Source organism: Rosa chinensis, chromosome 3 (genome assembly GCF_002994745.2).
Source record: "Rosa chinensis cultivar Old Blush chromosome 3, RchiOBHm-V2, whole genome shotgun sequence".
Lineage (NCBI taxonomy): Eukaryota > Viridiplantae > Streptophyta > Magnoliopsida > Rosales > Rosaceae > Rosa > Rosa chinensis.
This window is the reverse complement of record NC_037090.1, coordinates 17,403,524-17,475,612: the sequence shown is the minus strand read 5'-3', so window position 1 is coordinate 17,475,612 and position 72,089 is coordinate 17,403,524. Positions and strand designations below refer to the sequence as shown.

General features: G+C 38.7%; 3 protein-coding genes across 7 annotated transcripts; 1 reads left to right on the top strand and 2 right to left on the bottom strand.

Annotated features, from left to right (window-relative positions):
• Positions 1-14,468: 14,468 nt before the first annotated feature.
• LOC112191540 (RNA-dependent RNA polymerase 1) lies at positions 14,469-23,155 on the bottom strand. 2 transcript variants are annotated; one of them, XR_002932999.2, is made up of 8 exons: positions 22,902-23,155; positions 22,104-22,141; positions 21,339-21,971; positions 18,163-19,943; positions 17,718-17,865; positions 16,889-17,208; positions 16,647-16,746; positions 14,469-14,821 (listed from the first exon to the last, which is right to left on the bottom strand). XR_002932999.2 is itself a non-coding variant. In XM_024330901.2 (7 exons), exons 2-6 carry the CDS (start codon positions 22,113-22,115, stop codon positions 16,906-16,908), a joined length of 2,877 nt encoding a protein of 958 aa, XP_024186669.1. In that variant the 5' UTR covers positions 22,116-22,141; positions 22,902-23,155; the 3' UTR covers positions 16,449-16,746; positions 16,889-16,905. The 2 variants fall into 2 exon arrangements, 1 of the variants encoding a protein (XP_024186669.1); XM_024330901.2 differs by lacking the exon at positions 14,469-14,821 and having other exon boundaries at positions 16,449-16,746.
• Positions 23,156-52,534: 29,379 nt separating this feature from the next.
• Positions 52,535-55,060, top strand: LOC112193224 (cactin). Of its 4 annotated transcripts, none has more exons than XM_040516485.1 (6): positions 52,535-52,937; positions 53,582-53,867; positions 53,957-54,092; positions 54,190-54,323; positions 54,413-54,535; positions 54,620-55,060. In XM_040516485.1, exons 2-5 carry the CDS (start codon positions 53,631-53,633, stop codon positions 54,500-54,502), a joined length of 597 nt encoding a protein of 198 aa, XP_040372419.1. In that variant the 5' UTR covers positions 52,535-52,937; positions 53,582-53,630; the 3' UTR covers positions 54,503-54,535; positions 54,620-55,060. The 4 variants fall into 4 exon arrangements, with proteins under 4 accessions (XP_040372419.1, XP_040372420.1, XP_040372418.1 ...); XM_040516486.1 differs by lacking the exon at positions 52,535-52,937 and adding an exon at positions 53,112-53,228; XM_040516484.1 differs by lacking the exon at positions 52,535-52,937 and adding an exon at positions 53,116-53,408.
• A 77-nt stretch (positions 55,061-55,137) lies between these two features.
• LOC112193223 (pentatricopeptide repeat-containing protein At5g03800) lies at positions 55,138-58,201 on the bottom strand. Its single transcript, XM_024333296.2, has one exon. It carries the CDS (start codon positions 57,956-57,958, stop codon positions 55,307-55,309), a length of 2,652 nt encoding a protein of 883 aa, XP_024189064.1. The 5' UTR covers positions 57,959-58,201; the 3' UTR covers positions 55,138-55,306.
• Positions 58,202-72,089: the final 13,888 nt, after the last annotated feature.

Below are 72,089 nucleotides of genomic sequence, written 5' to 3'. Positions count from 1 at the left end.
AATGAAAAGACAAAATTGCACATGAAATAGTTTACATGGCAATGAAGTTAACGCCGTTATAGGCGGAGGATATGAAAATTGTGTTGACTTTAAATGTTGAGGTATCAATGTGATAGTTTTTAAATGTGATGTACTAAAGTGGATGGAGGAAATTGATGATGACTACGGCAAGAAGGTGGAGATGCTTTATGGCTTCAATGTTTGAACAATGGAGTGGGGCTGGAATTTAGAGAGTAAAGGGGAGGAATTATGAATTTGATTCTGGGTTTGATGATGAAGAAAAAGTCTACACCCTCCCCTATTTATATTACACGGCATAGCTCTGATGATTAAGTCCTTCTCTACTTCCTTTAGTAATTCTAGGAATTAATTAATTAGTCCACTTAATACAAACCAATCAAATAAATCTACATCACTTCTTCTGCATCATGCATCATTCAACCAATGAAAAGCCTTCAAAAGCAATTAGAAAGCAACCATGAATCTAGGAAGATTGCTGAAATATTGCTGAATATTTTCTTGTATTTATCTCCATATTTCGGCCCAAAGAGATGTAGGCCCAGTTTGGGATTGATTTTGGAGGTGCTTTTGGACTTGCTTCTGCTTTTGGGCTTATGCTATGTTGTTTGGTAAATTGTCTAGAAGTGGCTTTTGGTCCAACTTGCTTCTCGTAGAATCTGAAATTGAGAAGCAACCAAGTACCAGCTTTGGAAAGCTACTTCTGTGGAAACACGGAGTGAACAGGGATTGATTAAATGAAATTTACTCTGTTTTCCTATTATGTCCTCATCTTTTCTAACACTACCTTGACCCAGATAGCTGTCTCTCTTTCACCTCTTTCTTATCTGAAAACCCTAACCCTTATCGCCACCGCCACAGCGTGTCGTCAGGGCCGCGACACCTTCATCTGATTGCTTTTTCAGATTCAGTGAAGAAAAGGGTATGTCGATCAACTTTTGGATTTGTGCAAGAAGAGGTAAAATTGTTAAAAATTGTATCTTTCTTTTGCCCAGATATCTTTCTACTATCTACTACTTAAAAGCTGCATCTTTTTTTTTCTTTGCCCAGATATCTAGTAATTAAATATCAAAGTGAATTTTTGTTTGATTCCTTCTGTTTGCTTCTCTGCTCTTAATCGATAAAATAGTTAAGCTTTATGGAAGTAAATGAATTAATTATTGAAGAAATTGTGAAAGATAGGAGATTTATAGGTACTACTGAATTACTAATAACTTGTAAGTTGCAGCATTAAAAGCTAGAGTTGCTGACCTTTGTTTTTTTGTTGCGTTAATTATCTCAATAGGGTGTTTAACACATGAGGAAGAGAAAGAAAAACAATGATATTGGAAATAACTTGGTGAACAGGATTAATGTGTTTGCCTGATGAAATTTTAGCAAGTATACTCTCTCTATTGCCCCTGAAGGAAGCACAAGCTACTAGTGTTCTTTCTAGGCGATGGTGCCATCTGTGGGCGTCTACTGTTACACTTAACTTTGATAGTGCCCCAACGATGTGGAGTTTCGTACACAGCTCTACATCTTCCAAGTCCTACAACCTCAAATCGAAAGTAGAAAGTGAAATCAGTAGGTCTGTCCCTTGGATTAATAGTGTGGTGAAACAGCATAATGTCCCGTGCATTGAACTGTTCAGGGTTCGTTCTCATCTAAATCAAGAATTTGCAGGTTCTATTGATAAATGGATCCAATTTGCAATGGAAAAGGGTGTTCAAACACTGGAGTTGGACTTTTCAATCTTTGGATGTATTCCTCCAATGTATACTTTCCCCCATGATCTTATCAAGCACTTGTGTGATGGTCATATTCCAATTCAAGGCCCTTCTGCATGCATTGGTTTGAAGTCCCTCAAAGTTCTTAATTTCCATTGTGTTGATGTCGCTGGAGAAGTTCTTGAGTACTACTTGTCTAATTGTCCAGTTCTTGAACGACTATTAGTGCGTGATTCTCCATCTTTGAGTAATCTAAGAGTTGTTGATTCATCAGTTGCATTGAAGTATCTACTCATAGAATACTGTAGAAACATCAAAAGCATTGAGATTTGTGACACAAACCTTGTTTCATTTATATATGATGGAGATTGTAGAAATTTGCTTCTTAGAAATGTACCGCTGCTTGTTGAGGTATCAGTTAGTATGCCTTCCTGTAAGGACTGCATAAAGGTTGCCTTCACTCAACTCTCATGCCGTCTTTCTCAGTTAAAGATTCTGAAATTGAATCACCTCGGGGTTAGTCCATCCAATTGTTATGTTTTCGTTGTCCTTTATTTTTATGGGATTATATTAGTGCCTTACTCCTTGTTTGGTTTTGAGAAATACACGAGCAAGTCTCAAACATTTGGAATTATGTCTCTACACAGAAGATGATTGTATTCTTCTTCAATTAACTTCCTTCCTTAAAGCCACTCCTAACTTGGAGGGTCTTCTGCTTGTGGTATGTTTTTATCATGCAGCCTATACTCACTGGTATATTTTCCTTCATGTTGCGTGTACACTAACTTGTATCCTCGGTGCAGTTGAATCCAGCATTTCCTTGGATAAGAGAAATTAAATATAAAGCTGGCAAATGCTCCCATCAACATCTCCAGGTAGTGCAACTAGTAGCATATGATGCAGCACATGGTTCTAGCGCATATCATCTCGAAGTTGTAAAGTACATGATAACGAGTGTTGTTGAACCTACAAATCAGAAGTAGAAGATGCAATAAGTAGGTTTGTTCCTTGGATCAATGGTGAGGTGGACGAGCATAATGTCCCACGCATTGAATAATTCAGGGTTCCTTCTTATCTAAATCAAGAATTCTCAGGTTTAATTGATAAATGGATCCAATTAGCAATGGAGCAGGGACTGGTTTAAATGCTGGAATTGGACTTTTCAGTCTTGGGATATCGTGATCCAAGGTATACTTTCCCCCATGATCTTTTGAAGCATGCACTTGTGTGATGGTCATATTCCAATTCAAGGCCCTTCTGCATGCATTGGTTTGAAGAACCTCAAAGTTCTTAATTTCAATTGTATTGATTTGGCTGGAGAAGTTCTAGAGGACTTCTTGTCTAATGGCCCAGTTCTTGAAAGACTATTAGTGTGTGATTCCCCACCTTTGAATATTCAATCATGCACATTCTTCACTTAAGGGTGTTATTGAGCGCACTTTTGGGGTATGGAAGAAGAAATAGAGTATTTTACGTGATATGCCACACTTTCCTTATGAAAAAAAAGTTAAGATAGTTATTGCTACTATAGCTCTTCATAACTACGTACGAAGATATGCTCAACGAGATATTGATTTTGATGAAAGTGGAAATTACTTAAGTGAAGAGACTAGTGAAGGGATGGAGGATAATGAACATGATGGAGATGGTCCAGGAAGACAAGAAATGGAGGTGTTAAGAAATGCAATTGCACAAAGTCTAATGAATGCATCTACTTAGCATTTAGTTGCAAATTTCAAGTGACTTTAATTTATTTTGTGTAATGGTTCCCGTTGAACTATGGTCGGGAAATTAATCCAAATATTCTAGACTTATTTTGTGTAATAGTAAAACATAATATTCATATTGAAGAGTTTAAAGTAAATCTTTTATTTGGTCCAACCAAGGGTACAAGAATAATATATGAGAATTTTTTTTATTTGGTATAGTTACATAATCAAAAAAATAAAATTATGTATTTTAGTAACATATCTTAGCATGTATGTCCATTTTGGAAATCATACCCAGCCAAAGCACTTTTGCCTTGCAACTTACCAAACACCTACAAATTGCTTTTCGTTCTCATAGCACTTTTAAAAACAGTTTACCAAACACCTCAGCTGCTTCTTCTCACAGCAAGTTCGGAAGTGCTTCCTCTCACAGCACAGCAATCCCAAACTAAGCCGTAATAAAATCAGGAATCCAAATCTGATTTTTATTCTTCCTTCCTTGTTGCATGCAAGTTGTAATTGCTTCCCAATTTGATATTGACACAACTCTAGAATCTTCTTTTGCAGCAAATGTACAATATTATTTGGAACATGAAGCACAAATTCATCCATGGTCTTTCTGATGTAATTTTGGGCCTCAAAACAAAGTTTCCCGTCAAAAGTCAGATTCACGCGCAGCTTAATTGACCTTCATGTACTAAATCGGTCATAACGTTTTCATAACGTTTTCTAGAAAAATGATATTGATGAACTGTAAAAAGTTCTAGAAACTAGACATCTGTAGCTTTCCAAATATATAAGGATCATCATCTGGTTAGTTCTGAGCTACTCTCAAGACTTTGTCGAAGTTGATTGATCTGCACAGGCAGATTTCCTAAATTGAAACGGATTTGACTTTGATGTGTATCTTGCGTTCAATTAGGATTCCTTCTAATCTTGATTGCTTTGCCTCCACATGCCTTGTACATATCGTACATGACATCATTTAGAAGCTTCATGAATGTTCTTGGGCTCTCCTAGTCCACTCAGGTATCCTAGTATCATCAGGACTCCTTATGCCAACAGGTTTCCTAGTCCAATTAGGACTCTTGCATTTTCGCCATTTTTGTCATTTCCACGAGCTCATTCTTGGTTGACTCAGGATTCCTACTTCAAGTGGGATTCCTTCTCCTATTAGGATTGGGAAAACATCATTTCTCTATTTCTGATCATTTATGCGCCTCATTTCCTCTTTGCCTTCATTTTAGACTCAAAACTACCTAAAAACACAAAACTAAGTTAGAAATGATAATGTTAAGGAAATAACTAAGTAAAATCTAGAGAGAATTACATTAAAAATATAGCAAATATTGCTCCTATCACCCATTATGAATTCAGACCTGTTAAGACAAGTTTTTAGCTAGATCAGGAATGTTTTCCATGTTCATATACCACAAGGCAAAGCCTATGGATTCGCTGAATATTCTGATAGGTAACCTCCTTTACAGCCTTACTAGTCTTGATATGCCCCTTTCCTTGTTTCTCATCAAATACTGTGTGTAGTCTACTTCATATATTCTGCAGAGAGAGCAATGTCCTAAAGTCTCAATAATTCCCTCTTGGGAGGACGTAGAATTAAGCTTAGCTGGGGATGGGGGGTCTACAACCATGTATATTTGTTGCCTTATAATTTTCTTAACTATTTCATATATTTCATGTTGATCTTATCTCCAAAGATTGGATTAAACATACAAATGAATGAATGGAAAAGAAAGAAGACAAAAAACGCACAGGGAAATGATAATGGGTTTGATGGTTAATAAGGAGCAATGTTTTAAGAGGCTGAGGCGTAGCCAAGGCGTTTTCGGGAGAGCCTCAACAAGGCGTTTGCCTTGAGGCGTAAGGCTTAGCCTTACATATAAAAGCCTTGTATTTATGTAATCATTAGTTTTATATATAGGTTACACGGGTGAGTTGAATTGTGTCGTGTGTTCATAGGCAGTTGAAACACTTGAGCACTTGTTCTGTGATTGCTATATTGCTGGTGCTATGTTGAGTGCCTCACCTTTCTTTATTTAGTCATCAAGTCTACCGTGGAAAGAATGGTTCCTGGAGAGGGCTAGTTCTCTGGCCTCAACTCTTTTAGATAAGTTGTTAATTCTCCTATGGAGTGTTCGGAGAAATAGAAATGATATTCTGTGGCAGAATCATGCTCAAACTACCTCAAGTTTGGTGGTCTTTTCCTTGGCTTGGTATGAGGCATATTTGCAAGCTAATTTGTCTGTGTGTTCTTCTCCGAGTCGACAAAGGTTAGATAAAAAAATGGAGCCTTCTTGTTGGTGATACTTTGAAACTAAACGTAGATGGTGCCTTTATGCCCTATGTTCCTTATGGTGGCATTAGGGGTGTTCTTAGGAACTGTCAAGGGCTATTCATTGCTGCTTTCTCTTACAAGATGAACTTTGTTAGTTCTGCATTACACTCCGAGCTGCTGGCTTTAAAACAAGGTTTGCTATTCCTGCAAGTCATGCAAGTAACGAAAGCAGTGGTTGAAAGTGACTGCCTAGTAGCAGTGCTGGCTATTAACAATGATGTAGATGACCTACCTCCTCTTAGTTCTTTAATTGCAGAGGTTAAAGGTCTGGTACTTTCTAGTGATGATATCTGTATTAGGTAAAGTTATGAATGGATTTTATTTGGGGTACTGTTTATAAAATTTTCTCTTTTGAGAAAAAAAAATATCACTGTTTTTCCTCTAGTCTCCTAGACAGCTGCAGTACTTCTCATATTCATGTCGTTTCTTGGGGTGCTATCCAAGAATGGTCCTAGCCCATCCTGCATTAACCTCAAGTAAAACTTCAATCCCACTGTGTGAAAAGGTTTCTAACAATAAAGTGCAAGCAAACCTTACATATCATGTAGGGGATTGAATACAATAGCGATGATCAAGAAAGTGTCCCGTTCAACCATTCCATGCCACGAACGCTTACTTTGGCCAGTGAATTGGGTTAATCATGAGCACTGCAGGGAATGCTTTCAACTCATAGTGACTGCAAACATGCCTGCCTTCAGTTGTATCATGCTCCTTCTATAATTCATTTACCAAATTGTAATAAAAAAAGCTTGCTAATTAAGCCTGAATTTAATATAATAGAAAATGAGCATAGAGACATGATAAAAGGCGAATTAAAGGTTCTAGTACTACTGACCTGCCAGAAGATAAAATTAGCAGCAATGATAGCAGAGAGTCTTTCTTGCGTTCTTGAATCTCTTCAAAAGTGTAACCATGTGCTTCTAACTTTTGTTTTTGGTTTCTTATGCTTGTAACGTTAATGACAATTTCACTAACGTTCTAGGTTTTTGTTTTAAATGGATGTTTCAACAATTTGTGAGAATAAAGAATATGATTTGATGTTTACTTTCCAATAACCATGAAGCATGATAAATGTTTTAGGATTTTCAAATTGTTAATTGTGATTTCATGATATGTTGATGAATGTTTGTTGATTTTGTGCTTTAATCCCACCTTTTATATGTTTTGTGTTCTTTGGTTGCAAACTTAGAAATTATAATATTGAGCATGTAATTGAATCCAAATTAAGATATGCTAGCGTTCTAGGTCTTAGTTGCTTAAGTGGAAAATCTATAATTCCTTAGGTAAATCAACAATGAGTCTTGCATGCTTGATTAGCGTTCTAATTAAGATTAGCATTCTAACTTGTGTGTTTTTGTAAATATATACTTTGTTTTATTTTTGTTTTATACTTTGTGAATAATACTAATTTGTTTAACGTTTTTTAAAGTAACATTAGCAGCCAAAGTCGCAACAAAAAGCAAGAAAGGGGAAGCAAAACTTCCTTGTTTCAAAAATGCAAAGGAATACCACATCTCCTTCGTCTTCTCCCCTCTGACTATCTGCCTCTAATGAGCTAGGAGCACAAGTCCAACAAAACATGTCACAAAAAAAAATCCGTTGTTTAAACTAGCATGACAAATTTTTTGTTTACCTAAAATTTATGGTTTAATATTTGTAAAGCTTGTATTGTATGCTTGTAACCAATGAATTTGCAAAAAAATAACCATAGATAGTTCCCTCGTACATGTATGCTATGGTTATGAGCAGAAAAATTGCAAAAATCCATGGATAGCTCCGTTCCAGTACTCATCAACTATAAAATCCATGGATGAAATAGAAAGACTGAATTGATAGGGACACAAAAAAACAAACTTGAAATTCAAATAATACAAAAACTACATTTCATTAAACAAAGATACCTCTGTTCAATTGAACTCGGCTTCTTCTGATGGGATTCATCACCAAACCTCATCTTCAGATCCGATTCATGCAAGTCTTCAATTTGACAAAGAACGAGTCCACTTGTGGGGGTCAATTTTACCTGCTTCTGCTCCGGATACAAAATGTCTTAATTATCATTTATTGAATTCATAATCACCCAAAAGAAGGTTCATTTCGATGAAAATCTGATGTGCTATTTGATGATTGCAGAAGAACTACAAGGTACTTTTATTTGGAAACTGTGATTGCATTCCTCACCTGCCAATGTCTATTGATATTCCATATTGGCGTCCTGTGACAAAGTCATATTGGAATCCTTTCACTGAGAGTATTTCTGGAGTTGTGGTTCTTTGTACAAATTTAGTTTTGTACACTCCCCTTTATCGAGCATCTATCGGCCCTCACTTGAGACTGTGGACTCGCGATTTTGGATATCCAAAAGCTTCATGGGCTATGTGAAGAAGGAAAAATACTTCATGAACATCATGTTATGTATGAAAAAGTCCAAACACATGCTTCTCTTCTCACTCGGCACATCTATTATGGAGTTCAGGTTTGGATTCCCTATGATTTTATAGAATCATGGGAGATTGGAGAGGTGAGGTACAATTATATATTTGATGACCAATTGATGGTTAACACCATCTTGGTTTATCAACAGCCTTCAAGCACCATACCCAACATGATTCATCACGACGCTGAGTTTATGCCGTTCTTTATGTAATCAGCGAAATAAAATGCTTAAAACCTCTTTTGGGCTTCCCAATCAATCAACTCCAGGCCTAAATTTTTGAGAGATAATGTGGGATCCAGTCATGAATTTAAAATGCAAAATCTTTATAAAATTGGGACCTGTTTGGACACAAATAGCCAATTTTCCCTGCAATGATACGGTTTTTACCCGATAAACAAAAAATGGGATTTTGTCCCTTGACACTAATTTTACAAATTTTTCCCCTCTTATACCACTCACTTATTTTTTTCCCCACTTACCAATAATAACTCTTATAAGTTGTTCACTAATACCCAATTAAGTTTTTTTTTTTTTTTTTTCTAATTTTGTTTTTGAGAATATTTTGCCCTCATTCCTTCGTCACATAGAGAGAGAGAAGCCATTAGAGACTTCGCGGTAGTCCAGTGACAGGCTGCCGGACTTCTCCGAAAATCTCACTGGAGAACCTGAAAGAAGTCATTGGAGATCTTATATGTCACCGGAGAGGTCGCCAAAGACTTTTATTGCCCCCCAATAAAACCAAATAAATTTTTATTGGAGGGCAAAAAAAGTTTATTGGGGAGAGGGAGAATAATTTCCCTAAAATCAGACAAATAAAACGTTTTTTTGAAGAAAAGAGGTCAGCCCATTGTATTAATTCAGCAAGCAGTACAAAAATGAAATACCCTTATGGGGTCGATAGAAAGAATCGTTCCTTAAGGAACTCTAAATACCAATTTTAAAACAAGAATAAGACCCAGGAAACCCCTAGTACACCCACCTTTTAAGAAAAATTACACACCATTATTCCAAACAAAGATCATAATCCTCCGAAGCAAAATAGTAAGATGAATCCTCAGAGAAGTTAATCTTTGTGACCTGTAAAGAAAATTAAATAACATTTGAAATTTGGGGAGTAGATTCCCCTTCCATGACCACTTCCTTCTCTCCACCATCCGCCTTAGAAATCTCTGTCTCAATGGCCTTCTCAACAACTCCAACTTCAACAGTATTGTCCACCTGGCTCTTCCAGTTTTGAGTTTTCTTCACTTTCTCGTCCAACCCAAGGACTCGAGCAATTTGGGTTTATTCTTACTACCACGAGGGTGCCCAAGTTTCTTCTTCTTGGGGATACAATGATTTTACCATTCTTGTGCTGCAGCATCAGAGTAGTATTTCCATCGACTTGCAATTGCAATTCAGAAGAGGGGAGAGCTAAATACCTTTTCCTTGCCCTAGCAAGCTCAAACGCTGCCTTGCGTTTTGAGCCCACGAGAACCAACTCTGAAACCTGCAAACCTATAGACATCTTCTTCTTAGTTGCCGGGACATGCTGCAAGGTAATCACCTTAGGCACTCGTTTGGTTGGAACTAAAGCCCAATTCTTGAAACAATTGACTTCACTTAATCCAACGAGGAGCTGTTCAGTGTAGTTTGGAGCACCGAAGTTTTTGGACTGAACCAGACCAACATCATATAGTAATGCATGGTCTTCCACATCCGCATGATCCCATGTACCCCCTCCAACTCTAGAGATGCCACCAACTCCATACCTGCCTCTGTCCCCTCCTTCTGGATTAGGCCTCTGGATCAGACGTTCACCCGAAACAGAGTCTGTACGTTGCCCCTCCAGTGACAGATTGGCCATTGCAGCAGCCTGCGGCCCTTGAAGCGACTGCTCCTTCCATGAGGAAACCATCACACCCCATAGCATCATGCTCAAACAAACCACAATCTCTACAGAACCCCTTTACCTTTTCATAGATCAGAGTGATCTCAGGTTCAATTGTGGCAGAGAATTCAAACATCATCCAGGTATTCCTATAAAACCAAGGTCCACCGTGGAAAGCACGGTTGTGATCAGCTTCACAGTCAAACTGGAACAAGAAGTGATCACCCACATCCTGGATCGTGAGACCCGATTTGATATGCCATATGTAGGAGATAGTTCCTTTAAAGCCGGGAAACCGAGCTTTTGGCCCTAACAAGCGACCAACCATGTACCAATGATTGGACTGCAGCGCCTCCGATCCTGCTGGCCCAAGAGACACCCGCGCTGACCCCCATTGGAACCAGCCATGATACGAGCAGAGGAAGTCACCATGGATTTCTAGTCAAGTTTGGGGAGTTTTGTCGAAGAAGAAGGCTTCTGCGAGAAACCCTAGCAGAGAGAGTTGGTTAGGTCAGTTCATCTAGCAATGAAGTATAGTTAGACAAATAAAACTTTGATTGAGGGAAAAAAAAGATTATATCAATTCAAAACATTTCATTGGGGGCAATAGAACCAATAAATTTTGAGGACTTGAAAGGAGGACTAATCTTACTAAAATTAGACAATTAAAACTTTGATTGAGGGAAAAAAAAAAGAGGAGATTACATAAATTCAAAACCTTTCATTAGGGGGCAATGCATTGAATACGACTTCTATTTAAGAGAACTTCCAACTTAGCAGTTAGCACACTAATTCTTCAAATTTTTATAGGTCATTGCAGGTTTTTAAGAGATCGAAAAGCAAAAGTTCAAACCATGCACGAAGTTTGTTCTCTTATGTCAATTCGATATCAGTGGTTACTCTGACTTAACTCTTTATTGTCATACGCATACATCACGATACCGTGCTTCGCCTAACACAATTGTACCTCTTGGATTGTAGTTTTTTTTCTTTCTGGCCTCTTGGATTTAAAGTGTACTAGTATATACATATACATACAGAAGGTGTGAATAAGGAAACTTTTAACTGACTTTTAGCTTTATGCAATAATAATACAAATATAAAATAAAATAAAGGCTGCAAGTATCAAGTTCGATCTAAGTTTGCAAAGGGCTCCAAGAGAACTGGATTGAAGGATCTATAATACATTTATAAGCATGTACGCGCCCTAAAACTTGTGCTTTTACTTAAACAATACACGATTAAAAGAACACCCCTAATCGTGGAACATCCAGAAAAAGAAGTATACTCATGAAATAATACATACATTGTCGATCGATGGAGATCGGCAGTTCTCATGTTAAGACAGTTACTCATCCAAAGGGAACTATGCATGGACTACAACTAGTAGAGGAAGAGCAGAAATAAGGCTGACGTAACAATTTGGCCGAAATGATTGGACTGATCCGATACGTTCTGGTTTTCATGTCATATAAGTGATGATTATATATCCTGGTATTTGTAGCGTCTCGAATCAAATAAGAGCTCACCTATATGTGGTTGGTACATTGAGGAGATTTGACAACCGGGTACCCTGGAGGGAAAGACTTAATAGTCTCCTTAACCCAGACTTGCTTTTCGTAGTCCTTCAAAATCCATAACACCATCTGTTGTAGTTTCCAGTCACACACTACGGCTAGACATCCATCTACTTCAATAATCTGCAACTTATCGTCCGCTTCAACTTGAGGAAGTGGAATGACTCTGAATCTCTCATCTGCAACGTCAAGAGCCAATATGCCACCACGATTTCTATTTAACCAGTGTATGGCCCCATCGACACATACGCTTTTAGTACGATGGAAGTTCCAAGATTGAAGAGGATCCAATGAGAGTGCATCCCAGTCTACCTCTTAAGTTCCTCCATAAACCCGTACCCAGTGTAAAAACCTTAAACATAAATAAGTGGTTGATGGAGGATAAGCTTCTCCGCGCTGAAATGTTTTAGCTAGGATGATTATTTTGTGCGAGGACTAAACCCAAAATACTTTCCTTCACTACTTATCCTCCTAGCTGATATTATGTTCAGCAGGATACGGAATGGAAATAGACTTTCTGGTTAAGGGATTAACTATGAAAATGGGAACACCATATTGACAACAATAGCATAATACATATATTTGAGATTCTGCGGAACTTTTACACTTTGTCATGGATTTTTGGCTGGCTTTGACGTAGTGCTTTGACGTACGTAGTGCTTTGAGCCTTCTTTTTGGTCAGAATAGAAAAAGTCAAGGACACATCCTCCTATGTGAGTGTTGTGGGGGGGGGGGGGGGGGGGGGGGGGTGGTACTTTAGGTGGATGCTTTGAAATAAACGGTTGCTGGTGACGAAATCAAACCATGACTTGCAAACACACCGAAAACGCATCAGAGACTTTGCAGGTAGCCTTGGGAGTATTTCCGAGCATATGTAGCTTTGGAACATCATCTTCTGCATTTTCCATGTATCTTTGTTTGTGGTTGAGGGCTAAAGAGTTTTTAGCCTGATGAGCCAAACAACGGTAGCATGCACAGGGTTCCAAAGTGTAATAGACAATTGCTTGATATCTTTGCTTTGCTTTATGATTTGAATTTAAAGGATGCTTTATATGGAGTAATGTATACTAAAAGGATAAACACAACTACCTAGCAAACCTGTTCAAAAACACAACCTAATCTTGCAAGGAAATTAATCCAATGTGGGATAGGATTATGGGAAAGCCGAAATTCAACCACCACCATGTATCATGTGAAGGACAACCCATTAAGGAGGAATTCTCTGTCCATGGCTGATTGTATCACTGCTACTAATTTAGGGAGAAATTCGCAGACAATAGTCGCATAAACAGACATACTCGTGTGTGAATTAAACCTGCATCAGTTTCTCTAACTTTTACTCAAGCATGCTTACAGAAACCGAGGATTATATACAACTTTTTAGCATTTTGTTTACTCACGCAAAAGTAAAAGTTTAGAGAAACCAACTTAAGTTCACAGTAATATTAGTTGAACAAGCTGTATATATCCTCAGTTGTACAGTAGACAGCAATAACCTTAACACCTTGGGCACGTTGTTAGAGAAACCAAAAAATTTATATCCCTTGACAAGGAGACCTTAGAATTCTCAATCTTGAACTTAATGGTGCGAAGAAATAAATTCAAACTAGAATATGAAAAACCAAAAACAAGAAGGTAAAGAAAACCAGCAGGTCCAATTCCAGGCCTACATAGCTATTATCACCCAATCTCCACAATATCCATAAATAAGCTTCTCCCCTAGCCATTACCAGAATCAATGATAGTTTAATTCGCCTTGCACCTTGCAGACAGGTTCAACATCAGGTCATTTTGAACACAGCTGACTGAAAGCATTGAATACGACTTCTATTTAAGAGAACTTCCAAGTTAGAACACTAATTCTTCAAATTTTTATAGGTCATTGCAGGTTTTTAAGGGATCGAAAAGCAAAAGTTCAAATCATGAAGTCTGTTCTTTCCAATACAAATAAACAAAAACTCCATTATGATCAAGTAAACTAATACTGTTCCGGCCATCTTTTACAAATATACCATACCATGATAAAAAATAAAAAAAGTAGAGTTTAAGTCAAAGCATTGCAATTTATTCAGTAGTAAGCAGACATTTTCAAAGGCAGTTCTGAAGAAAAACAAAAAGACAAAAAAAAAAAGGGCCAGTCGGCGCAGACTTGACCTATTTCCTTTACACTTCATTCTGGCTAAAACTGTGCATTTTTATATATGAAATCTAAATAACAAGGAGCAAGAAGAGACGATATTCCAGTAAAAAGAAGAAAATATATATATTTATCTCAGGCATATTCCTACAACTATTGATTGAAAAAATCAAAAGGAAATGAAGGCCTCAATTATTAAACAGATGCATCTCATTTCACAGGGGCAATAGAAATCATATTTCAACAGATCTAAAGCAGAAAACTGATCTCAAGAACCAGAAAAACAATAATTACTGTATCTAAAAATTCAAAAGCTATAAAGCATTTATCATTCTAAGCTCCCTTCAAGCTTCAAAAGTTAGGGAACATATCTCTTATGTCAATTCGATATCAGTGCTTACTCTAAGTCCACTGCACCTCTTTATTGCCATAGGCATACATCACGATACTGTGCTTAGCCTAACACAAGTGTACCTCTTGGATTGCAGTTTTTCTCTGGCCTCTTGGATTTACTAGCATATAGCATACAGACTTCTCTAAACTGAATTAAAGTTACAGAGCTTGAGCTTTATGCAATAATAATAAAATTATAAAATAAACAAGTCGACCCCTTTTGCTCTCACATTTCTTTTACCTTTTTTCTTGTTTAAATAGATAAGGCCAAGCGTAACAGGTTCTCTTAATATAGATAAAAATGATGGAAATATGGCAAGGTCATTCTAAACAGTCTATATGCACCATAAACAGTAACGCCCATGATATGTATAAAAGAATCTACGTTAGTCTTTCTACTCAAGTAGGTTTACAGAAACCGAGGATACAACTGTTTAATAAGGATAATATTTTTCCCAGAAGTTCAAAATTGAATCAGACTATTTATTAGTTGTAGTAACAGCAGATCAGTTCTTCACTGGGTCGGTTCCTCTTTATACTCATCTCCGCGCCAATCAAGTGACCTGATGTAGCAATTTCCAACTGAAGTTTCTAATGTGCCTGAATGTAAGCTAGAATCTGCATAACATATAACTGAAATTTATACACTACAAACATTATTCTTACCAAGTGTATGAATCATCCGATCCTTTATGGTGCGTAAAGTTACATAAATGTCACAATAAGGTACTTCCATGGCACATGAATGAGCTAGATTAAATTTCAAAGGGTTTGCAACCAGCCTGTTTCTCTAGATCATAGGTATACTCCATGCGCAATGACCTTACAGCTCATAAGCAGGTAGGGTAAAGATATCTTGTGGGACCAGACAAACGGCTTATAAGCAGGTATATATAAGTCAGCACAACCAACCTAAGCAAACTAGTCTGTGTATATCTACTATACATCAAGTTCTAACTCTGCGCGTTCACTAAGACAACTAGTTTGAAGGATTTACTATACACCAAATGCTAGATATGCATAGTCTAAATCATCAAAGTCCTTTCTGGCAGGTAAGGGTATACCAAATTCCACCTTAAAGGACTCTTATAGCATATGAAGGACCTTCATATACTAGGGCATTTCAACTAGCTTGTTGCTTTATATTATAAGTATGGTCCATCCATAATGACCTTAGAGCTTAAGCAGGTCATGTAGAGATATCAGGTGGGACAAGACATAACCAGCTTATAACCATGTATGTATAAGCTGGCATAACTAAATTAAAGCATAATATCAAGTTAGTCTGCAAAGGCTCCAAGAGAACTCGTTTGAAGGATCTTCAATGCATTTATAAGCATGTACCCACCCTAAAACTAGGGCTTTTAATTAAGCAATACACAATTAAAAGATCACCTAATCGAGGAACTTCCAGAAAAAAGGAGAACAGGAAAACAGAAAGGATTTTAAGTAAAAAAAAAATTTGACACTCCCTACTAAAAAACATCTGGCAATGTTCCAAGCCTTCAATATCAAAATTCACAGATAGGTCATAGGTCACCTGTTTACAGTCTGGACCTTGTTCATTGTATACCTCCATTCCACATTCCTGGAGGAGAAACAATTTACGTGTATTTTAAACGGACATTCTATTGACGGATCTGAATATTGGTTTTTGGTTTTCTCAAGGCACAAAGCTTCTGGACAAAGAAGTCACACCTTTGAAACTGCTTCTCAGGCTGAACATTCTTCTAGAGCTTTAAAAGTATTAACCATAAGATCCACTTTAATAAACTCCAGCTTTTTACTAAGAATCTCTGAAGTTACTATATATTCAACTTTCATCTAAGGATTGGCAATTACCAAGAATCACTGGTTCTTCTTTAGTTCTTCAGTAAGTTTAAGGCTTTGTAATTATGATTCAAGTGGTGACCGAGTAGGCAAATATCAAACTTCCTATGGTTTAGACTTCAAAAGAACTGATAAAGTAAATTAGCTATGAAAATGATTTTAAGAAAAATGAAGAAGCCAAGTAAACATGAATCATCTATGACATAATTGGTACAGTGAATTATAGATCAGCCATCTATGAGATTATTGGCACAGTGAATTATAGGTCAGACATAGCTGTCAATAAGCTATTTACCACAAATTATAAGGCTACTAGCATAGGTACCATGCTGTGGCATGGTATAATTACCAAGATTGTGTTTTTCATGTGTTACTGCACTCAATAGTTATAAAGGTTCTCATTTTGACAATATCCAGATACTTAAGGCTAAAATCACAGATCATGACATCTTCAATTACCAAATACTGATATTCAAAAGATTGCAGATAGTTGAAATAAAACTCTAGTTAGAAGAAGCTAAAAGTATTCTGATTCCCAAATATTTAAAATAGTGCATCATGCACACCACCATAGAATTAATGAGTCAGTGGGCACTTGTTGCCAATGATTTACCTGGCTGTTGCCAATCGGTGCTACAGTCCTCAAGAAGGAAATGAGAAACTACTTGTTATACATAATAAGTGGAGCTACCATCCAAATATGGTTCCAGACCCTACAAAAGAGATTTAACCTCGATGAAAAATCTGATGTCATACTATACATAGTTGCAAACAATTAGGTGAGTTAAACTTATATATTATACACAAGTATGACATTTATACAATGTACATCATGATCATCTGTTGAAAATTTACCTCCAGCACAGCCTGAGCTAAGATTCATCTAGCACCATGGTCTTCCACTGACGATAAAGTTTTCCAAGCACTTTGTTTGATTTATAGGTCTGATTAGGATTCTTTTCCATGAAATCTGGGTATGTCCCATAAAAGAATGGTAAGGAAACATCTTCACCACTTTTTGCAGAATCAACAGCCTTTGAAGCTAGCTGTGCAAGGTCTAAACACTGGGAACTCCGTGCACCTTCTCCATTTAAATCCGCAGAAATATACCACGCATTCGTAATTTTTCCCAAAGTGTCCTTTAACATGTATTCCACAAAATATTTCTTAACATCCTGAACCAAAAGAAAATGGGCATCGAGTATAATGAGTTGCTCTTCTAACAAATCTGCTTGCACGGAATCAGGAATACAAAAAGGAGTGGAACCAAAGCAATTAAACCTATGAAGAGCAAATACATAAGGAGATGCGTGGAAGTTCAAGTAGTTGGTTCAATATTGCTTTGACTGAGGTTTCTTAAAAATACTGATTCAGTTTACGGCAAGCATCTCTTCTCAAAAAACAAACCGAACAACCCTAAAGTGTCCAACTAACCCAGCAGCACTTTCTTTTCTTTTTACAGCCACCAACGCAAACATTTAACCCAGTAATCGAGAAAAACCTCTTGAAGTGGTGAGAAATCCACTGAATATGTTTCAATAGTTTGAACCAAGTGTATTTCAAAGTGGTGACAGAGTAAAAAAGTGGCAGAAACAGTGATACTCAATAGTTTAATTAAAATCTACATTCAAGAAGTATTATCAGATCAGAGGGAAGAGATGGAGGGAGAGAATCTCCGAATTACCTCAATCTTGACCTCATTTAATTCAGAACTTTTTGATGCAGGATAATCCGCAGCATCAAATGGTAGGCTAGGAATTAAAGTTGGGTCCCAACACACATGATAAAGATCTCCATCAAGATCACCTCCCGAGGTTTTATCTGGATTAGGCCTAACAACAAACATATATAAGAATCAAATCAACAACATGTATGCATGAAATATTTGTAAATAATTTAGTGAAGCGAGAAAAAATAGCCCTTTGCAATTGATTGCAAAATTGCTAACGAATCACATCTACAAATGTTTAAAAGGAAAAGGAGTACAACTTCTAATTTGGAAAAGCAAAAGTTTGGTTCAATAAAAGTAATCCATATCTGCTCTTTTCCAGAGTCCAAATGCACACAATAGACAATAATGTGTAGCACAGAATACCATATGCCTAAATGCAACAAAAAAAGAAATTTACCTTTCTCCATTCTGTGAAAATACAACACAGTCCACCATATGATGTAGAGCTGGAATATCCACAGCCGTTAAAACAAGCAAGTCTCCCGGATGCAGACATGGACTTCTAGCAATAACTACATTTCCCTTCACGATGATGCTCTTTTTTTCCTTCTTGCTTCTCTCATCAAATCCGCAAGACTCCAATTGACTATACTGGACAAATACTTGACCATGTTCTAATATAGCAGTCTCATCCAAACACCCCATCATCACTCTTCCATCAGGAATATAGATTCTTGATTCATTTCTCATCACCTTCAAAGGCTGATCTCTGAATGATTCATCAAGTCTATCAAAAAAATCAAGTTCCTTGAAAGTGTTTGTCCTCTCTCCGGCATATCTCTCCATGTCATGTGCATTTGTTGAAGGGTTCATAGATAATTCTGTCAACTGTTGTATAAACAATCTCTGCTTCTCCAAAAAGACTTCATCCTCAACTCCTCTAGAAGACATGAGCAAGATCAGCTGTCGGTTCAAAAAATACGGTATATACATACTGTGACTCAAGATGTCAAATGCCGTGATCTGTGACTGATACTTACGCATACTATCTCTCAATATGAGCTTCTTCTCCTTTAAGTCAGGATCAATAGCTACCACACCCTTGTAACCGGCATATCGTATCTGAAATGCAGACGGAGTCTCACTTAAGTGACATGCCCGGGCCACTTTCCTAGCAAAACTCTCAGATATCTTCCCAATCCCATCAGAGAAGACAAACTTGCCACGAATGATATCCTCAACATGTTCATACTCATCACACGTCACATGTGCTGCCTCAACTGACTCACCAAAAGATAAACCTAGCCTTGCTGCATATTTAGCCGGATTCTTCAAATGGCTGAAGTTTCCCAATTTTTTTCTGATGGACGATGCAGTAAGCTCAGGTGTAGATGCAAACATCCACAAAGAATTATTGCGCAATTGACTTCCTGTGAATGCAAGAAACTCAAACTTCTTCTCGGCAATTCTTAAACCATTTCTCAAGATGGCAAGAATTCTTTCTTTGATTTCAACATCATCTTTGTTGAAATATAACTTGCTCATATTCTCCTCAACAAAAGATACTCGAAGGAAGTTACCAATCAGATGCGGATGACTCTGCAACACTATACGTAGTACACGATTGGACATGCACTTTGGAATATTAAAGTAAACCTTTGAGGGTGTGACTAAAATGTTAGGAACCATAGCTGCAGCATTATGACTTGAACTTGTGGCAGACTTTGATGTGACAGGATTGGAGTAGAAGTCCTCTAGCCAAGAGCAAGGATCATAACAAGTATCTCTCACATCCCCCAATCTATCCAAAGCAAATTCTATTTGCCACCTCTGCTGAGATTTCAGATTCATCAAATGATAAAAAAATTTATCTAGATTTGGACCAACAAGCTTCCCTCTCTGAACCAATGAGTTGATCTTGTAAACTATCTCATATGGCAGATCAAGACTTTCAACAATAGGTACGAGTTTGTAGTCCAAGTGGATAGAATAAGAATCGCCTTGCACCAATCTGAGTCCATCTGACCTCTGCTTGTAAGGGCAAGAAAACTGCCGCAGAAAATTTGGAAGACATGTGTGGCCAATAATCAAGCAAACTACAGAAGATTGGCCTATTGAATATGACGGAGTGAAATCTGTTGCTCTCACCCACTCCTTATCTGGTGAAATCCTATAATAAGGGTGTTTAAATTGCGGGCCATGATCCACTTCCTTAAAGATCCTCGGTGCTTCTTTCAACTAATAATATATGGACAAGCAAATTCATTAGGAAACATCAATTAAATGATAGTATGATACTTATGCCAAAAAGAAATAAGTAAAAACTTGCTAGGCAGGTTCCAAATTCCCATAATCATAGCTAGCACAATGATCTCTTTGTTATTTCAAAAAAAAAAAAAAAATGATCTCTTTGTTGTTTGGTAAGGATAGTATATGTTGTTTTGAATACCCTTATTTCCCCTAATTTAGAACACTAAGAGGAAGAGACTTTATTGAGCAAGGAGACATAAAAGCAAGAAATATTAAAAACATAAAGTAGTTAAAACAGATTGTCTATATTTCATAAAAAAAAGTGATATCTATTGGCTCATTTTTTCTTTGGTTAATTACCAAAGGGGATAACAGTTAATACAATGGGAAATTCTCTTGCAAATCTTTCCATAGCTTCTTAATTAGTTGTGGATCAGATCCAATTTTTCCTCCTGCAAAGTTTATTTGGAAGGTCAAGGTCCCTACTAAGGTGAAGATTTTGGGATGGCTTGTGGTTCTGGGGAAAACAAATACATGTGATGTTCTTCAAAGGAGAAGACCAGGAAGTTGTTTTTCTCCTCACTGGTGCATTTTATGCAAAGCTCAAGGGGAAAGTGCTGATCATGTCTTCGTGCATTGTGAAGTGGCTAATTTCTTATGGAAAAAATTATTTTGGGAAGCAAGAGTGGACTGGACAACTCCATTAGAGAGAAATGACTTGCTAAGAGAAAATCCCATAGCGTTTGGTAGAGGTAAAAAGGCCAGAACCCTTTGGGGTTGTGGGGTGCTAGCTGTAGTTTGGGTGGTCTGGATGGAAAGAAATAAAAGATTATTTGAAAACTATGGAGGGGTGGAGAAGGAAGACCTGTGGGAGAGAGTCAAGTTTTGGGCATCCTTATGGGTTTCTATTTCTAAGGAATTCAAGGATTATAATCTTTCTTCCATTATTCTTAACTGGCAAGCAGCTGTAGTATAAGCCCCTAAGCCTTGATTAGTATTATTAGACGAGATGCTAGGCCTATAGCCCTAGCTGCCCTCTTTAGATCATTAAAGCGGACTCCTTGTCTGCCTCCCTGTATCTCGATTTTTGCTTTTTTAATAAAAAGCTGTTTCTTCTCAAAAAAAAAAAATACAAACAAGGCTAACAGAAAATTTGGGACTGTTTTCTATTGTTTTCTAATCTTTTCTATTCCAATCAAGCATGCATGTTAAAGACTACGAGATATTAAGGATGAAAAATTTTCAGAAAAAAATGATGAGGCGGCCCTTTGGTTCAATTCTAAGTAAGACTACATTTGACTTGGTTAACTGAAGATAGAATTGAAGTTGTAAAATGTCAATCATAAAAGATTTATAAAAAAGAAAAAAGGTGAACGTTAGTACCTTCATTAGTAAATATGTGGCAAATGAACTACCATCATCATCTTCAAGATTAACTCGAGGGCAACGAAGCTCAAACTCATGAATACCCGCATCATAAAACTGAAGCTTATACTGTGTAAGCTTATCTTCCATAATGAAAGTCAATCTGCGTGGATCCACCTCGTGCGCCATTGAAACATTGTCTGCTCCCCACAAACTATAAAAGTCAGTGTCCTTAGTCTGGCACCCAAAGTGCATTGTTAAGTTCTCCATGCATGGGTTAGGTGTCTTTGATCGAGGCACATTGTCCCTCACATATTTCTCGGCCTTCAGACGACAGTGACCATAGCACAAAATTCCAGATGCTGCCCACTGTATAAGTGTGTTGGCTTGGTTGGTGTTGCTAAACCGCACCACAGCATCATATCTATATCTATTTGATTTGGGGTTCACTTCCTCCAGTCCAACAAAATCAACTGATTCTTTTCCGGTAATGATTTCAACAGAGGACTTCACCACTGTTCCCGTAAGCTGAGCACTCATATCATCAGGACTAGTTTCCTCTGCATCCTTATTGGTACAAGGAAATCCAAAGACCTTTACTGTCCTGCTCAATCTCTCATTATGATTAGAGATTTCTTCACAGGTTGCATCCTGCCAGATGAAAAAACAGACAACGAAATCAACAAAAACAAGTTCAAAGTTACTACTACAAGGAATTTTTTGCTGTTTAAGATAACCAAAAAATGGAAGTTAAATTAGGACCACTACAGTCAAGAAAAGTACCTCAGGTCCCATGTTCCTGGGGTCTTGGTTTTGTGAAACTGCATACAAAAACAAGATCAACACATATCAGCAGTGGAAGCAAGACACAAGAAATATATTATCTTCTTTTTGTTACAAGGCCTACAACTTTACATAACCTAAAAGACACACATTATTAACAAAGAAGCATAAAAACAAGAAATTTTAAGATGATTTGTAGCATAATTAGACCTCTAGATAGACTACCTTCTTAGCTTAAATTAAAGAAACATATGGATATTAAGGAGCTTGACTAACAATTCTTCAATTCATTTTTCTAGTAATTAGTTAAAAGAAATTTGTAACATTTTAGAGCAAAAATATGAACAGCTGGAGCATATTCCCCCAAATGTGAAAACAGTAACCGTAGAAAAATAAGAACAATGCACACCTTGGACTACCTTAAACAAATCAAATAAAACATGACCATAAGGAGGCAAAATCATGTTACAAAAAGGAGGCACCTTCTAGTAATGTAGACCATAACCCTATGGAAGAAAATGTGGACAAATTAATGAATCTTAGTCATGATGAGAAGCTAACTAGCTAGCTTAAAACACATTTCTTGCTCATCATCTCTTAGTCATTGTTGCTAATTAAAAAACGAGACTATTCATTAGGAAATTAAGCGTGAAGGTACATTTAGGACGAAGGAGGTTTGCTGGATTTGATATCAGAATAGAACAGCAAATGTTAAAAAGTTAAAGAGGAAAGGCAAAATTGAAGTCCAATCCAATACAAAAGACCCAGAAAATCTCATCAGACAATGAAATGAAGTACCTATGTAGCCAACCACAAGAATATCCGTCAACGTCAGTCAACGTTCTGCATTATCGATCTCCTCGGCGGTCGAGTAGCGACTACTTGCGGGTCCTTGTGGAGGCTGAGCTTGGTGATGACCACCTTGGAGCTAGCTAGGGGTTGATATATGCCGGCGTTGACCGTTGACCCGTTCACATTCACCCTCGTGATGAGCTCGATGTGGATGGTACACACTGAGAAGGGGCTACTTCCTCCTTCCCTTCTCTTTTCGTTTGGCCTCAAGAGTGAACTGATATTTATTTTTTATTTTTTTCAGTTCATTTAAGCATCAAGGGCCATTACAGCTCCAAATAGACAGGCAGACAGCGACTTGTGACTGAACCCCAGCCACCCGATGCAGGCATTTCACTGTTTTCCTCTATAAAATGGGAATAATAAAAATGTAAAAAGGAAAATGAGTGTGACCGTACGTAAACGCTTATAACATTCTTAGATCTTTTTTTTTTTTTTTTTTCCTTTTTTTTTTAAGAAAGGCTGCTTAGATCTGCTAGCTAGCTTATCCAGCCCTGATTGATGAACACAGAAGTTAGTATTTGCATATTTGCTACGTACGTGACTGAATTGCAACGCACTATATGTTACTATATGTTAAGACCCAAATCATGCTCATTTGTTACGTATCAAGTTTACAAGATTGATCGTAATTGTAAATTAATGTTGCATGCGGGCTTAATTTACAAGCTTTTATCATTAAGTAAACAACGTCTAATTAAGTAAGCTTGTCAAGGATTTTAATAAGGGGACCCAAATGCAAATTCCTTCATGCGCTTTATAGCAAAGTTTATAAGCCCAAAAATTAAAGCTTCAATTAAACACAATTGGTATGGGCAAGTAGATGCACCCAAGCATTTTATAAAGGGTCCTTGACCCAAAGCCTCAAAATAAGATAAAATTATCCCACTTACCCCAACAACACATTTTTATTCTCAACCACCCAATTTAATTTAAAAAGACAATTTTACCCTCAGCTAAATTAATAAACTACACTATATGGCATCGAGCTCTCTCTCCTCTCCCTTATCTCTCTCCTCCGATCTGACTCTCTCTCTCTCTCTCTCTCACAGAGCCGTGAAGGTGCAGCCGGCGATGGTCGTGCAGCCCAGAAGCCGACTCTCGTGCAGCCCGTGGCGAGTTTATGCAGCGAGCTCGGAGTTCCTTTACATCACCTTGGTGCCCGGCTGCCCGCCGATGAACCTCGTTGTCGTCGCCGCAGTAGTTTCCGATCAGATTGGGGAGCAGATCCTTCATTCTCTCTCTCTCCCTCTCTCTCTCTCTCATATCAGATTGGGGAGCAGTACCACCGTCATCATCTTCTCTCTCCTCCCTCGGCTCCGTCGTCTTCTTCGTCGTCGTGGGTGGCTTCGCTGAAGTCGATGATGGCCGCAAAGCCGCACGCTAGGTAGGGGAAGGATGAGGTGAATCTGTCTCCGTTTGGTTTTTTTTTTTTTTTTTTTGGCTTGCTTCGTTTTCGAAATAGTTCAGTGGCTCGTTGCGTTGCTTCAATTATGCAGGCGTCGCTTAATTGATTAATTCATAACAAAGTTCACTGCTCGAATTGCTATACGGTTGCTGAAAGAATCAAGCTCGTACGTGGGTTATAGAATTCCATGTGATATGTTGGTTCAAGTCATATTTGACTTATTATTATGAGAAATATTTTTGGCATTGTTCCTTTGGGATGGTATGCAGTTTGTCAATTTATCGTTGCGCCTTTCTGTTCAACAATTCATAATCAAAAAGTTCTACACAAACTACTTTGCTTTTGGGATGGTACTAAAATTGCTGCAAGCGGTCTATTGCTTTTGGGGGCAATAGACGTCTATTGGGGGCAATACATGGCTGATAGTCGTCTATTGGGAGGGCAATACATGGTTAATAGACGTCTATTGGGGGGCAATATATGGTTGATAGACGTCTATTGCCCCTTTATTGGGGGCAATAGACGTCTATTGGGGGGCAATACATGGCTGATAGTCGTCTATTGGGGGGCAATACATGGCTGATAGTCGTCTATTGGGAGGGCAATACATGGTTAATAGACGTCTATTGGGGGGCAATACATGGTTGATAGACGTCTATTGCCCCTTTATTGGGGGCAATAGACGTCTATTGCCCCTTTATTGGGGGGCAATAGACGTCTATTGGGGGGCAATACATGGTTGATAGACGTCTATTGCCCCTTTATTGGGGGGCAATAGACGTCTATTGGGGGGCAATACATGGCTGATAGTCGTCTATTGGGGGCAATACATGGCTGATAGTCGTCTATTGGGAGGGCAATACATGGTTAATAGACGTCTATTGGGAGGCAATACATGGTTGATAGTCGTCTATTGCCCCTTTATTGGGGGGCAATAGACGTCTATTGGGGGGCAATACATGGCTGATAGTCGTCTATTGGGGGCCAATAGACGTCTATTAGGGGGCAATAGACTATTGGGGCAATAGACGTCTATTGGCCCCCAATAGACGTCTATTGGGGGGCAATAGACGTCTATTGCCCCTCTATTAGGTGACCGAAATCCGGCGACCGGTGACCGGATTCCGGCGAAAGTTGGCCGGAATCCGGCGAACGTTGGCCGGAATCCGGAGGCCGGTGACCGGAATCCGACGGCCGGTGACCGGATTCCGGCGGCCGGTGACCGGATTCCGGCGGCCGGTGACGGGCTCCGGCGAAGTCTCCCATGGTTTCTCTCTCTTCTATTTTTTCTCTCTCTCTCTAAGTAACAAAGGGGTGAGGGTAAAATGGTATTAAAAAAAAATTAAAAACAAAAAAAAAGGTATTAGGGAAGACTCCCTTAGAGTGTATTGGGTAAGAGAGAATTAAAAAAACTTAATGGGGTAAGTGGGAAAAAAATCCCTAGAAATGGGGTAAATGGACAAAATCCCTTTTATAAAAGGGTATGGGCAACACTGCAACAGCAACAGCTATCCACTTAACTAGTCAAGCAAAAACTGAAAGGTTATTTGAGGTTTCTTTTTTTTCATATATAATTACTAATTTTAATTGTAACTAGTAAATGCCCATAACCATTTGAGGTTTTTTTCTTTTTTCATAATTACTGAACAACAAATTTATGTGATGAGTCAAAAAAAAAAAAAAAAAGGTTTATGTGATGGTAATCATTATTCATCAGTCATCACATTCTGTGTGTGCAAATTACAATTATGTACGTGTCTTAGAATTTTCTGTGGAAAGACCAGAAGAAAAAACGCTTGTCAGCTTGTGTCTTCGAGTTTACTTTTTCTACCACATTTTGTGTGAACAAACTAATGTGGGCAACTAACTAATCTGATCGACCACATTATGCCCGGTAATTTATCTTAATCTAATAAAAAGTATATATTGTTCTCACTTCTAAGCACCACCAATATTATAGTAGTTGCGGTAATCTATATAGACAGTTGCAGAAAGTAACTCTAATTACTTCATATGATATAGCTAGCTGACTGAATAAGACTCTGAGATAACGTTTATACAGCATTGTTGCTCTCATGTCAAGATTTATATTCATCATCAGATATGACTCTTTTGAGATTTGCAGAATTGGGACTTGCTTCCATTACCCATTTGGTGTTTCAACAGCTATATATTGATTCGGGAAGTCAAAGTGGAAAGACCCAAAGTAGCACATATTCACATCCATGATCCTTCCCTCTCCCAAAATTAAACCACAGAGTCTATATATGGATGGAAAAGCCCTGCAACTGCATGCAGAAAGCCACTGAAGTTAATGAGAGACACAACTTGTTGCTTAAGTACCCTTGTGTCCCAAGCCACCAAAGAGGTCTGAAGTCTGAGACAAAGGAACGTGCATGGCATACGTACGAACAGGTAGAACACTTTGAAACCGACTTAATCAGCTCTGTTAGCCTTCCCTGCTTCGCATAATCCAGCCGTTACATATTGGCCTGCCAAGTTCAACATGACCAAGAAGGCTATTAACACCAACTTCTGTGCTATAAGTGGTGGTGCTCTATATATATGAAGGTTCTTTAGTGCTGCTTTGCAATACCAGAAGCTCTAAGCTGAGTTCATACTTGTGAGTGAAACTGACTAGTAATTGCATTGACATCAACATCATTAAAGTTCAACAAAAGGCTGACTATCTGAATAAAAAAAAAATAAAAAAAAGGAGAGAGAGGGAGAGAGAGAGATAATAAAGCATTATGAACACAGGAAGAAGAACAAAAAATTGAAAAATTCTACTATGTGTTAACGTATGACATGCATACAATTGCCTTAAAAGTTGTAAAATGAGTCCTCAAAATAGTAATATTAGTCCTCAAAGTGGTAACATGAGTCTTTAAAGTGGTAAATTTTCTTAGTTTACCGTATGAGTCCTCAAAATAGTAAAATTTGTCCTCAAAGTGGTAACATGAGTCCTTAAAGTAGTAAAAATAGTTGATGTATGAGAAATGTTAACATATCATAGCTTTACCCACAAACATGTTCAATTGCTTGACTCTGGCAAGGCACTATAGATTGATAGCTTTTTATAAGATGTAGTCAAGAAGAGACTTTGAGCCTGAGGAATGAGGATGTTAATTAACTTGTGTTTCTATATATATATGGAAAATTCTATAATGTGTTAACGTATGACATGCATACAATTGCCTTGAAAGTATTCCTACAATACTTCATGTTTCCTCATCAAAGCAGATAATTAAATACACGTTTATTCAATGAGAGTGGACTATGAAACAGCAGATGATTTATAAATCAAGTTGCACTTGATAGTTGGTTTTTCTTTTTTCTTTTCAATATTTTACTCTATGGGTACGTATTTGGTACATTCTCAAGTATGTATAGATCATATTCATCACAGATCTCTTTTCATCTTGCATCTTCTCTGTACATTCCACACATGTAAAGTATACATCACCCTTAGAGAGAATAGCATGGACAAAGTAGAAAATAATACTTCAATTCAGGGTTAATTCGATGATTCTATTCATCCCACAATGAGGGTATATATACAAGTATAAAGGAGTAGTCTAACTCTAATAGGAAATAATCTTTCCATAATTACAGGATATCCTAATTAAATACAATCCTAATTACATACAGATTTACAGCGATTCTACACTCCCCCTCAAGTTGGTGCATAGATGTCTATCATGCCCAACTTGTCGACTGAGCTGTCAAATACCTTTCTAGACACTCCTTTAGTAAGAACATCAGCTAATTTCTCATTTGAGTTTACAAATGGAAAGCGAATAACCTTTCTGTCAAGATTTTCTTTAATAAAATGACGGTCAAGCTCCACATGCTTTGTTCTATCATGTTGAACTGTATTATGTGCAATCTCAATGGCAGCTGTATTATCACAATGCAAATCCATAGGCTTTTTAAGCTTGTAACTCAGGTCATTCAAGACATTACGAATCCACAACATTTCACAGACTCCGTGTGCCATACCTCGGAACTTAGCTTCTACACTTGATCTAGCAACAACTTTCTGCTTTTTGCTACGCCAAGTGACAAGGTTCCCTCCAACAAAAGTGGCGTACCCAGATGTAGAACGTCTGTCAGTTTTATCACCAACCCAATCTGCATCTGTGTATCCAACAACTTCCAATTCATCTTTTTTCTGAAATAGTAACCCTTTACCTGGTCCCATCTTCAAGTACCTCAAAATACGAAAGACTGCATCCATATGTTCTTCACTAGGACAATGCATAAATTGACTAACAACACTCACAACATAAGCAATATTAGGTCTAATATGTGAAAGATAAATCAACCTTCCTATAAGACGTTGATACCTTCCTTTATCAGTTGGAACTTGATCAGGATAGATAGCAAGTCCGTGATTCATCTCAATGGGTGTCTCAATGGGTCTGCAGTCCAGCATCCCCGTTTTAGCAAGTAAATCAAGAACATATTTCCTCTGTGAAAGTGAAATCCCCTTCTTAGACCTTGCAACTTCAATACCCAAAAAATACTTCAGTTGTCCCAGATCCTTCATTTCAAACTCCTTTGACAAATACTTTTACAATTCATTTATCTCTTTCGGATCATCCCCTATAACAATTATGTCATCAACATACACAATAAGAGCTGTAATCTTATCATTCTTGCGCTTCATGAACAAGGTATGGTTAGAATTGCTCTGTCTGTATCCAAAGACTTTCATGGACTTTGAAAATCTTCCAAACTAAGCTCTTGGAGACTACTTCAGGCCATACAACGACTTCTTCAATTTACACACTTTGCCAATGTCACTTGGGTAATTCTTAACACCTGGGGGCACATTCATGTACACTTCTTCCTCCAAATTCCCACTAAGAAACGCATTCTTCACATCAAATTGGTGCAAGGGCCAATCTTTGTTTGCTGCAAGTGAGATTAGAATCCGGACTGTATTAATCTTTGCCACAGGTGCAAAAGTCTCCTCATAATCAATCCCATAGCATTGTGTATATCCTTTGGCAACCAACGTCGCCTTGTATCTATTAATAGTTCCATCCGCATTAAGCTTCACAGTAAATACCCAACGACATCCTATAGTCTTCTTTCCAACCGGCATAGTTACTAGCTCCCATGTTGCATTCTTTTGAAGAGCTTCCAATTCTTCATTCATCGCCTTTGTCCATTTTGGATCCGTCAATGCATCCTGCACGTTACTAGGAATAGACACAATAGATAATTGATCAACAACAAGTGTATGTGACCCAGAAATCCTATGGTTAGACATAAAATTAGCTATAGGGTATTTAGCTTTGGCTTTGATATCTGGTTTATATTGTTTCTTAGGAATTCCCTTGGTAACCCTTTGTGATTTCCTAGGTTTGACACTTTCTAACCCAGAAGATTCATTAAAGTTTAGGGGTACCTGAGGAAGATCATTTTGACCGGGATCTTCAGTTGGTGATGTAGAAGGGGGAATATCTTGTGTGTGAGCTTCAGATACGTCTTGATTTTGATTCAAACTATCCAGAAAAGTCATCTCTTCTGTCTCGGAATTCACAACACTCTGTTCGGCAGTTACATTTTCTGTTTCGGAATTCATAACACTCTGTTCGGCAGTCACATTTTCTGTTTCGGAATTCGCAATACTTCGTTCGGCAGTCGCATTGTCTGTTTCGGAATTCACAATGCTCTGTTCGGCAACTGCATTTTCTGTTTCTAAATTTCTACCTTCAAATCTATCCTCCAAATTTTCCAAGTCTTCAAAGACATCAAAATCAATAATAGAACGAGGATTCCCTTCACAACCTCTCTCCCCCTGAAGGGAAGACTGAGAAGCTCCCCCTGAGTAATAAGGCTCTGATTCACGAAATGCAACATTAAGAGTGACATGTATAGTGCCAGTAAGAGGATCATAACATCGATAACCCTTCTGAAAGTTAGCATAACCAACAAAGATACACTTATGGGAACGAGGATCAAGCTTGCTGCGTTGAGGCTTGGGAATATGAACATAGGCTGTGCACCCAAACACCCGGGGCTCCAAATTAGGCATAGAAGAGATGGTCAAAAGTGCATGAAGCTTCTGATGAGGATTCTAAAACTCAATCACCCGTGAAGGAGTACGGTTGATAAGATATGCTGCTGATTTTACTGCTTCTCCCCAATAGGACCGAGGTACATTCATGCCAAACAAGGAAGCACGAACAACTTCCATCAAGTGCTTATTCTTCCGTTCTGCTAAACCATTTTGTTGAGGAGTATAAGAATTAGAGGTTTGATGACGAATTCCATGTGACCGGCAAAACTCAATCATTGGGTCATTCACAAACTCTGCGTTGAGGCTTATAGAATCGAGAGGTTGCAGCTTCTTAAGATAACGAAAGGATAGATGACCTAAATGGCGATGCCATAACCATACAGCTTCCTTCGCATTCTCTACCCCGTTGATCTGATTAGCTTGTCCCAAAAGATGCTTCTGCTTCTTTCCAGTCTCTGTCAAATCCAGATAGTATAATTTCCCCCTTCTAACACCATAACCAACAATCCGTCTAGTTAGAATGTCCTGAAACACACAGAAAGACGGATAGAAGGTGACAATACATGCAAGAGCTAAAATAATTTGACCGACAGATATAAGATTATAAGCTAGTGATGGAACAACTAAGACAGATTCAAGGGTTAAGGTATCAGAAAAAGCAATAGAATCTTCTCCGGTGACCGGAGTTTGAGTACCATCAGCAGTAGAGACAACGTTTTGAGGGGAACGTCTAAGGTTTTTCACAAGACTTGGGTCATTGGTCATATGGTCAGATGCACCTATATCAATTATCCATGTACTATTAAAAGTAACCTTACCCTTCATACCTGACTATGCTACATTAGCGGAGGCATGGTCTAGGTAAACTTCCCCTGTAGTAGCAACAGCAGCCTTCCCCAGATTCTTTCGCGGTTTCTTGGAGAAGTCTCACCAATCAGGGTAACCAATCACTTCATAGCACCGCTCCTTGCTATGACCTAATTCCCCACAGATAATGCACCTTTTGTTTGCATATGTATTTGGTTTACCTAGAGGACGACATGGAGAAAGTCCTGAGAAGCCTGGAGGAGGACCCTGTTTGCGTTGAGCCATAGCAGAAAATCCAGTAGTCACCGAATGCCCCATAGCCTATTTCTCTGATTGCATCATTGAGGAATTCATGATTTTCGCAGGATTGGATTTTCAAGGGTTTCAAGATGGATATGAATGTTTTGGAAAAAAAAGTTTTTTTTTCTTTTTCCAAAAAAAGGTAGGGTGATGGTGGTTTGAAATTCAGGATGGTACGGTGGTGGTACGCAGCGGTTTATGGTGTTCTTTAGGATTCAGCATTCAAAGGACACAGCGCAAGTTCAAAGGATTGAACCTGCTCTGATACCAAGTAAAAAATAATACTTCAATTCAAGGTTAATTCGATGATTCTATTCATCCCACAATGAGGGTATATATACAAGTACAAAGGAGTAGTCTAACTCTAATAGGAAACAATCTTTCCATAATTACAGGATATCCTAATTAAATAAAATCCTAATTACATACAGATTTACAACGATTCTACAGACAAACCCAAGTTACTCGTAGCAAGTTGAAGTAGTGATATTGCAACAGCAACCTATATCCATGAGAATGAAGAGGCTTCTAACCCAGTTCATGAATTAGAAATTAGCATTTCTAAACTAATGGTTGCAGGCAAGTAGCACCAACCAGTAAATGCAATGGAAGACAGATATGATTAATGATAAGGATAACGCGAGTTAACATGTTTTTATTTATGCTTAAACCAGTATGTATACATGCTAAAAAAAAAAAAAAGGAAGAGAGATAACTAGGGATGAGGATCTGATTAATGAGCTGATATTTATGTCCTAAATTATATGTCAACATGAAGATACCACTGGCCATATATCCGCACATCTGTATTACCTTCTTGTCAGGCTCATTTCGTATAGACTATAGAGAGATAAGCAAGCAATGTCTCCTCTATCTCAAGGTATAGTGCCCTTTTCAACCATATGGACTACAATTTGACACTTTGACCCTTCTTATTCGGTTATTCCTGGATCTTTATCTGTCAGTGCTTGCCCGAACCAGAGGTTGCCATACCTAGCTTGCAGCTGTACGTAATGTAGTGTTACCAACTTTCTTACAATCCTTATTGAGCTTATGTCAGCATTTAATATTTACGGCATTGGCTACATCCAATTGTGCTGAACTGAAGCTGAATATGAACCGCTCAGGCCAAATTCCCAAGAGTTCCTTCACACTCAATATATAGTTGAACTGATAACAGTCAATTGATACCTATTTCCAAAGAAAAATATAATGAAGCCTTTCATCAACATGGTGACACTCAATATATAGTTGAACTAATAACAGTCAATTGATACCTATTTCCAAAGAAAAATATAATGAAGCCTTTCATCAACATGGTGATTTATGTCAAGCAAAGTGATTCAGAATATAGCTTTAAGAATTAACAATTTTAACCTTTTCTGCAATGTGTGGCATTCGGCTTATCTGCTCCAAACTCTCTCTAGGGTGAGAGCTGCTTGCTCTTTTTTCGAGCTTCTACACTGTAGCTAGAGCTTGCTACAAGAACACTCTATTCTTGTTTTCTATCTTTTCCTTTCCTTCTTAATCTGCACTATTTTTAGTGCTTCAATTTCTGTTTTCTTCTTCCACTTTACCTTTCTTTTTTTCCGATCCACTTTTCCTTTACTTTTTCTTGATCTAGATTGCTCCTTCCTCTTCATCGTATTTTCCCCCTTCTTCTATATAATCATTACTTATATTACTTGGCTTCACCCTATTAATCCCCATGTACACTTATTCTTCATGCAACTCACCTATTCTTCATGCAAAAACACTCACCTATTCTCCATACAAAAACACTCAAATTTTTAACACCTGTTCAGTTTTTCTATCTTCACCCTAATCCCTTCATATTTACTTCACTGTTTGTTGCTACGCGTGTCTTCTTATGTCGGCCTGCATGAATATAAATCCCCCTCCCCATGCAACGCAATCCTCCATCCAGAACTACAAACACTACCCATCTCCTATGGAGTACTCACCACCAAAGTCCCCTATTTCTACCTTATCTCCGCCCCCATCACCCAAAAATACCCCTACTTCTACCTTCTTTCCCCCACCATCTCCCAACAAATCCTTCCCAGATAATCCTCCGATTCATACCTCAGATGCATTTCCTGAGGGTGAACTCTTTATCCCGCTACCTCTACCTACTCAACCTACTCAAGGCCGTGATACTCAGCTTGTTGGTGCGATCATAGTTGATCGTACCCTCCATGCCCCTTCAGTCATTCAGATTCTTACTACTGCTTGGTCTGAGATTGGACGTTTTTGGGTGGACTTGCTGGGCGGTACCTCTATCTTTTCTATCACAGCTCCTTCTGAGGTGGCAGCTGATCAGGTGCTTGAGCGTGGTCCGTGGTCAGTTATGGGTAGCAATATGGCTATTCATCCTTGGCCTATGACCAGCAGATTGGAGGATATCCCTCTCCACCTCATTACTTTTTGGATTCAGATTCATGGGTTACAGAGGGGTCACATGACTAAAGAAATTGCAAAAATGATCGTTGCTCAAGTGGGGACAGTTCTCTCTGTTGATGATCCTAACTCCCCGTCTGGCAATCCTAGTTATCTCCATGTTAGGGTTCAGGTAGACTCTCGGGCCCCTCTTTCTCCTGGTTTCTGGTTTAGCAACAGTGACACAGAAGCAACTTGGGCAGAAATTCGGTATGAGAGATTGTCCGATTTCTGTTATCGCTGTGGTCGTTTGGGCCATACCATCAGTACTTGTATTTTCAGGAGACATGCATCAACTTATCACCTGGGCCCTTGGATGGCAATTCCTACTCCTCGCAGTCTTCCTCCTAACAATCAACAAAACTGGGATCGCTTCCCTCATCAGGCTTTTGAGCACAAATAAAGTAGGTACGTTGAACGCAGGTCTCAGCAAAATGGCACTTATGTTTCCAGTCTGAGCAACACTATGCCGGTTACTACAGCTGGGTACGGTTCCCTCTCCGGTAACCCTATACAGCAGACAGGTGCCCTAATTCTTGCCCATCCACAACAAGGCAGGTGGCAGCCAACTGTCCCTTCCACATATGCTACATCTTCAGAAGCTGGTCCTTCTGGAACGAATACCCTCAACAAAGGTAAAGCCAAATTTGATGACTGGGTAGTTCCATCTCCTACTATGTCGCCACCTCATCTAATTTCTCCTGATGTAGAGGACATGCAACTGGTAGTTTCCCTTTCCTTAGCTGAGCTGGCGGACACATCCACAACACATCATCGTCTCACTCCACCACCATTGGACCCATATCTTCAGAGGGGCTTTCAGTCTGACCCATTAGTCTTGCAAGCTATGTTAGCTCATCAGGAAGTACTCTTGGATCCTACTTTATTTGGGCCTACTCCAATGGACCCACCACCAAATTTACCCATATTTCCACTTCCTCCTTTTTTAGACCCTTATACCTGATACTCCTATTCTCTTAACCCCTATCCTCTCCATATCCATTCTCTCCAGCCGTCACCTCCAACAATCCCACCAGTCCCACTCTCAACAAATATCCACCCTGAAGTTTTTGCTGCAATTCCACCAACAATCCCTCCGTTTGGGTCTCTTGCTATACTTGCTCAGCAATTCCAGTTCCTCAAATTACTTAAAAGGCTGCAAGATGATTTGGCTGAGGATTTTTGTCAAACCAAGCGCCACCGCACTATAGATTCCGATGATAGTACTCGGGTGGATCAGGCTATTCCCTCCCGAGTCCCTACTAAACCACGTCGTGGGCGTCCTCTGTCCGCTACTGCCTCTGGTAAGGCCAAGGGGTTGGCTCGACGAGGTCGTCCAAAGAAGATTCAAACTTCTAATGTCCCTACTGCTCCGGCTACTGTTGAATAGGTTAGTGAGGTTCAGATTGCTTCATCAGTCTTATCCGATGCAACACCTTATCCTCTTGTGATGCAAGACCTAAGTTTGAATGTTGTGGTTCAACCTTCATCTGAGGTGGGTATGTCTACTATGTTTCCTGAAGATGCTGCAGATGGCACAGGTAGCTGGCCAGAGATGCAGCTACGGACCAAAAATGAGGCTCATCTCTTGGACCTGTCAGGGATTAGGGTATTCCTTGACAGTGAAATCTCTTCGCAGACTATGGCGAAAGTACGACCCTGAGGTTATCTTTCTTATTGTTAATGTTAGGATTCGTGGGGATCTAATTAACGATAGAGAGAGAGAGAGAGAGAGAGAGAGAGAGAGAGAGAGAGAGAGTGACACGAGATGTATAGTGGTTCATCTCCCGCCTTAGCGGGAAACTACGTCCACTTGAATGTTACACTAGTGTGTTAAGCCTTGCGGCCCAAGGGGATTACAAAAGATGTAATGGGATGTCGAGTAAGTAGGAAGGAGTCTCCTTTTATAGGGGAAGGAGGCTCCCTCATTTACATTTTCTTAGATGTGGGACTCAAAGTTACTATTCTAGTCTAGAAAAGCATATTGTGGAGGCAACTTGGCAAGGCCGGGAAGGTGGCTTCCCGGAGACGGATTTGCGACTTCCGGATACCGTAGCGTAGCTTGAACATAAGGCTACAAGATGCATATCTCAGTTGGGCCTCACCATGGCTTGTGGGTGTCCCAAAGAGGGTGTTACTTATGCTTGGTGAGATAGCAAACTAGTCTTGCTAGTAGAGGTATCTACACTTATGGAGACTCATCAAAAGGAACCGATAATCTCTTCTTGGCAACAACAGTTAAAGTTTGATCACTACTGTATAGTTAATCCTATAAATACTAGTACTGGAGGTTTGGCTATTTTGTGGAAGTCTTCTGTTTAAGTGTCAGTTGTAGAATATAACCTTAATGTCCTTGACACTTTGGCGTATTTTGCTAATGAAGATTTCCGTTGTAAGATATCCTGGGTGTATGGCCAACCTGTTGAAAATAAAAAGAAATCTTTTTGGTGTTATATGAATCATTATTTCACTACTCAGTCTATTCCTTGGCTTTGTATTGGTGATTTTAATATTGTATTATACACTAATGAGAAATGGGGTGGCTGTCCTCCTCTGTTATGGCGGATGAATTTGTTTCGAACTTTTCTACACCATAAAGCTCTGAGAGATCTTCACTCTCAGGGACCTTTTCACACTTGGTATAGATATCGGAACAACACAATTGATATGAAGGAAAGGTTAGATCGTTGCTTGGCTAACTCAGATTGGTGCTCTGCTCTTCCTCATACTCAGGTCTTTAATTTACCTATTATTAGATCAGATCACCGACCTCTTCTTGTTGATTCCTATCCAACAGAGGTTCGTTCTCCTAAACCTTTCCGCTTTGAGCATATTTGGACTACGGCAGATTCGTGCGAGCAGATTGTTTCTAAGGCCTGGATAAATGCTTCACGCTCTATTGCTATGCCTACCTGGATTGCCAATTTGAAGTCTTGTAGAAAATCCTTATTGCTCTGGAGTAGGAAGGCTTTTCCAAATTCTCATAAACAGATTGAAGACCTGCTTACTCAACTTAATCATGTTCATAATAGTATGGCTTTGGATTCTGCTTTCCAAATCCGGACTATTACTATGCGTATTGAAGAGCTTTGGTTACTGGAGGAAAAATTTTGGCATCAACGTTCTCGGGTCTCTTGGCTTAAATTAGGGGATAATAACTCAAGATTTTTTCATCGGATAGCTACTCAGCGACACCAGCGAAATAAGATCCTTCGTCTTCGCAACTCTGATGGTCTTTGGTTGGATTCGGAGGCAGATATTGAGGATGTTTTTCTACAATATTATCGTCAACTTTTTACGTCCTCGGGTCCGAGGAATTGGGATGACATTCTCCAGTTGGTAGATCCAGTTGTTACGACTGTTATGAATACAAGCCTACTTGCTGAGGTTAGTATTGAGGAAGTCAAATCAGCGATCTTTCAACTAACAGCTTTCAAATCGCCAGGTCCAGATGGATTTCCAGGTATCTTCTATCAGAAGTATTGGACTATTGTCAATACCCTAGTCTTTGAAGCTACCTCATGTTTTCTCTCTACTGGTTCAATGTTGCTTGAACTTAATCGTACCCATATTGCTCTAATTCCAAAAATCCTTCAGCTGGAGCATGCTTACCAGTTTCGTCCCATTGGTTTATGTAACTTTTCCTATAAGGTACTATCGAAGGTTCTTGCTAACCGGCTTAAACCTCTCATGTCGGACATCATCTCAGACAATCAATCAGCTTTTGTCACGGGTAGGCAGATTCAAGATAATGTTATTGTGGCTCATGAGATGTTCCACCATTTAAAGCTTCTTCGACAAGCAGGTCTTGGTGCTTTTGGTTTGAAATTGGATGTTAATAAAGCTTATAACTCTATGGAATGGGACTTTCTTCATGCTGTTTTGCTTAAACTTGGTTTTCACTCTCACTGGGTGATGTTGATAATGAATTGTGTGAAAACAGTCTCCTTCTCTGTTCTGGTCAATGGAAAGCCTTCTATTTTCTTCAATCCTACAAGAGGCCTTCGGCAAGGAGATCTCTGTTCTTATTTGTCAGTGATGTGCTTTCTTCTCTGGTTCGTAAGGCTTGCTCTGTAGGCTGGTTATCTCCGGTATCTATTTCTCAAAATGGTCCACCAATTAGCCATCTGTTGTTTGCTGATGACTCCTTGTTTTTCTTGGAAGCCTCAGTTTCTAATGCCTATAACCTTCTTTACTTACTCAAAGCTTATGTTGTGGCTTCTGGTCAACAAATAAGTTACTCCAAGTCATCTCTTTATTTCAGTCCCAATACTCCTATAATTGTGATAAGAGTTATCATACCTTTATTTTGGATTGTAGATGTTTCGAATCCAAGGAGGTATCTGGGTCTTCCAACGATTTGGGGACAATCTAAATGTGTTGCCTTTAGCTTATATTCGAGATACAGTGTCCCGTATGTAAGATCAAATATGGACATAACACATATCATCATAAAGTAATTGATGATTAGCTTAATATCAATCCTAGTTTAACATGGATACAAACAGTAAATCAATACTTGTAACTTAATGAAGCAGTGTATCTATTCATTAAGGTAAGTAATCCTATTCTTAGTCTGCAAGAAAGATTACAATGAAGTATTACATTAAGAATCTAACTAGGAAACCTAAACCGATATGGATAGCTTTAATGGGAAGCTTCTTGAGGGTTAAGTCTCCTATATATACAGATGAATTGGTCCCTGATTACTACCGACGTTTTGCATATTGTTTTGTCCATTGAGAAACAAGTTGGTAAGTAACAGAAGGCCATATTCAGTGTTCGTGTTTGTAGCATAAGATGGAATCCATGCCAGTGATTGCTGAAGGTAAGCCTTAATCCCTTTTATGATTGTGTGCATATATTGTGAGCATGTAATTATGGTTTTACAATTGGTATCAGAGCATAGGCTCACAAGTATCAAAATCGTTGAAGGGTTTTGCAAAACAAACACACAAAAAAAAAAAAAAAAAAAAAAGTTTTTGCTTTACGGATCAAGTAACTGGTCAGGTAACTGACCAAGTCACTGATCAGGTAACTGACCATGTAACTGGTCATGTAACTGATCAAGGTAAGTTACTTAAGTCGGTTGCTGCATTTGGTTAAATATCAAATTCATGCTTCCGCTGTGATTTTTAGCAGCAAATTGGGGAAAAAGCAAAAACAGGTTTTTCTATGGAAATTGATTTCGATTCATAGCATGATAATTGAATTTTGATTGTGCTCAAGAACACTAGTTGCATTCCCGGCGTGCGTTAGGTTAGAGTAGATGGTGACCGGATGAAATTTACAATTTCTTGATTGTTCTGTGGTTTCTTGGAATCAAATCAATTTTGGTTATGCTTGAATATGCATATTGAATTGATTGATGATATGGTATTGTATCTGTGATTGTGTAAAAATTGCATGAAGAACAAAAATCTCCCAGAATTTTTTACACATTATTAAAATTGACAGATATGAGAGCTTAATTTTCTTACAAGGATGAATCTGGGTAGAATATAAAGTTAAAAGCTCATGGGTTTTGTGGTTTTCTGTTGGCATAAGTGATTATGATGCACAAAGCATTCTTCATTGATGTTGGCAGAAAACGATGATCAGGTAACTGACCAACTAGTCAGGTCACTGACCATGTAACTGGTCGGGTCACTGACCAAGTAACTGGTCAGGTCACTGACCATGTAACTGGCCAGGTCACTGACCATGTAACTGGCCAGGTCACTGACCATGTAACTGGCCAGGTCACTGACCATGTAACTGGCCAGGTCACTGACCAAGTAACTGGTCAGGTAACTAATCAAGTAACTGATCGAATAACAAAACTGAAATTGTGTTTTGTGTTTTAAAACCATGCTTCAGTTTTATCTTCCAAAGAAGTGGTCAAGTATGGTTTTAGAATACAAAACAGCAATATGCGTGCTTGATGAAAATAAATACGGATACTTAGATGTGGATAAATTTCTTTGGATAACTTGTTTTCATTGAACATGGTATATTGATAAAGAACTCCAGGATGTTATGCTTCTGCTCAAAAGTGTTGCTTAACATTATTTTTGGTTATGGACTGATATGAATGCAAGTATGGGTTGTTTAGGTTTTCTGTATGTTCTTGTTTTGGTTGCTTAAAGCTAAATAAAACACAGAAAACTTAAAGTTATTTTCTTTACAAATTGAGAACTCACACGAATTTTTGTTTTGCTCCTTAGGTAACTCTTACATGAACTTGAACAGTGTCTTGATGCTAACTGGAACCAACTATAGAGCTTGGCTAGATTCTGTAGAGAACTATATGGGAATGCATGAGAACATAGACTATTGCTTCACTGAGGACAAACCTGAAGAGTTAACTGAAAAGAGCACTAAGAAGGAAACTGATCTTTACAAGAAGTGGCATAGATCCAATAGAATGGCTAAGAACCTCATTCGTACCTCTATGTCCAAGACTGTCAGAGGAAGTATAGAAGAACCTGAGCTAGCATCAGATTTTTTGGAACTCATAGGTGCTAAGTTTAAAGAAAGTGAAAAAGCAGAAGCTGCTAGGCTAACCAAGGAGTTTCATGATTTGAAGTACATGGGTTCAGGGGGAGTTAGAGAGCATATTATGAAGATGATCAATATAAATGGCAGACTCAGGGAGCTCTTGATGGGGGTTAGGGATGAGCAGGTAGTGCATTATGCACTACATTCCTTGCCTAACAGTTTTAGTCATCTTAGGACCAGTTACAACTCTCAAAAGGGAAACTGGACTCTAGATGAACTTATATCCATCTGTGTGGATGAAGAATCTAGGATCAAGGAAGAAAAGGAACCTGCTACAACCATTAACCTCATTGAGAAGCCTAAAAGGAAAAAGCCCCAAAATAAGCTCAAGCCTATCAAAGCCATAACTAAGAGTTCAACAGCTGCAGTGGCCAAGGAAAATAGGCCATTTAGGTTCAAGTGCTACTTTTGCAAAAGAGTAGGACACATGAAAAAGGACTGCACTGGCTATAAAAATTGGTTAGCCAAAAAGGGTAAGATTTTTTCTAATACAGTTTTTTCTTTAGAAATTAATCTTATAAATGTTGAACCACAGTCTTGGTGGATAGATTCAGGCTCACCTATTCATATTACTAATTCTTTGCAGGGATTCATAAGGAGGAGAATCCCAAAAAGTGATGAAGTGAACCTGTGTGTAGGCAATGGCATGAGAGTGGCAGTCAAGGCTATTGGAACCTTAAAGCTCGATTTAGGATTAGGAAAATTGTTAGTTTTGGACAATGTTTTTTATGTACCTTCCATGAGAAGGAATTTGGTTTCGGTTTCTCTCTTAGTAAAATCTGGTTGTAGACTTGTTATGGATAGTAATGGAATTCTTATTTCTAAAAATTCTGTTCAAATTGGTTCTGGTGTTATTATGAATGATTATTTACAGTTAAATTGTTCAATGGCTCAACAAGAAATTTTACTTGTTGAAAATAACACAAACAGTACTAACACTTTAACAGGTGTTAAAAGAACCAAACTAAATGAAAAGTCTGCATTTTTATGGCATAGAAGACTCGGCCATGTTTCAAAAGAGAGACTGAAAATTTTGGTGAAAAACAACATCCTAAATGAACTTGATTTTTCTGATCTAACAGACTGTGTTGAATGCTTTAAGGGAAAAATAACTAATACTAGTAAGAAGACTGCATATAGAAGCCAAAATTTATTAGAACTCATACACAATGATATATGTGGACCATTTAGGCATCAAACTATCTGTGGGAATGTGTATTTTATCACATTCATTGATGACTTTTCTAGATACAGTTATATTTATCTACTTTCAGAAAAGGCACAAGCATTGAAAGCCTTTCAAATCTTTAAGTCTGAGGTAGAAAATCAACTAGAAAAGAAAATCAAAACAGTGAGGTCAGATAGAGGGGGAGAGTTCTATGGAAAGTACACTGAATCCGGCCAACAAAAGGGTCCATTTGCCTTGTTTTTGCAAGACAATGGAATTAAAGCTCAATACACAACACCCTATAATCCACAACAGAATGGTGTTGCAGAGAGAAAAAATAGGACTCTTTTGAACATGGTTAGATGTATGATGTGTACAACTGGTTTGCCTAAATTTCTGTGGGGTGAGGCTTTAAAAACTGCAAATTATATTTGCAATAGGACACCTAGCAAAGCCATAGAAAATACTGCTTTTGAGCTTTGGTGTGGCAGGAAACCTAGTCTTCATCACTGTCATGTTTGGGGATGTCATGCAGAAGCTAGGATTTATAATCCAAGCTTGAATAAACTTGACCCCAAAACTGTTAGTTGCTATTTTATAGGTTATCCAGATAAATCTAAAGGCTATAAATTATATTCTGCTCATCATTCACCTAGAATTTTTGAAACACATCAAGTAAAGTTTCTAAGTGAAAAAGTTCACAATACAAACCTTGAGGATTTAACCTCAGATTTTGAGGAAATTGTGTCAGATAAGAATATAAGTGTAGCATTGCCTTTAGAACAAGATGTAACTGATCATGTCACTGGTCACGTAACTGACCATGTCACTGACCAAGTAACTGTACCTGGTCGAGTAACTGGCCAAGTAACTGACCATGTCACTGACCAAGTCACTGCCCATGTCACTGACCATGTAACTACCCAAGTAACTGTACCTGGTCAAGTCACTGCCCATGTCACTGACCATGTCACTGCCCATGTAACTGCCCATGTAACTGACCAAGTAACTGTGCCTGGTCAAGTCACTGCCCATGTCACTAACCATGTAACTGTATCCGGTCAAGTAACTGGCCATGTAACTGAACCTCAAAATCCTCCAGTGGCTCTGCCTAGAAGATCACAGAGAGCAAGAAAACCAACTTATGGGGGGAAGAGAGTGACTACATTGTTTATCTGCAAGAAGCAGAAATTGAAATGGACTGTGCAGAGGACAATGATCCAACTACATTTAATCAGGCCATTGAAAGTAGTGAATCTCATCAATGGCAGCTAGCAATGGAAGCAGAAATTAATTCCATGAGTCAAAATGCAGTTTGAGAATTAGTTGAACCTGACCCCAACCAGAAGCCTATAGGTTGTAAATGGGTTTTCAAAACCAAAAGAGATGCAAATGGCAACGTAGAGACATAAAGCAAGATTAGTTGCCAAAGGTTTTACACAGAAGGAGGGCATTGATTTTACTGAGACTTTTTCTCCAGTTTCTACAAAAGACTCGTTTAGGATAATCATGGCTTTGGTGGCTCATTTTGATATGGAGCTGCACCAGATGGATGTTAAAACAGCTTTCTTGAATGGTGAACTAGATGAAGTGATTTATATGAGGCAGCCAGAAGGGTTTGTACAAGCTGGAAGTGAAAACTTAGTGTGTAAGTTAAGAAAATCAATTTATGGCCTAAAACAAGCTTCTAGACAGTGGTACAAGAAATTTGATTCTGTGATTTCTACTTTTGGATTTACAGAAAATCTTGTTGATGAGTGTGTTTATTTGAAGACTGTTGGGAACAATTTTATTTTTCTGGTACTCTATGTGGATGATATACTTTTGGCTAGCAGTAACATTAAATTGCTTAAAGATACCAAGAGTTTTCTGTCAAGGAATTTTGACATGAAAGACTTAGGAGAAGCATCCTATGTACTAGGTATTGAGATTAAAAGAGATAGGGCACAGAGACTACTTGGTTTGTCTCAACAGAATTATGTTACCAAAATTTTAAAGAGATTTGGTATGGAGAAGTGTGCAGCTGGAGAAGTTCCCATGTCCAAAGGAGATAAGTTAACCAAGAAGCAAAGTCCCAATAGTGATGTTGAGAAAGAAAATATGGAGTCAAAGTCTTATGCCAGACTTGTAGGAAGTCTCATGTATGCACAAGTCTGCACTAGGCCGGATTTGTCTTTTGCAGTAGGGATTTTGTCAAGATTCCAATCTAATCCAGGCCATGAACATTGGGTAGCTGGGAAGAAAGTGTTGAGATACTTGCAGAGAACTAAAAACCACATGCTAGTTTATAGGCAAGTGGAGGATCTGAAACTCATTGGATTCTCAGACTCGGATTTTGCAGGGAATTATCCAGACTCCAAGAAGTCCACTTGTGGATATGTGTTCTTGCTTGCAGGAGGTGCTATTGCTTGGAAAACCATGAAACAAACACTTGTTTCAACTTCTACTATGCAAGCTGAATTTATTGCAGTATATGAAACTGTGTGTGAAGGACTTTGGATTAGGAATTTTCTCATGCAGACCAAAGTATTGAGTCACATTGTGGCTGGAACACTTGTAATTTATTGTGACAATGAGGCTGCAGTTTTCTTTAGCAAGAACAGTAAAAGGTCAAATAATTCCAAGCATATTGATCTAAAGTATTACAGTGTTAGAGAAAGAGTAAAGCATGGTCAAATAGCTGTTTTGAGTATTGACACAAATTCACAGCTAGCAGATCCTTTCACCAAGGCATTGTCAGTAGCAGCATTCCAGAAACATACAGCAAGCATTGGAATTTTAGCTAATTTAGATGCTTAGGTTCAGTAGAGAGTTAGTCCAGTTGGAGCATTTAAAATTCTAAGGTTTTCTGAGTTCTTGTATTTTAGTTGTGATCTTTTATTTTTTGTTTATCACAACTTCTTTGTAATGACAGTTTTTATTATCAATAAAATTTTGAGGTATTTCCAGTTATGATTTTGCTACAGCTTTATTGTTTTGTTTTGGAAATTATCATCTTTTTGAATATCATACTTGCTATCAGATGGCTTAAATCATGTATAGCATGATGTTGAGGTTCAAGCAATAATTTTAAGCCATCAGTGTTCAGTAAATTTGCTTGAGTTTCTGGTTTTGGAAACATAAAGAAGGACCTAATATATGTTTACTTGTTGATACACATTAACATATATTGTATCACTTCTGGTTTGACATATGTGGATTGCAGGAGCTTATGTTTGTGGTTTTGAAACTCTACATTTTTGTTAAAATGTATACTGTTTCTTGCTCTGCATAAGTAACTGTGATCTGACCATGTTGGAATGGATTTTCGATTTGAGTTTGTTATCTGGCGCGCACTTCAGTAAGTTAAGTAGGTTTTGATGTTCTCTGGTGCAAATCATCGAGCATGATATGTGTGAGTCCAAGGTGGAGATTGTAAGATCAAATATGGACATAACACATATCATCATAAAGTAATTGATGATTAGCTTAATATCAATCCTAGTTTAACATGGATACAAACAGTAAATCAATACTTGTAACTTAATGAAGCAGTGTATCTATTCATTAAGGTAAGTAATCCTATTCTTAGTCTGCAAGAAAGATTACAATGAAGTGTTACATTAAGAATCTAACTAGGAAACCTAAACCGATATGGATAGCTTTAATGGGAAGCTTCTTGAGGGTTAAGTCTCCTATATATACAGATGAATTGGTCCCTGATTACTACCGACGTTTTGCATATTGTTCTGTCCATTGAGAAGCAAGTTGGTAAGTAACAGAAGGCCATATTCAGTGTTCGTGTTTGTAGCATAAGATGGAATCCATGCCAGTGATTGCTGAAGGTAAGCCTTAATCCCTTTTATGATTGTGTGCATATATTGTGAGCATGTAATTATGGTTTTACACAGTAAACTTCAGGGTTGGAAGCAACAAATTTTGACTCAAGCAGGAAAGGAGGTTTTAATCAAGTCTATTGCAACGGCTATTCCATCTTACCCAATGAACTGTTTTCGGTTTCCAAAGTCTCTCTGTACTCAAATTGCCTCTCAAATAGCAAGGTTCTGGTGGGGAAATAAAGGAGCTCATGGTATTCATTGGAAAAGTTGGCATTCTTTAGGTTTCTCAAAGGCTCAAGGAGGAATGGGTTTTCGGGATTTGACCGAGTTTAACCAAGCTTTGTTAGCTAAACAGGGATGGAGGATTCTTACCAATCCGTCTTCTGTTTGGGTAATGATGCTTAAGCACCGTTATTTCCCTTCTGTTTCTTTCATGGAGGCTCGTCTTGGTTCTTCACCTTCTTGGTTATGGGCTAGTTTATTACATGGTTGAGAACTTCTTAAATCAAATACTCTTTGGAGAGTGGGAAATGGTTTGCATATTTCAGTTTGGGATTAAAATTGGATTCCTCATATGCAGGAGCATCGTTTAACTCCTCCTCCTCGAGCTGATTTTACTATTTCTGTCTCTTCTTTGATTGACTGGTCTTCTCTCTCGGGATTTGACATCTATTGCTGGGAATATCTCTGTGGATCAGAGTCGGGCAATCTTAGCTATTCCTTTGGTTAATTCTTCTATTCCAGATAAACTGATTTGGTCTTTGAACAAGTCTGGCAACTATACAGTCCGGTCTGGCTACTATGCTGCTCACCTCAAATCTTCCCAGATGGTGGTACCTCATGCTCATCACTCTCATATCACTGATCCAATTATTTGGAAGCGTCTGTGGTCTCTCTCTACATACGCTACCAAAAATTAAAAATTTTATGTGGAGGGTGGTTTCCAATGCTCTTACTACCAAATCGAATCTTTTCAAGCGTAAATTGACTCCTGATCCTTTGTGCTCTTTTTGTCATTGCTTTCCAGAGACAATAGAACATATACTTTTCGCTTGTCCTTGGTCAAGAAGGGTTTGGTTTTGTCATCCTCTTGTGGTTACCGTCCTAACCTTCAACAGCTAACAACTTTTGATAGATGGTTTCAATTTTTGACATTCCCTCCCTCAGTATCAAAGGAACATCAAAAGGAGATTTTGACTCATCTAAGTTTTCTTCTTTGTCATATCTGGAAGCATCGATGCTACTGTATTTTTAATCAGCTCTCTCCAAACTCAAAGTTGGTGGCTAATTCGGCTTCTGAAGCTTCTTTGGAGTTTCTTCGAGTTGTGATAAAGACTAAGTGCCCCCAAGCTTCTAGTTTGCCCTCCAGGCCTCCTCTGTTGGCGTGAGTCATACTTACCTTATTTATGTAGATATTCTGTAATATTCCGTGATATGTAATATTATGTAATATCTGTAGTATTATTAGGTTTACTACTTACCTTAGGAGTAGTACTTGTCTTATCAGAATTTGTATATAATTCCTTCTTGTAAGGTGAATGAAATATCTAAGTTATTCAGCCAAAATTATCTCTTGTTTTTCGTTATATTTGACTTGGTATCAGAGCAGAGATCTGATCCTGGACTCTGACTCATTGTTCTTTGATCCTTGACTCTTGTTCTTTGTGCTTGGATTTGTTCCTTGTCCTTTGATCCTTTCATCACCGTTGCCTTCTTATATTTCCAAGTACTTTTTTGTTTTTCCTTCCGCTGCATATTCACCATGGTGAAAGCTCCTTCTTCTATGCGTCCCTCTCCTCAAGGTTCTTCCCCCGTGTTCTCCTCAAGTCTGACTTGTAACTACTGCAAGAATCCAGGCCATATCAAAGCAAATTGTTACAGGTTGGTTGGTTTTCCAGCAGGCTACTTTGATAGGCCCCGACCTCAGGACAACAAACCCAAGGGAAAGGCTGCAGTGACAAAACCAAATCACACCAACTTTGCTGGTAAGGATATCGCATCCGTAAGTTGCGATGGTAATGGTAAGATTGGAGTTGCTTTAAAAATTTCTGGCTTTACTGGTGGCAATACCTGGATAATTGATTCTGGAGCATCTGACCATATGACCTATGATCGTAGTTTCTTTCTTTTTCTCAATCCACCCTCTATTTCCTCTGTTGTCAATGCCAATGGTGATTCTTTTCCTGTTTTAGGAATAGGGTCTGTTCGTCTCACCCCTTCTTTGACACTACATGATGTTCTTTATGTCCCTGATCTCTCTCATCATCTTATATCTGTGCCTCAGCTTAATACTCAATCTCGGTGTTCTGTAACATTTTTTCCGTTGTATGTGATTTTTCAGGACCTCCTCACCAGGGAAATAATCGGCAGGGGTTATCTGAGGGGTCGACTATTTCATCTGGATTGCATGTTCGCCGGAATGAAGCCTGAGAAGGCAGTCCAAGCAGCTTTGATTTCAACTGGGGTTACTAATCAAGTTGAAGAATTATGGCTATGGCATCGGAGATTGGGACATCCTTCCTTTAGTGTCATGAAGAAATCTATGCCATCCTTGTTTCTGGGCATTGATGAGTCTAAGTTGCATTGTGAGTCATGTGTCTTAGCTAAAAGTCATCGTACTAGTTATCCTTTGAGTACTACTAGGAGTTCTTCTCCTTTTGAGCTTATTCATTCTGATGTCTGGGGACCTTCCCGTGAGTCAACCTTGTCTGGAAAACATTGGTTTGTTTTGTTTATTGATGATTATACCCGTCTTACTTGGGTCGCTTTATTGAAACACAAATATGAAGTCTTCTCTACTTTCCAAGAATTTTTTGCTCTTGTTCAAAATCAATTTGGAGCCAATATTAGAGTCTTTCGTTCTGATAATGGGGGGAGTTTGTCAATTCTCAGTTTCACCAATTCTTTCATTCTCATGGGATTATTCATCAAACTACTTGCCCTCAAACCCCTGAACAAAATGGGGTGTCAGAAAGAAAGAATCGTCATGTTCTTGACATAGCCCGGTCTCTTCTATTTAGTGCTCATATGCCTAAGTATCTTTGGGGAGATGCAATTCTCACTGCTTGTCATCTCATTAATAGGCTACCTTCCTCTGTTCTCAATGGTCAAACCCCCTATGCTGCCCTTTCAAATCATGTGTCTGTCCCTTCGTTTTCTAATCTCCCTGCTCGTGTCTTTGGGTGTGTTGTGTTCGTCCATGTTCCTAAGAATCAAAGGTCCAAACTCGATGCCAGGGCATTAAAATGTGTTTTTGTGGGCTATGGTGTTAATCAGAAGGGCTACAAGTGTTTCCATCCCCCTACACAGAAAGTCTTTGTTACCATGGATGTCACCTTTTATGAGGATGCATGTTACTTTTCTCCCATCAATCCTTCACTTCAGGGGGAGAAACACACTTTTTTGGAAGAGAAGTCTTGTGGGATTGAAATTCAGCCCATTGAAGCCAACGTCACTCCTGCCGAAACGGAAAAGTCAATTGCCGAACAGAGCATTGCGAGTTCTGAAACAGAAACGGCAATTGCTGAATCGTCTACCCTTCGCCATGCAACTGCCGAACAGAGCATTGCGAGTTCCGAAACAGAAACGGCGATTGCTGAATCGTCTACCCTTCGCCATGCAACTGCCGAACAGAGTATTGCGAGTTCCGAAACAGAAACGGCGATTGCTGAATCGTCTACCCTTCGCCATGCAACTGCCGAACAGAGCATTGCGAGTTCCGAAATAGAAAAGACAATTGCCGAATCATCTACCCTCCGAGAAGGCCAAGCTCCTCCACCCCTTTTAGATACAGATAACCCTTGTCAACCAATCCCTGAGGAGTGTCCCAATCTTGAGGTTAGTGGTGTTTCTTCAAACTCTGATATTGGTGATAGTGTGCATGTTTTGCCTCCTAGGTCCACCCGTGGTAAACCACCTCGTCAATATGAACCAAGTTTAGATGTAAAGTCTAAGTATGCCATAGCTAACTTTGTATCCACCCACCGGTTATCCAAATCCCATGCTTCTTTTGTGAATCAAATATCCTCTGTATGTGTTCCCAGTAAAGTGCAGGATGCTCTCAAGGATCCCAAATGGTCTCAAGCAATGAATGAAGAGATGGAGGCATTGGAGAAGAATAATACTTGGAAGTTGGTGCCACCTCCACAAGGAAAGAGAGTTGTTGGATGTAGATGGGTGTACACTATCAAACATAATGCAGATGGTTCAGTGAACAGGTATAAAGCAAGACTTGTTGCAAAGGGATATACTCAAACATATGGCGTGGATTATGAGGAGACCTTTGCTCCAGTAGCAAAGATTAATACTGTTCGAGTGTTGATGTCTCTAGCAGCTAATCTAGATTGGCCCTTGCAACAGTTTGATGTGAAGAATGCCTTTTTACATGGAGAGCTATCTGAAGAAGTCTATATGGATCTACCACCAGGATATGAGGCAAGCACAGGAGGTAGACTTGTGTGTAAGTTAAATAAGTCCTTGTATGGACTCAAACAATCACCACGAGCTTGGTTTGGAAGATTCTCTCAAGCTATGCGTCGTTTTGGGTACAAGCAGAGCAACTCTGACCATACATTGTTTCTGAAACGCTGTGAAGGTAAATTAACTGCCTTGATTATTTATGTTGATGATATGATAATTACTGGTGATAATTCAGAGGAGGTTGAAAGATTAAAAGATCTGCTTGCATCAGAGTTTGAGATGAAAGATCTTGGTTCTCTTAAATATTTTTTGGGGATTGAGGTCGCCAGGGGGAGTTCAGGAATTTTCTTGTGCCAGAGAAAATATGTGCTTGATTTGTTGACAGAGACAGGAATGCTAGGGTGTAGACCTGCTGATACTCCTATTGAGCAGAATCATAAACTGGCTGAGTACCCTAATCAAACTCTTACAGAGAAGGCTCGCTATCAGAGGTTAGTTGGTAGATTAATCTATCTCTCACATACTCGGCCAGACATTGCATATGCAGTCAGTGTTGTGAGTCAATTCATGCATAATCCAAGTGAAACTCATATGGAAGCTGTGATTCGTATTCTGAGGTATTTAAAGTCTGCACCTGGAAAAGGCTTGATGTTTTCAAAGCATAGTCATCTGGATATTAGTGGTTATACAGATGCAGACTGGGCAGGTTGTGTTACGGATAGAAAATCCACTTCTGGTTACTTCACTTTTGTAGGTGGTAATCTTGTTACTTGGAGAAGTAAGAAACAAAAGGTTGTGGCCAGGTCAAGTGCTGAAGCAGAGTATAGAGGTATGGCTCATGGAGTTTGTGAATTACTTTGGTTGAGAAATTTACTTCGTGATTTGGGATTTAAACCCAAACGAGCCATGAATTTGTATTGTGATAACAAGGCAGCGGTGGATATTGCTCACAACCCAGTTCAACATGACAGAACTAAGCATGTTGAGGTTGACAGACATTTCATTAAAGAGAAGCTCGATGCTAAGCTTATCTCTTTTCCTTTTGTCCACTCAGAAGAACAGTTAGCTGATGTTCTCACAAAAGCAGTATCGAGTAAGGCATTTCATGACTCACTTGACAAGTTGGGCATTCGTGATCTGTATGCGCCAACTTGAGGGGAGTGTTGGCGTGAGTCATACTTACCTTATTTATGTAGATATTCTGTAATATTCCGTGATATGTAATATTATGTAATATCTGTAGTATTATTAGGTTTACTACTTACCTTAGGAGTAGTACTTGTCTTATCAGAATTTGTATATAATTCCTTCTTGTAAGGTGAATGAAATATCTAAGTTATTCAGCCAAAATTATCTCTTGTTTTTCGTTATATTTGACTTCCTCCAAAGCCAAAATGGTTACCACCGCCTCCAAACTATATTAAGATAAATTCTGATGAATCCTGGTCTTCTACTGAGGTTGGTTTCGCGGCTATTGCTCGAAACTGTGATGGAGTTGTGGTTGGTGGAAGTCATCTTTCTACTTCAGCTCCATCGCCTCTGTATGCACTATGCAGAAGCATTGGCCCTCTGCTTGAGTGTTCATCTTGCTCAAAAGCTTCAAGCAGATAAATTCCTCTTCGAATCGGATTCACTTCAACTTATCAATCTCCTTCAACATTCTTCTCCATCTTCAGATTGGGTTGTTATGCCCCTGATTGATCATATAAGAGATTTGACAGTTGCTATTCGTTCCTACAGCTGGACTTGGTCCAGCAGATTGGCAAATCAGGCTGCAGACCATGTTGCCTGGTTGGCTCGCAAGAAGAAGTGCCCGGCTGATTGGTTGCTTCAGCCTCCTTCGTCTTTGTCTCATATCCTCCTTTTTGACGCAGTTCATGCTCCTACTTAATTTGTTTACAGCTTTGTTTGTTTGGGCAGAGTGTCTGCTCTTTGTATTTAGTTTCCAGTTTGCTTTGTAAGTTGATTGGTTTTTAATGCATTTCTCCTTTGTCAAAAAAAAAAAACAGAATTAACAATTTTGAAATTAAGGCTAGCATATATATATATGCCAATTCAGTGTGATTATTTATGATTTCCTTCAGCTTTGTAGCCTGTAGGCCCAAGAGTACAGCTGTGTAGATGACATGTACCACACAGATGAGTAGACGGCTTTCTACCTTCTAAGCTTGCCTTCAGGAGATATCCAAAATATTCCAAATTACGGCACATTATCACAATGTAAGATTTGGTACTTGGTAAAATTCTGCTACAAAGTAGTGATTTTACAGTTTTACTACCCTAAATTGAAGCAATATAAATGATACTATATAACAGAGAGTTCAGTAACATGAAAGTCATTTTGCTCATGAAATAATAAGTATATATATAGCTCTTAAGGATGCAGAATGTAATTCTCATGTTAGCAATTTTCTGAGACTGAGTTCCATCTACCAATTTAAGTATAATCCAGTCAATCTCATTTCAAATATGTTTATTAATGAAATTATCATTGGTTTTGTGCTTATTTTTTTGGATATGACATTAAGCTATCGTATTTGTACGTAGTGCAGTTATTATTATTTCCCCTGTTAGGAAAGTAGACTCTACTGATGTGCAAGTGACAGGCACAGAGATAAATTCGGACTTGTTCAATGAGGAAATTATAACCAAAGAGCGGACAGGCAATGAGAAAGCAGACGCTACATTCTCAATATTTTAAGCATGCACTTGATAATTTACTTGGTTGTTTTTGCAATATTCCACTCAACATGTAGCACCTAGTTGTGGTACATTCTCAAACAAATTTGGATCATATTCATCACAAATCTCTTTTTTTCATCTTGCATCTTCCCTACAACTCTACACATTAAAGTGAACTTGATTAACCTATAATCAAAGAGGCATCGTTTTTTTAGGTAGTATAGTATTGAAAACTTAAGAGACGACTCGTAGCAAGTTGTGTTGTGATGTTGCGTGCAACAGGAACAAATCTCCATGAGAATGAAGTGGCTCCTAACCCAGTCGAATTACAAATTAGCATCTCCAAAGTCTAAACTAATGGTTGCAGGCAAGTAACATCAACTAGTATATGCATTGGAACGCAGAAATATTTATTGATGAGGATTGGGTGAGTTAATATGTTCAGCTATGACTAAGCCTATATGTGTAAATGTTCAGAAAAGGGAAAAAGAAAAGAAAAAAATGAGGCGGAAATAACCAAGGACAAGGATCACTTGTCAATGTTTGTCCTAAAATTATATGTCAAAATGAAGATACATACCTGTGGGAAGGTACTTCCTTGTCACCATGCATAAGCATAGCTGGAATCCTCTTCTTGTCACGCTCTTTAGTAAGAGTGGTAAGCAAGCAATATCTCCTGTACCTCAAAGTATGTAGAGGTCACTACAGTCCTGTGGAGTGCAGTATGACCTTTCTTTATGTACAAGTGCTTCCAACTTCCAAGATTATTCACCTTCAATTTCAACATTGCAACCCTACTGTGGACTTGATCAAGAGAGTTCTGCGCACAAGTAAATTGGTGTGCTTTGCTACTCTAAATTGAAGCTTATTAATGATACTATACTACAGCCTATTCATTTGATTACCTGAAATTATTATTGAACTGTAAATAGTGCAAATGGTGCCCGAAAATGAAGTATTTGAGAACTAGGTTTGATGGTGAAGCATTTCTTGGTATGTGCCATTTGGCAGTCACTTTTGGTGGTTTGCAATTGGGAGCTATCAGAAGCTCGGAAAAAGGATGCTTTGGATCAAGCTAGGGTTCGTTGGGAGGAACCTCCTGCCAAGTTACTTGCTGAACAAAGAGGCTTATATTCTAGCATTGAAGCAGACTTCCAAGTATCTCTTGGAAGAGAAGAATTATAGTCAGTTGGAGGCATTACATGCTGAAATTGAGTCACAGATGCGTTCTGGTACAGCCAAGGTTGTTGCGTATTGGGAGGCTGTTCTTAGACGCCTCCATGTATTGAAGGCCAAGGTACATGTCACTAGATTCTTGAAAAGCTTTTGATGTTATATACGGCTACATGGTTGAGTCTTACTATTTAAGTGCTGCTAATAATACAGGCCTGTTTGAAAGAAATCCATGCTAAAATGTTGCACAAGCGTCTGCAACACCTTGAGGGGCGAGAGGATGGTGAAGAGAAATTGGATATGCCCGATGATTTACAACCTGAAGAGGAGAGTGAGCCTGATGCTAATGGTATGCACACTTTTTATCTGTAGTAAACAAATAGTTTATTTATTTATTTTTATTTTATTTTGTTTTATTTTGATTCTGATATGTTATGTCATAATAGGTGCTGAAACATATACATCAGAACCCGTAGAGGAGATCCACATGGCTGAAGAGGCCGGTTCATTTTCACAAGAACTATTACATGGAGATGAAAATGAGGACGTGAATGACCCTGAAGAGAATACGGCTATACTGGTAAGCCTTTTAATAATAAGTGAGCATGCAAAGTTTTCTTAGTGCTTTGGTGTGAGCGTGACCATACGATTATTTTGCTATGTTAATAGGAACACAAGCGTACAGCTTTATTAGAACAACAACAACCACGAATTCAAGAAGCTATGGCATCAAAGCCAGCTCCACCACCAGAAGATTAGTTTGAGATGAAGGTTGCCATGAGGGCTATACTGGTAAGCCTTTTCATAATGAGTGAGCATGCAAGTTTTCATAGTGCGCTTTGGTGTGACCATATGACTCTTTTGCTATATTAATAGGAACACAAGCGTATGGCTGTATCAGAAGAACAACAAACACGAATTTAAGAAGCTATGGCATCAAAGCCAGCTCCACCACCAGAAGATAAGTTTGAGATGAAGGCTGCCATGAAAGCCATGGGTGCCATCCAAGGAGAAGAGCAATAAGTATTACTGCAGCTTATCATGTATAGATTTTTTGCATGAGAAACTCGGCGGATGAGACATTACTTCAAAAATCCCTCTTCTTTTTGCAACAATAGCCACCCAATTTCAGCCATCAAAGCCTAATTCATGGAGGCAGTCATCTTGAACTCAAATCCAATATTTCTAATAGATTTGTACTTTTGAACCACATGTACGAACCAACCAAGTTACTGTACGTCTATATTTACTAAGCAACCAAGTTCCCAGTCACTCTACTGTTCAACTTTCACTTTATGCATATCATTTTGAACACAAGTATTTCTTTTTTCTTCACGAAGTGATGGTGCTGATACCAACTGTTTCACTGTTCAATAATAAGACCTTTACGGTAACAACCAACACTATTTTGAAGTCCATTGTTCAAAAACTTCTGTAATTTTAATTCTATTGGAAAATTACACTTTTAAATACAAATATGTTACAATGCTATATAACTGTTAACTAGCTACCAAAAAGGTATACGAAACTTAAAGAGATGAAAGATCTGCGAGGCAACCACAGTCACCAGTAATCTTTGCATGAGCACTGACCATTTGAAAAATAGTGAAATCCGGAAGCATCTCTTACATGTAATGCTCTCTTGGCAACAACGGACAAGTACTTTAAGAAGGTATGGCAGTCTCCACATAGAAGGATATTCTTCACAACTCGAATTGGTTTTCCTGGTTTGTTGGTCAGAAGCCCATAGGTGGCTGCTAGTTTTGCACTGTGATAGTACAAGAAATCCTTCTTCTGATGCTCTTCCACTTCATGAAGAACAAAGCTTGTGTCTGGAACGTAACCAGCTTTCATGCATTCTACAATAAGTATTTCTAATCCACTATATATGTCTTTCGCCTGGGGGTGGGATTTATCTCTTGCATAGAATGGATGTATCTTGTTGTTATGAATGAACCAACTTCGACCTGGGTGCTTCCAGAACCCCTTTTTTCTCATGTCATCTCTCACCATTTCAGAGCAATGCCATCTCCCAGATGCTGAATACAGATTTGATATGAGTATGTAGCTAGATGGATCTTTGGGCTCCATCGCAAGTATACGTTTCACAACCCTTTTTCCAACAGTTGCATTCATACGGATTCTACAGCTATCAAGCAAAGCTCGCCAAACAGAAACTTCAGGCTCAAAGGGCATCTTACTGATAGTATCCTCTGCCTCATCCAACAGACCCCAGTACCCTAAAACACCAATAAATGAGGCAAAATGCTCTGAAGTGGGCTCAATGTCATAAACTGCTTTCATGGAGAGAAACAAACTTCGACAATTGTCAACAGAATTGGAGTTAGTATGTCTGTGTGCTGAAATGATCAAAATAAAGGTAATCTTGTCTGGTTTTATGCCAGTCTTCTCCATCTTTGACCAGACCGCTAAGGCGTCATCACCCTGTCTATGCAGAAGATAACCAGCCAGCAAAACATTCCATGAAACTATGTCGCGAGTGGACATCATACTGAATATTTTGATTCCCTCATCCATGTTCCAGCACTTTGTGTACATGCTCATCGTGGCATTTCCTACCCCTACATCAGCTAGAAAACCATACTTGATAGCATGCGAGTGGATTTGTTTCCCCAGTTCATGATACCCTATAGTTCCACAAAGACCAAGTAGTGAAGTTGATGCAACTTCATCCACAACCATTATTCCTTCTGATTGATATCGGTGGAAAATAGAAATTGCCTCATCCAGTTGCCCAGTTCGAGTATACCCACATATAAGTGAAGTCAAAATTATAGATTTTTCCTGCTCACTTGGCCACTGGTGAAACAGTTTCTTGGCATCTCCCATTTGATCACACCTTGTGCACATATCAAGCAACGCAGCTCCAATACAAGCATTTGAATCAAAACCAAACTTGACAACAAACCCATGAATTTGCTCACTAGTTTTGCAGTCCATGAGCAAGCCACAAGCACCAACAACACTAGTCAAAGTGAATTCTGTCAGCTCCATACCCTCCTCCACCATTCTCATAAATAAATCCAGTGCCCTCAAACCTTCCCCATTTCGACAAAAGCCAGCCATTAGAGCATTATAAGAAAAACAATTCCTCTCTGGCATCTGATCAAACATCTCCACAGCCAACCCCACCAACCCGAAGTCCATGTAGGCAGTAATCATCTCCGTCCAAGTAATAACATCCCTAACAGGCATCCTCTCGAACAAAGCAGCCACATCTTTTACACTCCCACACTCACCATATAACTCAATAAGTGCATTGCCAACACTCAAATTGCCCTCCAAACCAGTCTTGACAGCATAGGCGTGAACTTCTTGCCCTTCCACGAAAGCATTACTACCAGTACAAGCAGTCAAAACAGTCGAAAGCGTGATATAGTCCGCCACACACCCATCACCTCGCAACACTTCACAGAACAACTCAAACACTTCATCATACATAAACTCATTCGCTAGACTCGCCATAGCAGTATTCCAAGACGCAATGTCTCTGTGAGGCATTTCATCAAACACCTTAAGCGCATAATCCAAACACCCACATTTCCCATACAGACCCATCACGGCATTGGAAACAAAAACACAATCCAAGTAACCCATCTTAGCCGCCAAGGCATGAACCTGCAGACCCAATTCGAGGTCCAAAATCCGAATACAAGCAGTCAAAATTGCAACAAAGCTGTACTCGTTAGGCTCAATACCTGACCTCCTCATCCTACAGAAAAGCTCCACCGCCTCCTCTTCCCGGCCGGACTTGGCAAAACCGGAAACGAGGGCGGTGAAAGACACCACATTGGGGCATGGGAGGCTCTGAAAGACCCGGTAAGCGTCGGGAACGAGACCCAGCTGGAGATAAGCCGAAACAAGGGCGTTGCCGAGATGGGTGTCGTTTTCGAGCTTGAGAACGGAGGCGTGGACGGCCCTGGCGAGCTCGGGGTCGGCGTGGCGGGACGAGAGGCGGAGCAGATGGAGGAGATGGGAGAAGAGAGAGTGGGTTTGGTGAGAGCCATTGGGATTGGGAGGGTGTGGAGTGGTGAAAAGGGGTTGGAGGGATTGGGTGGAGAAGTTGAGGGGGGTTTTGGGTTTGGGTCTAGAGGGAGAGAGAGAAAGAGAGGAGTGCGGTGGTGGTTTTGGAGGGTAGTACTGAGAGAGCGGAGGAGGTAAGGCGGCGAAGGCGGGTTGGATAACGGTGTTCATTTGGAAGTGTAGGGAAGGCGGGGAATAACCATATCCATTGTCAAACCATTGTCATGCCTAAGGGCCTCGTCGAACACCCAATCCATGGCAACTAGAGTTTGAAGGCAGTTTTAATAGAGCTCTCTTAATTTCCATCAGTTTTAATTATGTGAATTGACATCTTCAGCTAAAACAGTTTATACGTTACTTTTAAGGAAGAGTCTGCAATGAACCAACAAAATTGTAGACAAGGGGGGCCCACTGACGTGGCCATTTCACATCCTCAGAAATTGCTTACTTATGATTGACCGTAAATTGAACGTTAACTATAAATGTATTGGCGTCATGGTGAAACAAGCTGGGCGTAATGGTATTTTCGTAGCAAAATATCTCCATAACCAAGCTAGTCATCTGCCTCTCACGCCTCACAAATATCTGGTATCTGCTCTTATCGAATCTGTCTTTCCCCCTTACAGCTGATTAGAAGCAGAGAGAGCAAAGCTATCCCGTAATCAGACAACCATCATTGTGGGTCAATACCGCCGACTCCTTCAATCTCATCCTTGTTATGCAGATGAATCTTGATTTGTGTTATTGAGTTTGATTTTGTCACGTAAGAACGCCCCTTCCCCAATGATAAATCATTTGCGGTTTGGTGTTTTCTTCAGAGGGAATTTTGATGTGTAGAAATTATAACCAACAAAGAACTCATATGCAACAAAGAAACTACTTTTGTGCAAGACACGATATCTCATGACTCATCTGGGAATAAAGAGGTGAGGATTGGGCATTTTGGGATAAATTATAACACCAACTCGTCAAAAATATTGAAAATACGAGAGTGAGTGCAGATTGCAAAAGATAGTGTGAATTTCTCCCCTATAAATATCCTGTTAACCTAAAATTTAGGGATTAATTTCTACAATTACAGGTGGCTGGAATTATAACAAATCTTGAGCCAAAACTACTTTAAAGGAGAAGTCAGCAGCGAACCCCTTCTTTTTCCTAGCATTTTTCGTTCTTTACCCTTTTGCAGGGTCGATACTCATATGGCTCTTCTTTGGAATCAGAAAGATCATCTTGTTCCTCTTCTCCTTCATTCACTCTACTCCTCTTCATCTTCTCTTTCCTTCGTTGCATATGGAGGACGATGGATACCACTATTTAGTCTGCCAACCTTATCTCCTTGTCGGTGCACCCGCCTCTCCCCTTCTCCCCTAAAAGCCCCTATGGTTAATTCATACTTTACAGTTTCATCTTCCCTGTCGTATGCGAGTTTGACGCGGTCAATCTAACGGAAACTCTGACGCCATCTCTTGGTCTACAAATGCAATGGTTCATTGCAGCCTACTCCTACTTTTAATACAACAACCCTTGGTTTAAACATTTTAACTTCACATCTTTATTTAGACTTGCGGGTTCCTCAAATACACATATATTTAGTTTCACCATAAAACTAATGAATCGGAAGGAAGCTCTCATAGTGCTAACTGAGTTGCATGCTCATAAACTCTTGACTTCGATGGTGTTAATTATACCAATAATTAAGAAAGAGATCACATTTTAGCCTCTTGAATATATTATATTCTAGTTTATTAATGAATTCTTGTTTCCGGACTTAATTAAAAAGTAAAAATAAGGGATCTTAACTCAATACCTAAATTTGAGTCAAGGTACTCCCACTCACTCCACTAAGAAATTTTTAATCCCATTTACCCAATTTAAACATCAAATGACAGTTCTACCCTTAACCTAATTAATAAACTACAGACTCTCTCTCTCTCCCCTCAGCCTTTTTAGAGAGAGAAAGTATGGCAGGCTGTAAGTGAATGGCAGTTGTCAACTTCTCTACCGCCGACAACCACTCTCCGTCCATAAGAAGAAAAATCCTCACCGCTTCTGCTTTGCCTCCAGAGACAATGCTTCATCATCATCAACTCGACAATTCTCACAGTTTCCACAAGTTCCTACTCTGATGAGCACTCTCCACCTTCTTCCTCTTGCTGCTCCAACAATGAGCTCAACAACATCGTCCTCGTCAGCTAGCCGCTTCTAGATCTAGAGGCCAAGAGTTGTGAAACTGTCTACACTGCGTTGGTTCCATTCGCTTTTGGATTTGGATATTCACTTCAAATTCAGGTTTCATTCGCTTCAAATTCCTTACTCTATCTTATCAATTTCTCAAACCGAAACATTAACCGCCTCTGTTCATCCTATCGCTCTATTCTAACAATTTTCGTTTTGTCAAAAATCAACAGAGAAATGACGCCGTCGATCGAGCTGTGCTTGAAGAACTCTGACTAGATGGAGCCGTTGGAGGTGAGCAAAGCGCCTCCAAGTGACGAGATTGAAGAGTTCTTCGCCACGGCCAAGTAGTCTGGTACCACTGGGTTCGTTTGAAGCCATGAGCAAAAACCTCAAGGTGAGATCGAGATAATAAACCGACACTAGGTAGGACAAAGAGTTTCGTGCAATTTAATCTGATGGCATTGTTTTGGAAGTAGTACTACTACCAGTACAACATATATGGCTCTGCATTCATTGTACGGCTGGTGCGATTTTGAATTGATGTAATTAGCTAGATCCATGTACATTTTGATGTGCTGCTTAGCTCTAGCATTTTACTTTTGAAAGTATGAGAAGATATGTACAAATGATGTTTTAATGTCAGTTATGTACTACAATAGCATCTATTTGGTAAGGATTTTGTAGATTTGTGACTGACTGTACTAATGGTTAACTGTTGTAATTGTTTTACTCGGACAATAAACTTTTTATTAGGGGCAATAAATTTTTTATTGGGGGGCAATAAACATTTTATTGGGGAACAATAAACTTTTTATTGGGTTTTATTAGGGGGCAATAATATTCTCTGGTGACCTATGAGATCTCAATCCAACGAACTCTTTGGGAACATCAAGAGACCTCCGACAAGATTTCCGGCGATCGGTGACTGGAGTCTTGCAACCGGCGTCTGGTAAAGTCTCCGATGACTTCTTTCTCTAAGTGACAGGAGGGCAATATTGTCACAAAAATAAATAAAAATTAATTAAAAAATTATTTATTGGATATTAGGGCAAAACGTATATAATTTGTTGGGTAAATGGGTAATTTTATAAGATGTTTGAGTAAGTGGAGTTAGTGTAACTCAAATTTGAGTAAAATGACATTTTCCAAAAAAAAAAAAAAAAAAACTCCTAAAGCAACAAGTCTTGAAATTTTTTTAACATATTGATCTGTTTTTCATAAAGCTCCTTAAGCAATTATTTATCTTTTTGTATGCTTCACACAGCCATCATATTTTCATTTTCAATTTTGACCACTAGCGTTTTTCTTAATGTTCGAGTAAAAGTCCTTTGAGATGGCCTAAGAGTCCCAAATTGAAATCCCCATGCCATTTTTTTTTTATTCTTTTACCCAGAAAAATCAATCAATGTATCTACTATTCCTTTACGGATGAGAAGTAAAGACTAAATGTTACGTCCAATGCTCACACAGACATGATATTGATTTCCTTGACGATATCTCATTCCTCTCGAAGTCATTGCAAAAAAATCTTTAAAAGTTCAAACATGTCATCCATTTCTTCATAAAAATTGTATACTATAATAAACAACTTTCGGTCTACATACATTCTACCACAATTTAGCTCTACCACCGGAAGTGTATCTTTACATTTATTTAAGTTCTCTGAAAGATAGTCTCTAATCGAAATTTTTTTTTTTCTTGAGATTTTATAACACTAAAACAAAATTCCCCGCAAAAAAAAAAAAATCAAGTATAGATTATATTGCGAAAGAAAAAGTGGATTGATGATATTGATTAGATCATACTCGATCATCGTAGTAACCCCATCTCTCTTTCCGCCGGCATGTCCCCGGTGCACTCTTCACGCCTTCTTTTTGGGAATAAGTTGATCAAATTGACTTGAAGGGAATAAGTCAATCTTTTAGATAAGAGTGAAAATTCAAAATCCTGAAGTGATATGATCGTACTCTACTCTCCGACTGTCCTACCATTAGAATTAGAATTTAGGTCTCTCATCCCATGCAAACTCAAAAACCCCAAGTCGATCTCTTTTCTGCACCGAAACCCCTTTAATCAACCTAGCTATCACCTGAGATAACATCGACTGGCCGGCTGCGACAACGATGCCAGCGTGGGTTTCTTTTTATCGCAATCGTCCTCCTCCCTACCAATTCAAAGACAACAAAGACCGCGAGAAGGACATACTTCTCATTAAATTCCTTATGGGTATACCCTTCGTCTTGTTATTAAGTTTCGCCGTGTACCAAAAGTTCTTGGTATACAAGATGAATCTTCAAAGACCGCAGTTTCAGATCGACTCCGCTTCGGTCTCCGGAGTGAGCGTCACCGGCTGCCAGTTAACTGCCACGTGGAACATCACCCTCCTCGCCGCAAACCCTAACCTGCACCTCGGCGTTGACTATCTGACCATCGACTCGTCCCTCTATCATGGAGACAAGAAAGACTTGCTCTACTGGGATGGGAGATCCAAGACGACATGCATTATCTCAATCGCAACCACGAGGTTGTGTAAGCCATTCTTCCTCGACAAAGGAGGGAACCGGACTACCCTTGTCAATTTCAAACTCGCAGTAGTGAATAAGGACGTCTGCTGTTGCTTGGCGAAGGAGATCTCAGAGGGAGCGGCTCGTGGTGGCAAAGTCAAATTCGGGCTGCGCATCAGGCTTTTCTTTTATTATAGAACTAGGAATTGGGGCCTGCGAGTTCTCCATGATGTTAGCTTCTTCTGTAATCGGGTCGAATTCGTGTTCCCTCCGAATAATAACCATGGCACTGGAATTTTCAAAGGTCACTCGCGGGAATGCCCAGATTCTTGCTCAACTATGGGAGATTATTGTATGCGTAGTCGGTCTGTGACATCAAGTAGTTGAAACTTATTTGGTTTATTAATGATTTCGTGTTGCACACTGATATTTATGTAACAGGCTTCTTTTAATTGAGAAGAACCAGGACAGTGCTACATTAGACACATCTGTGCGTGCTTGCCAACGTACTCTAGGTCCATATGAACACGTAACAATAGCTAGGCTAGCTAGGGCATTCAATTTTTTTTTCTAGCTTGAAGCTATTAATTAAAGTGGAGTAACAAAATTATGGCTTTTGCAGATTTTTGTTTATGCTAAAGCCCCTTGGCTCCCTAAGCTAAACTTTAGACCTTTGCGACACGGGGGCTTATGATTAAAACATCTGAACAATATTTTCGCGACTTAGCTTGAGTTTGGTTTCGAGCGTAAATTTGACACACAGTAACTCACAAATTACTCGCAGAGAAACAAAGACAACAAACATGCAGCATATAGAATGATACCAAATAACAACTTGTGGCACCATTTTCTACTTGAGAATTGGCCTGCCCAATGGCATGATAGATTTGTAAAAGAAAGATATAACACAATACTAGATAAATTGAATCACATGACACTTATCAGACAACACATCAAATTTTGCTACTGTTGTCTAAGTTAATTAGACGAAGTATTTTTTGAAGTACTTGTCGTATCTTTTCACTTCAGCCAACACATAGTCGTAATGATGAATTTATTAAGATTTGCAAAATTTCAGACAATAGTTACAAAATTTTGAGATGACGACCTTGACATCGTCGACGGATACTGCAATTGCAACGATCCTCTTCTTCTTGCTTCTCCTTCGCGTGGCGGCAATGCTTGAAATCTGAAAGAGAATTCCGACAGCGATCTGGACCTTCGTGCTTTGTCAGATGACGGCGAAGCTTCGAATTCATCGGTATGCACAGACAGAGATAGAGAGAGATCTGAGTGGCATATATAGTATAATTAGGACAAGGGTAAAATTGACTTTTCGCACTTAAATGGGTGAGTGGTAATTATAATATGTTGCTGGATAAGTAGGATAATTTTGACTAATTATGGTGCTTTGGGTCAAGGACCCTTTATATTAAGGTTTGTTTAGGTCTTCTGAGAGATAGTCTCAAATCAAATTTTTTCTTTTTTGAAATTTTTAACACTTTTTTTTTAAATTTTTAGGATAACTATTTTTTAACGCTGAAAACAAAACTTCTCCCAAAAAAAGCAAAAAGATTAAGATTGTGAAAGAAAAAGTAGATTGATTAGATCATGCTCATCATAGTAACCCCATCTCTCTTTCCGCCGGCATGTTCCCAGTGCACTCTTCACGCCTTCTTTTAGTGAATGAGTTGATCAAATTGACTTGAAGGGAATAAGTCAATCTTATAGATAAGAGTGAAATCTTGAAGTGATATGATCGTGCTCTACTCTCCTACGGTCCTACCATTAGAATTAGAATTTAGGTCTCTCATCCCATGCAAACTCAAAAACCCCGAGTCTCTCTTCTGCACCGAAACCCCTTTAATCAACCTAGCTATCACCTGAGATAACATCGACAGGCTGCGACAACGATGCTACTGTGGGTTTCTTCTTCTTTTCGCAATCCTCCTCGTCCGTAAGAATTCAAAGACAACAAAGACCGTGAGAAGTGCATATTTCTCACTATATTCCTTGTGGGGATACCCTTCGTCCTGATTATAAGCTACCTCGTGTACTTTAACTTCTTGGACTACAAGATGAATCCTCAAAGACCCCAGTTTCAGATCGACTCCGCTTCGGTCTCCGGAGTGAGCGTCACCGGCTGCCAGTTAACTGCCACGTGGAACATCACCCTCCTCGCCGCAAACTCTAACCTGCACCTCGGCGTTGACTATCTGACCATCGACTTGTCCCTCTATCATGGAGACAAGAAAGACGTGTGCTCTACTGGGACGGGAGAACTAAGACCACACGCATTATCTCGATCAATTGCAACCACGATGTTGTGTAAGCCATTCTTCCTGGACAAAGGAGGGAACCAGACACCCATGTCAATTTCAAAATCGCAGTAGTGAGGACGTCGACTGTGTCTTGTGCAAAATTAAATTACAAACAAGCTCACACAAACACATGTTCAACTCCTACTATCAGAAAACCAAATCACATACCATTGACATCCAAGGTTGAAGCCATCGTAGCAGCTGCAGAAACAAAAGATGAAGGCGAGGTTGAAGTCTTCTGCTATTCACCAACTGTAGCTTCTGAATGGGCAGAACACAATGCTTGTAGACGGTGGTGATAATAAGGACCCTAGCCTCTTATTTATACAAGTACCAATCCTAAGAATCCTCCCATAAAGGTTTTCCTTAAGGATCAAGTATTGTATAATTGTAATCCTAATACATCACAGTTTAGGACTTTCTTGTAGTCCAAATAATGGATTCCTAATCCAATGATAAATACACTATCACAATAGATATCTAGGTTGATTCTTTTTCTAGATCCATGTTGTATTTGATTTAATGCTTTGATGGTTTCCTAGCTGCTCTAGGATAAGTTGTGATGAGTCCACTTTTGATCTAACAATCTCCCACTTGGACTATCACTGGTTAACAAGGAAAACCAAAACTGAATAACATTAACTCGTTTATAACCAACTGAAGTGTGCACCAGAATAAGGAAAAGTTTCAAAATCCATTCAACATGGTCAAAACACAGTAGCTTATGCAGAGCAAGGAAAAACATACACTTTAACAAAAATACAGCACTTCCAGACCACTAACATAAGCTCTTGCATTCCACATATGCTATTAAAAACAAAATGATGCAGTATATGAACATTGTGTATTACCAGGAGATCATATACCTAAATGGTCCAACTGAATGTTTCAAAATGAAACTCAAGCATAACTGAAAACATTGATGGTCTCAATGCTTGTACTGTAACTAAAGGAACATGTTCACTTAAATTACAAGACCATCTGATATCAAGGTGAATCAAAAACACAAGACAAAATATTACAGAAAATTCAATAAAAGCTGCAGCAACACAAACTGAATGAAATACCTTGAGAATTTTATTGATAATCAAAATTCAATAATACATAAAGTTGTGATAATAACTGAACTAAAATTCACAACTACCAAAATCACAAGAACTCAGAAAATTACAAAACTCATAAAAATTTGCTCTTAACTAAATTAGGCTCCCACTGAACTCAAGATCCTAAACTAGGCAAAACACCAATGTTCTCAATATGTTTCTTGAAGGCAGCAACTGACAATGCCTTGGTGAAGGGATCTGCAAGCTGAGAGCCTGTGTTTATACCCAATACTGAAATTTCACCATGCTTGACTCTCTCTCTCTCTCTCTCTCTCTCTCTCTCTCTCTCACGTACTGTAATACTTGAGGTCAATATGCTTTGAGTTATTTGACCTTTTACTGTTTTTACTGAAGAACACAGCTGCCTCATTGTCACAATAAATTACAAGAGCATCAGAAACTATATGACTTAAAATCCTAGTTTGCATCAAAAAATTTCTAATCCATAGCCCTTCACACAGTCCTTCATACACTGCAATAAATTCTGCCTGCATTGTAGATGTTGTCACTAAGGTTTGTTTCATAGTTTTCCAAGCAACAGCCCCTCCTGCAAGCATAAAGACATATCCACAAGTCGATTTCTTAGAATCAGGATAATTTCCTGCAAAGTCTGAGTCTGTATATCCTACAAGCTTCAATTCTTCAACTTGTCTATACACAAGCATGTGGTTTTTGGTCCTCTGCAAGTACCTGAGTACTTTCTTTCCAGCTACCCAGTGTTCATGATCTGGATTAGACTGAAACCTGGAAAGAATACTAACTGCAAAGGATAAATCAGGTCTAGTGCAGACCTGAGCATACATTAGACTGCCAACAAGTCTTGCATAAGGTTTGGACTCCATATCCATCTTTTCTACTTCATTCTTTGGACTTTGTTTCTTAGTGAGCTTATCTCCCTTAGACATTGGAACCTCCCCTGATGCACAAGTCTCCATGCCAAATCTTTTCAGAATTTTAGCAATATAGTTTTGCTGGGATAAACCTAGCAAACCTTGTGCCCTATCTTTTATAATTTCTATTCCTAGTACATATGATGCCTCACCTAAATCCTTCATGTCAAAATTCTTTGACAGAAAAGCTTTGGTTTCTTTAAGTAGCTTTAAGTTGCTACTGGCCAACAAAATGTCATCAACATCAGTACCAGAAATATAAATTGGTTTCCAGATGTTTTGAGATAAACACACTCATCCACTAAATTCTCAGTAAATCCAAAAGAAGAAATTATAGAGTCAGACTTTTTATACCACTGTCTATAGGCCTGTTTTAAACCATAAATGGATTTTCTTAACTTGCAGACTAAGTTTTCAGTTCCAGGCTCAATAAATCCTTCTGGTTGCTTCATGTAAATAACCTCACCGAGTTCTCCATTTAGGAATGCTGTCTTAACATCCATCTAGTGTAGCTCCATGTCAAATTGTGCTACAAGTGCCATAATGATCCTAAAAGAGTCTTTGGTTGAAATTGGGGAAAAAGTTTCAGTAAAATCAATACCCTCCTTCTGTGTGAAACCCTTGGCAACTAACCTAGCTTTATGTCTCTCAATATTCCCATTTTCATCTCTCTTGGTTTAAACACCCATTTGGAGCCTATAGCCTTTTGTTTGGGGTCAGGTTTCACTAAATCTCAAACTGTATTATGGTTCATGGACTCAATCTCAGCTTCCATAGCTTGTTTCCACTCACTTGATTGACTGCTTTCAATAGCTTGATTAAAAGTGATTGGATCATTGTCATCTGCAAGATCAATTTCAACTTCATGTTCTTGCAAGTAAACAATGTAGTCAGAATCTTCCCCCCCCCCATAAGTTAGTTTCCTTGCTCTATGAGACCTTCTTAATTGGGGATTTTGATCTTGTTGTGGTTCTGCAAGCTAATCTTGAGTTTCTACAGGCTGATCTTAATTGGGGATTTTTATTTTTTTTTGGTTGATGTTTGAGAACCTTAAAACGATTTTACATCGAAATAAACTGAAGAACAATTTTTGTGAGCCTAAGCTCTGATACCAATTGTAAAACTAAATTACAAACAAGCTCACACAAACACATGCATGTTCAACTCCTACTATCAGAAAACCAAATCATATACCATTGACGTCCAAGGTTGAAGCCATCGTAGCAGCTGCAGAAACAAAAGATGAAGGCAAGGTTGAAGTCTTCTGCTATTCACCAACAGTAGCTTCTGAATGGGCATAACACAATGCTTGTAGACAGTGGTGATAACAGGGACCCTAGCCTCTTATTTATACAAGTACCAGTCCTAAGAATCCTCCCATAAAGGTTTTCCTTAAGGATCAAGTATTGTATAATTGTAATCCTAATACATCACAGTTTAGGACTTTCTTGTAGTCCAAATAATAGATTCCTAATCCAATGATAAATACACTATCACATTAGATATCTAGGTTGATTCTTTTTCCAGATCCATGTTGTATTCGATTTAATGCTTTGATGGTTTCCTAGTTGCTCTAGGATAACTTGTGATGAGTCCACTTTTGATCTAACATCTTGGCGAAGGAGATCTCAGAGGGAGCGGCCCGTGGTGGCAAAGTCAAATTTGGGCTGGGCATCAGTCTTTTGTTTGATTATAGAACTAAGTTTTGGAGCCTGCGAGGTCCAGGTGAAGTTAGCTTCTTCTATAATCGGGTCGAATTCTTGTTCGCCCCGAGTACTAATCATGGCACTGGAATTTTCAAAGGTCAGTCAAGGGAATGGCCATGATTCTTAATTGCTCATCTTTGGGCCTTTAATCCTGACCTTTATTATGCGTAGTAGTTCTGTGACATTAAGAAGTAGTTGAAACTTGTTCATCTTGCAGTCTAATGATTTCGTGTTGACAGTGATATTCATGTAACAGGCTTCTTTCAATTGAGAAGAGGTTGATTAGCCACATCTGTGCGTGCTTTGCAACGTACTCTAGTTCCATATGAACATGTAACAATAGCTAGCTAGGGCATTCAATTTTTTATCTAGCTTCAAGCTATTAAAGTGGAGTAACTCAATTATGGCTTTTGCAGATTGTTGTCTATGCTAAAACCCCCTGGCTCGTTCTTCTCTCATTAAAAAAAAAAAAAAAAAGGCCAAACTTTAGATCTTTGCTACACTGGGGCTGATGATTAAAACATCTGAACAGTATCTTCGTCGACTTAGCTTGAGTTTGGCTTCGAGCATATTAGATTGTTCATTAAAACAAATAGTGAAAATTATATGCGACATGAACTGAATTATCTAGTTTTCCAACTCCACGAAGTTTTTTGAATTACCCCGACACATCAATTATTCGATCAAATTTAAGGTGTCAGCTGCAAGAGGACCCTGAGAGTCGATACTAATCTTTCTTACAAATAAGCCGTTGGACAATCTTTGGCAGACATCACAGCCATTACCCTTGAGAGTACTTACAGGCATCCGTTGTTGTAGGATATCTTATCATAGTACACCTTTCGATCAGTTCCTGGAGACACTTAGAATATACAATAATACAAAACTGATGAAATGAACCCCATGTGCATACACATACTGCATGATTCCCTTTGCTAAAACGCATACTTGCTGCATCCTGAATGGCATGCTGTTACAGAAGCACGGAGAACTACGGGTTACTGACTTACTGGACTTGTGAAAATTTCAAAATCCTAATTAAGCTTTGCAGAGCCCCCAATATAATTCTGAACCACCTGGAAAAATTAATGTCTTCGGTTCGTGATACATGTATACGAGCCTTTCTAGACCACCCAAGTTGTAATTCTGGGACACCTAATTAAGTAGACCACCAAGTATTCTACAACAAAGCGTTCTGGGATGAAACATCCAAGTTTTAGGATATTTCATCCAAGGAGAATCTATTACCTAATCCAAGGAGCAAAAGAATCAGCAAGCCAGCCAGTTGTGTGAACAAGCAGGAGGATAGTGAGTTGTTCAAACATATTTTCTTAATTGTTCATTATTAAACGACAGCGACGAGCGCGACCGCAAGAAAAGAGGTCGTCGAAGAACGTCACTGAGGAGCAAATCGCGGAGTACTTGGCTAAGAAGGCACAGAAAAAGGTTGGCTTTTTGGTTTGTTTGGGTTTTGTGTTTTGCATTTCTAACGTGAAATGTTATTCATTGCTGTGGTTTTGATTGATTAGGCCGCTCGAGTAGCTAAGAAGCTAAAATTCAAAACGGTTTCGGGTTATTCCAATGATTCGAATCCCTCTACTGATTCCAATCTGAGCGCGACGTAAGTTGCTTTTTCATTTTTGGGGAGTCTAGTTATGTTTGCTTTGTTTGAGTCAGTTTTGTGTAGTGCGTATATGCATTTGCTGTAACAATCGTAGTTTGGGAAAGTAATGACGGGAGACAATTTTCACTTAGAAGTTTAATTCACCACCAACTAAAAAAGGTTGACTTTGGCTAATCTCACCGGATGAGAAACACTAGTTGTAGTGCAATGTAATATTTGACGTTATTCACAGCATAGGCCATAATTGTGCTTCATCTTCTGGTTCTTTATCATACTCAAGGTTGAATTTCTCTATGAATGGCCCTGGAAAGTTTGAAAATAATATGGGCTGTGACAGATATATTGGCTGTAAAATTGAAGGATATATCTATAGATAATTTCATATTGAGGAAATGTCAAGTTATGCATGACTTCATCATTACTTTCAGTGCTGAGATATAAAATACAGATGGCAAGTTCATATTTCTTTCATATTAATTACTTTCAGTCCTATGATCAAAACATAGCTAAACATCCATCTGCATGCATATGACACTTATACCAAGTCGTATAACCAAATAGTTACCAAATAGTTTAAATTGTATGCTTGAAAATAAAATGCATATTTCTCTACTATATCTTCTTCAACTTCGATTTTAGCCAAATATCCCATAGTTTTCAACACAAATTTCATGGATATCCTATATTTCTTGGATATCAAGCTATATTGTCCAACAAAGTAATAAAACAAAAAATACTTCACAATGATGAAGAGATAGGTGACGTGTAACGTGTTTAAAATTTTTGTAACTATGAACGGCACTGAACCTTGCAGTTGTTAATCTTGAACCAAGGCACTTTCTTTTGTTTTGATTGGTTCGCCTTTTCTTTTGGTAACCCTCTTATGTACGCTTAATGGTTGCATGTTTAGGATGTGATAGGTATTTTGCACGAAAACGATACTGGTACATAATTGGAACCTAAAAAAAAAAAAAGATGCAAAACAATGGACTGAATGGATCACCAAATTTGGATGAAGTACTAGCCAAAAAAAAAAGAAAAAAAGAAAGAAGCTGACCACAGACATTAGTATACTCCGATATACTCCGATACTGCTTATGTCACAGTGTAAGATACGCTACTTAAGTGCTCAAGGATCATTACTACACCGAATTCATTCAATCCAAATGTATCGAGTAGACGTGGAAATATAAGTAATCAAAGCACTTTATAAAGTAGTTTAAAAAAATACACATAATCTGCACCTCCTCGGGTTTCGCACACCAAACAACACCACCTCCTATAAAGACTAAGCCCAGTGCACTGTTACAATGCCTGAAAACACATAAAATATTGTGTTAATATCATGAAACATCAAAAAAATTAAGTTAGGATACTTCATGATATGATAATAAATTCTCCATCAAACTAACTACTGAGGATACCGAACACAGTATTTATTCCTTCCTTTCTTCCTTCCTTTCTTTTATTTTGAAAGAACTCAGTAAAATTACAAGCCACAATGTATCAGATTGTGACAAAAGCAAGAACAAGAGAGAAGTTTTGCTTGCTCGGTCAGATGATCGATTGTTTGGTTTAGTGTAGCTGGTCTCAGGAAGCACTCGATCATTCCTTCCAAGGCAAAGCATCAGATTGCTACTTAACCAGCACATTAAATAGCAGTGTTGCAGAAGGCATAAACACTATCAACTATCAAGAATTAGATGACAAGGCATAAATACCAGGTAAAAAATGGCTTCAGTCCTATTAAAGTATTAAGCAATATTATAAGCCTGCAGACTGACATAGTCTGACTACTGTTTTACATGGTCACAATTTGTATGAGATACTCAGCCAAGTGTATGTGTATGACTTTGCTTCATAGAGGAAGTTCAAAGCAGCCTTGGGTCCTCGGGAAAAAAAAGTTGTCGGGCTATTCTCAATCATGTTGTCACAACTGCTCCCTAATTCAAGCCCCTATGATATATAACAGTAGA

Bases quoted from the DNA above. Each gene is read 5' to 3' on its own strand.
- LOC112191540 (XM_024330901.2), bottom strand. The intron at 19,944-21,338 runs GTACTAACGTTC...ATATATTATTAG, and splicing joins CCACATATTTACTAATGAAG to TTGAAAGAAGCACCGAGGAT. The intron at 17,866-18,162 runs GTAAATTTCTTT...GTTTGTTGTTAG, and splicing joins TTTTCACAGAATGGAGAAAG to GCCTAATCCAGATAAAACCT.
- LOC112193224 (XM_040516485.1), top strand. From the start codon at position 53,631: ATGCTTTGGATCAAGCTAGGGTTCGTTGGGAGGAACCTCCTGCCAAGT. The intron at 53,868-53,956 runs GTACATGTCACT...CTAATAATACAG, and splicing joins TCCATGTATTGAAGGCCAAG to GCCTGTTTGAAAGAAATCCA. The intron at 54,324-54,412 runs GTAAGCCTTTTA...CTATGTTAATAG, and splicing joins AAGAGAATACGGCTATACTG to GAACACAAGCGTACAGCTTT.
- LOC112193223 (XM_024333296.2), bottom strand. From the start codon at position 57,958: ATGAACACCGTTATCCAACCCGCCTTCGCCGCCTTACCTCCTCCGCTC.